General features: G+C 39.6%; 2 protein-coding genes across 2 annotated transcripts; one reads left to right on the forward strand and one right to left on the reverse strand.

Moving 5' to 3' along the window:
* The first annotated feature begins 6234 nt into the window (after positions 1 to 6234).
* Positions 6235 to 40150, forward strand: TSPAN13 (tetraspanin 13). Its single transcript, XM_004263471.2, has 6 exons — positions 6235 to 6560; positions 28263 to 28430; positions 29441 to 29521; positions 30382 to 30495; positions 31811 to 31924; positions 39038 to 40150. Exons 1-6 carry the CDS (start codon positions 6498 to 6500, stop codon positions 39110 to 39112), a joined length of 615 nt encoding a protein of 204 aa, XP_004263519.1. The 5' UTR covers positions 6235 to 6497; the 3' UTR covers positions 39113 to 40150.
* A 6087-nt stretch (positions 40151 to 46237) lies between these two features.
* AGR2 (anterior gradient 2, protein disulphide isomerase family member) lies at positions 46238 to 54951 on the reverse strand. Its single transcript, XM_033399946.2, has 7 exons — positions 54809 to 54951; positions 54483 to 54546; positions 54312 to 54364; positions 52904 to 52977; positions 49875 to 49938; positions 47468 to 47551; positions 46238 to 46287 (listed from the first exon to the last, which is right to left on the reverse strand). Exons 1-7 carry the CDS (start codon positions 54945 to 54947, stop codon positions 46238 to 46240), a joined length of 528 nt encoding a protein of 175 aa, XP_033255837.2. The 5' UTR covers positions 54948 to 54951.
* Between the last annotated feature and the right edge of the window lie 17138 nt (positions 54952 to 72089).

Below are 72089 nucleotides of genomic sequence, written 5' to 3' on the forward strand. Positions count from 1 at the left end.
TTGTTAATATAGTGAATAAAGAAAAATTGGAAGGGAGAATGTGGAGACAAAAGAGGCAAAGGGCCAAGAGGATTATCCCATCACTAAAGCTGATTGTCCCACCTCTTTAAAGTCAGCTGATCAGGTTGGATTTGTCTGGCCATCAAGCTGAATTTGCCCATTAGGCCCTGGAACTGTATGTAATTTTGTAATAGCTGAATATGCCACCAAAAATAGTCACTTACAGACATTTAGAATTGAGATTTTAGTGTCATATGTGAGAAGATAGTCATATATATCTATATGTTTTAGTCTTCTTGGCATCATATGGAGGGGAAAATAAAGCAAGTAAAAGCAATAAAAACTTCAAGTTTGTGGTTAGAAGAAAAACATTTTCTGAAAATGAATTATGATTTGAGGTCTTTTAGCATGAATTGTGAAACATCCTGCATAGCAAAAGGGAGTCTGAACATTATTGTAGAAGGGATGAATGTGTTGCATTTAATTGCTGAAGTTTGGCAAAACATCAAAAAGGGTAACAGAAAATAGAGCAAGAGATAGACTCGGAAGGAGACAGACAGTTATTGATCAGCTCCTTCGTCTCCTTCTTGGCCAAGAAACTCCCTTCTCAAGCTTCATTCAATGCAAAAAGCTGCAAGTCATTACAAAGGAAAGTTTCTACAGTTCTTTCCTTTATTTCCCTGGAGACACAAGAGTATCAGAGGAATAGATGACAAAGAAATTTGTAATAAAAAGAAAATCGTTATAAATAATTTAACTGGATCAATTCTAGTAAAATCACTGAGAGACATTTAAAAAATTGGCGCTTAATTTATTTAAGGATATTTTATTGACTAAGGAAAATACAGTGGGGTTTAGATATAGCAAAGTGTACTATAGTTGAAGCAATTTAAAATTTGCAGTATTACTGATATTTTATTTGACTATAAATTGTGCACGAGCAATTTTATGTTTATCAATTTCATGTTTATATTTCTGAGAATTCTAGAAAGTCTTTTGGTAACATAGTTAAAAGTTCTGTACAATAGCTTAGGAGTAATTTTGCTTAGGATTTGTCGAACACAATCAAGTCTTGGTGTTGAATTATTAAAAAAGAAATGTTGACCTTGAACTGATAGAAAAAGAAAAACAGAATTAAAAAAAATTAAGATCATGTTAAGCTAAACCTAAGCCACAAATAAAGAGTTTTTAAATAAGGATTGTTAAAACATGCAATAGATTACCTAGATGAAGTGAGAGAATTTCCTTCCATGGTAAAATGACGAAGACTGAAAAATTGAAAGATCGTTTGAAATGTGACTAGAGAAATATTTTTAGGACAGAAGGGGAATATGTAGTCACAATTATTTTTCAGGAAAACACACCTCTCAGATCTCTCGTGGGAGCATAACTGAAGCCAGCCCCAGCGCTATACTCTGAAATTCATCACAGCATTTGTGCTGATGTTTCTAGCCAATTACTGTGGCAGACATACCAAGGCAGGCTCATTACAGGAGGGTGTGCTGGATGTCTCTGACATTTGGCTTTGGCTTGAAGACTCCCTGCTTTCCTTGCCAAAGCTTTTAAAAAGTGCACTGCAGTCTAAGACTTTCCTTCCTTCCTCCCTCCCTTTTCTCCTTCCTTCCTTTCCTCCTCCTTTCCTCCTTCCCTCTATCCCTCCCTCTCTTTTATTCTTCCTTCCCTCTGTCCTTCATAGAGGTCAGACCTGAATTGTGTTCTTTTAGCTCTCCTAGCCTCCTATGGCTCCTTTCCTATTTTCCCTCACAGATGTTTCTCCCAATAAATCTCTTGTGCATCTAATCCAGTCTTGGTGTTTGCTTCTCAGAGAATCTGGACTAATGCACGAGAATTCTGTTTGAATTAGATAAAAACAAAACAAAACAAAACACATTTAAAACAATGGAGAAAGAGAAAGGAGTATAGCAATCTCCTAAATTGTTAGAAACTCATCTCATATTACAGATTTATTTAAGGATTAAGAAATTATATGTAAAACTGATTAGATTTAGTTTGTCTTTGTTATTCCTATTTAAAAACAGTTTAAAAAGCCGTTTTCTAGGAGACTCAATTTTTTGTTTTTTTTTTTTTGCAATACACAGGCGTCTCACTGCTGTGGCCTCTCCCGTTGCGGAGCACAGGCGCTGGACGCGCAGGCTCAGCGGCCATGGCTCACGGGCCCAGCCGCTCCGCGGCATGTGGGATCTTCCCAGACCAGGGCACGAACCCGTGTCCCCTGCATCGGCAGGCGGACTCTCAATCACTGCACCACCAGGGAAGCCCGACAAATTTCTTTTATAAAAATAAAACTTCCTCTTCCACTTAACAAAATAAACAGTCTCTTACCTTAGTCTCCAATATAATTCTCTGAGAAGAACTACAGTCCAATGTCCTATTTTTTTTCTCACTCAAAAACAGCAATTTGTCAACAAAGGTGCAACATCAAAGCATAATTTGGAAAAGGGACATTACCTGTGGCAGATTTTATTTTCCAAAGATACACTACAGTACCTAGCATCCTCTGTGCTCTTCTGCAGTGTGACTTGTAACCCTCCCATCAAGAGGTGGCTCTGCTTTCCCCTCACTTTGAAACTTGTCAGGCTTGGGTTCTCCTGACTAGTAGAGAATGGTGGAGGTGATCTTCCTTGGATCTGTGCGTTGATATCTCTTACTAACTTTGGAAAATTCCTGACCATTATTTTCTCTTTACATATTTCTTCTGCCCCGTGTTCTTTCTCTTTTCCTTCTGGAACTATAGTCACACACACATTACTGGATTTTTGTCTCACAGGTATCAAATGCTCTGATCCATTTTTCCACTTTTCATCTTTGTGTTTTAGTTTTGAATTATCTTCAAGTTTACTTTTTTCTTCTGTTGTGTCCAGTCTGCTGAAATCACATTTTCAAAAATCTCTGATTATATTTTTCATTTTATTTTCATTTTCCCCTTAGTAGTCTTTATCTTTCTGCTGAAATTCTCCGTGTGCTCCTGTATGTTTTCCACTAAATCCTTGAACATATTTATCATTTTGAGTTTTCAGGACCTTTCTGATAATTCTAATATCTGGATCATCTCTGGTTCTGCTTCTACTGACCATTTCTTCTTTTGACCATAGGTCCAATTTTTTTGATCATCCAAGTCTTTCATAATTTTTGATTGTGTGTCAGGTAGTGTGTATAAAAGAACACTGAGAGCAAAGTAAATAATATTTACCAGCAGAAGTCGGTACATCCTTTATTCTCCCAGGCTGCTACTATGGGTACCTAAGTCAGTCTGCACTATAGTTGAGCTGGGTCAGGATTTGTTACAGGTTTAGTTAGGTTCAATTCAGCATTGGCTTCAAATGTTTTTAAGGACACAATCAAGATTTTCCTTTTATAGGAAGGAGACCTCATACAGATCTCTTTGTACTTTACAGTTCAGTCACCAGCATTCTCAGCCTCAGATGTGCTTTACAACTTGGCTGTTACTTTTTTTTTTTTTTTGCTGGGGAGTGTTCTTTGCTCTTCTGTCATGTCCTTGGCTTTCACTCATGTTCTTATGAGCCCTCTCCCTTTCTTGCTGTTTTAACTCAGCTTTGGAGGGCTTTTGCAGTATACTGTAAAGAGATTTTCCTCTTCTGCTAATTCCTTAGCCTTTGGCAGCCACTGCTTTGGATTAGGTAAAGACCCAGATTGCTTTGTCTTTCCTGTCCTAATCTGTTTTTAGCCACTGTCATACTTGAGGATGTTTGTGCCCATTGAGATAGCTGGGGAGGGAGCTCTCTTGCCTGACCACAGCCTACAGAGCTTCAAATCCGTGTACTATGTGAAGGCCCATGGGTTAGAGTTGGCAAGTAGTTGTACACTCACTCTGTGGCTTTTGATCCTTGGATTATAAACGGCCACACTAGACCATACACCCACATTAAAAGATGGTTAAATGATCAGCTAGTTTCTCTTTATCCCTCTCTATGGCAGTCTTCTTTCTATAGCTAATCCATAAGAGATAAAAACACTGTGGGCTTTTTCTTCCTAAGAATGTCTTATTACTTCTTGGATTTTAGTTCCTTTAGATGTCTTTGGTTCCTCAGTTCCATGAGAGGTTTTTTTTTTAGTTGAGGTGAAATTGATATATAACATTTCATACATTTCTGGTGTACAACATTATAATTCTACATCCACATACACCACAAAGTGATCATCACCAGAAGTCTCATTATCATCCATCATCATACAGTTGATCCTCTTCACTCACTTTGCCTACCTCCCCACCCCTTTCCTCCCTGGTAACCACCAATCTATCCTCTGTATCTGTGAATTTGTTTTTTGTTTGTTCATTTGTTTTGTTTTCTGATAGGTTTTTTTTTTTTAAAAACTATAGTTTTGTAGCTTTTCTAGCTCATTCTTGTTAGGGTGGGAGCAAATGGTCTTTTGCAAATTTCTACATCCAAATTCTAAGGTGGAATCCCACTATGTTCACTTTTGTTTTCCAATTTGCAGTACTTTCTTGGTTTTCTCTCTTAAAGGCCACAACTCCTAATGCAACCCTCCTACAACTTTAGCTCTTACCTGGTTTCTGTAACTGCTCCCTTAAATTGCCCCCCAGACTTAAGGGGAATTATAATAACTACCTGCTCTTGCTAGCTCTGAGCTGCTTCACTATCCTTTGTTGGCTTCCTTTAACCTTGTCCATATTTTTCAAAACAGTCCCTTTATTAAACTCTTCTCAGTCATTGAAATGAGCCACCTCCTTCCTGCTGGGCCCCTGACTGATAGGGGACATTCCTATGAGAAAAAGTAAGAGATTCAACCCACAGGCAGATAGTAGAGTGTATTATGAAGAAAGCAAATAGAGAATTGTCACAGTTGGTTGAGTTATGTTGAAGTGGTAGTAACGTTGGTGATATCCACGAATGAGAAGAGAAAGAATAGATTTCCCCCCTAATTCTTCTTTAATAAGCCTCTGGCTTCTCAAATGGAAAGCTGAGCCACAAAGTTTTATTTGGGTTTGAGGGTCATTTTCCAGATTAAAATTTAAAAAAAAAAGGAACTCATTTGGGTGTATACAAAAGGTTAATGTGGAATACCAAGACTAAAGAATTAATGTGGCTTTCTTGGTGAAGTCGGGTATGGGAAGGTAAAGAGAGATTAGAAGAGGAAGCAGACAATTCCAAGAAGACAAATTATTTTTATCAGCTGCAATATTTTATTTAACATATACAGTATCATTTGCTATCACATAACTTACTCAGCATGAACCCTTAGGTTTCATATAAGTACCTGAATATTTCTCTCTAAGAACCTTTTTTGGTAGAAGGCACCATGAAATAACCAAACCTTTATTGGCTTAGCTTAGTGCTTGGAACACAGCAGGTTTTCAAAAACTGTTAGATATATTAATACTAGCTGACATATATTAAGGACTAGCTGAGTCCTTACGCTGTGCCAGGCGCTCTGCAAAGAGTGCTTGACATACTGTTAATATCCCAATTTATAGGTGAGGAATCTGAGGATACATGAAGCATTTCTATAATAGACACTCAAAATGATAATGAATTGACAGAGGTGGAGACTGTGTCATTAAAAAATTTTCACAGTTGTTTGTGGGGAAAAACCCCTCAGCTTATTGAAATGCAAGATTGGAAGACAAAAAACCTCTTGATTTTCTTTTGCATGTATGATAAAGTTTATCAGCATTTTTGCAAATCCCTGAAGGATACATCTGACCTGACAAGAGTCACAATTATGGGCCATATACCTTACCTATTTTCTGAGAAAAGCAGAGATTTCATCTCTCCGTTTATTCTTTCACTTGTTTCCTTCCTTTCATTTTCCCCCACTTCATTCTGTCTTTTAAATCGTTCACGTTCATTCATTTATTGCTTCATTCCTTCCTTTTTTCCTTCATTCAAACAAGGCCAGGTGCTTAATTTTAAAATCTCATTCAAAATGGTGCCACGTCACCCGCTGGGGCCAAGAACCGAGAGGTGCTGTCATCTTTCTCCCTGCCAGCGTGGATCTCCGTGGAGTCCCGCCCTCTTCTCCTCACCTGCTCCCCAGGAACCCGCGGCGAGGTCGCTGCCACGCACTCTGGCCTCAGGCACTCTCCCTCAAGGCCTTCGCCCCTTCCCCCTCTCCCAGGGGCCGCCCCGCCCCGCCCCTCCCTCGCCTGCCCTCCCCTCCCCTCCCGGATCCCAGCTAGCTGAGCGCATTTATTTGCATATTTCTACCTTTGTTCCCCGCCGGCGGCCAATCAGCGCGCGGGGCGAGGCGGGGGTCTGGGCGGGGCTCGGGCTCCGACTCTGTCTTCAGCTGCTGCGGCCGCAGGTTCCAGAGCGGGTAGGAACCGCCGCGGGCGCGCCGCGCGCTGCAGCCCCTTCCCAAGCCCCGGGCTCCCCACCGCGTCCCCGCTGCTGCGTCGCCTCGGCCAGGACCCGAAGGCAAGGACAAAGAGGCTGCCTGGAGGCTCCGCCGGAGCCAGACTTTACCTGCAGTTGCCGGGAACCTCAGGCTCCAAGATGGTTTGCGGGGGCTTCGCGTGTTCCAAGAACTGCCTGTGCGCGCTCAACCTACTCTACACCGTGAGTATCCCGAGCCCGTTCCTCCCCGCCTGGGGGCTTTGCACCTGCTCGGGTGCTCCGTGACTTCCCTGTCTGGCCAATGACTCTCACTTCATCCCGCACCCCCTTTCTGTCTTCCCACGCTCTGGCCTCCCCCGCCCGGCCTCGCCATCCGTCCCCGCCGGGGACCAGGAGCCGGCGACTGTCGCAGTCTCTTCCTTTCATTGTGAAGCCGCCGTCTTTCTGGCTCACTGGCCGCGTCTCTTCCCCATTGCTCTACCCCGCCCCCTCACCCACCGCCTTGTTTTTCAGTTATTTGACCAGACCTCTCCACTTTCCCATCCTTATACCTTCTGCAGCTCGCTCTTGGCTCCCAAATCCATCTGGGGCGGATTTGGAGGCGGGAGCCGCCTCGGGTTTGAGGACAGTTTTGCAAAAATAGCGTGATCTGAAACTGACAAGGCGGCATATGGATGGTGTGCGTCGTGTTTAGCTCTACGTGCGCCTGTGATTTTAATTGAGGCCACCGTGTAGGTTCACAGGATATCCGCAGCTTCCGAAGTTTGTTTCGTGCTTACATAAAGGAATGTCTTTTTGCGGGGAGCGGGAGTTGGGGGGGGAGTTTTGCTTATACCTGATGCTTTTTCCATGTATCTCCCCTCTTATCATTATCCTAAATCCATTTTAAGCTAAATTCTCCAGTAAATAAGCGAGCCTCCACCCAGGTTGTTTCTTTTCCTGCCAACCAGCTTGGGCTTTTTAGTTTTAACCCTGCAGTGTATGTTTGTAATTTTTGAGGGGCAATTCAGGGTGAACAGGAGGATGGGAGAGTAGATTGCCGTTTACCAATGGCCTACCACGTCCCAGATTTTACATACACTTTCCTTTTTCTGACAATCATCCGAGGCAAGGGGCATTGTCTAAATTTTATACGTAAGATAATAGACCGAAAAGGGCTTTAATAACTTTACATAGTTGATAGTTGGAGAGTCAAGAAGTGGAACCCAGGCTGTGGGATCCAGATCTTTCCACAGGCTTCTTTACCATGCAGAAGAAACTTCATCTTCTGTCATCATCCCTCCATCATAGTCTTGCTCCTGTCTATAAATACACCTGGGTTTGTTTTGCAGCATCCACCCTGAAAACAAACCCAGCTCCTGTGCATTAGCAGAGAGCTAGGCCATCTGTGCAAGCTTAGGTTACATCCTTGGAGTGCGGAGTCTGCCTGTGGTCCCCAGCAGGAGGGAGAGGCTGGGTCCTTTTAGCATTACTGTTCCCTTGTATGTGAACAGGGTTGCAAAGCTTTGAAAGCAAGACATAAACCTGTAAAAAGTATGTCCTTCTGACTAGTTAGTAGGAATCTAATCAACATGTCACTAATCCTAGATTTGGGAAAAATTCTAGACCACCTGGTGATTCAGGTACTTGTAATCGGAGATCCATGTCAAGTTTCAGATGAGAATCCACCTTTGTCTCACCTGAACATGCCTATCACATTGATTATTTATTAAGTAAAAGCTGACCAATTCTCCAGGTATTTTCTTTTGTTAGCATGAATGGCCTGTTTAGAACTTCACATTCCCCATTTTATGCTGACTTCTGCCCCTCCCCCTCATGATTTAGCTACCTGTTTGCCAGACATTTAACCTTATAGTATCTGCTTACACACAGTAGAATGTCTGCGTTGCATACTTACGTCACTGAGGAGGTCTATATAGATTAATATGCCGTATATATTTTTTTTCTAAAGGCAAGTTATTTTTAAGTCTGGTTCTGTTGCTTTTGAGACATGTCATTTCTGCTTGAATCTCTTGTGTATTAGGAAAGCAAAGAGAAAGGTAACTCTGAAGGAACATATTATATAAGACTTTTATATCTGTTCTAAATTATTGACCTTCAGAGTGTATTCTATTGATTTTAATAGCACTGTAGTAAAAATTAATTGGAAATTCACAGGACTGTAAAGATGGTTGGCCCTTTTAAATCTAAACCTTTTTATTATTTTTTTTAAATTAATTTATTTATTTATTTTTGGCTGCACGCGGGCTTTCTCTTGTTGCGGCGAGCAGGGGCTACTCTTTATGCGGTGCGCGGGCTTCTCATTGCGGTGGCTTCTCTTGTTGCGGAGCACGGGCTCTATGCGTGCGGGCTTCAGTAGTTGTGGCTCGCGGGCTCCAGAGTGCAGGCTCAGTCGTTGTGGCGCACGGGCTTAGTTGCTCGGGACCAGGGCTCGAACACGTGTCCCCTGCATTGGCAGACGGATTCTTAACCACTGCACCACCAGGGAAGCCCTAAGGCTTTTTAGAAAGAGGATATTTCTTAAAATGAATTACTGTCTACTGCTTATACATTGTGAACAAGTTTAGATGAGTTCAGCAGTTTAAACTGGAAATGAATGAAAGGTAAACATTGAACCAGGTCTTAAATAGATGATGAAAATGTGCCATTGCTATTATTTAGATTCTGTATCTTCCCTGGTTTCACCTCAACATTTTAAGATGGGAAATGTCAGGTGGTTGGGGGAAGGGTTAAGGCTGAAGACTTGGGAGACATTTCTTTTTAAGGCATGAATAGGAGGACCCTTTATAGGTTCCAATCCCACCTGGGTCGCTGCCTCCCAAATAAGCTCAAAGTTGTGGGATTGGATCTGAGATTATTTCTAAAAGTGTTAGTAAATCCAGGATTGCGTATGGGTGTGGTAGGTGTAAAGGCCATGGTCTGCTTTGAGTCATCACTCTTGCCCTGAAGCATTTTCTTGAGGAACTTAGGGCAGCCTGACTGTACACGTGCTCAGGTGGCCTGCTTATGACCTTGAGATTAGGGCAGAATTCGTGACCAGTCCAGAAAGCATGTCATTAAAATAGGTTGGATGGAACATCCCCCAAACTTGTCATGGATTTTTGATCACTAGCCAGAGGCGGGGCTGATTTTTGTTGTTGGTTATGGTTTGGTTGTTTTAATTAATAGAATCCCTAGTAATGAACAACTTTACGTTAGTGTAGTGAATATCAACAGTTTATAGATACGGGAGGAAAGGGAGAAGCTATGGTTTCTTTATGCACTTTCATGATGTTATACAAAAGAGAGTGACTTGCTCTAGAACTTCCTACATTTATAGAAACTGAATGTTTCTTCACTCAACAAATATTTATTGAGTGTCTACTGTGTGCAAGGCACTGTTCTGTCTGGGAATACAGCAGTGAACCAAACTGGGCTTTGAAATCCACATGCCTTATGAAGCCTCTTTTTCATTCACTATCTTCTCTACATATGATCTCAAGAGCTTTCTTCAGTCAGTAAACATTTGCTTACTGTGTGCATTCTGCTGAGAACTGTGGGAAATAATAAACACATACAAAGGCAAGTACCTCCTCTGTGAAGACAGGATCTAGTGGGGATTTATGGAGTGGAAAAATCAATGTTATATAAGGGAAGACTGACTTTAGGTGCCACAAAATTTAGGACTAGGGTAGGTCCTTGTGGGTTGGAGAAGAAGGTATGATTGAATTGAGGAAGTGTGGAAATAGCTTGGTCTTTTTGATACTGTTCAGGATATAAACACAAGTGAAAACTGCTTTGGGAAAACGGTCTATTTTATTTTTAATCGTTTATTTTAAAATAATTTTGATTGAAAGTATTTTGAAAAAAAGTGAAAAATAACTTTAATTATTCCTAGTGATTTGTGGGGAATTTTAGAAGGTATGAAATAAGTGTTGTATTAAAATATGTAACGTTTTGAATATGTCTCCTTGTGCTTCTTAAGCAGAGGAGAAAAGACTTCTAGGAATCGACCGCTGTTTATATGTATGTGTGTGTGTGTGTGTATGTATGAATAGTTTTAATTAAGAACGTAAGGAACAGACTATAACTCATGGTCTTTAAATAAGGGTCATTTCAGAAGTTTCAGTTTTGTTTCTTATTCTATATTTATTCTTCTAAAATCTAAGTTTGCTTCTGTTGGTTTTTTGCAATATTTTTTCTATATCTTGGGTTGCTTTGGGGAAAAAAATCTCCATGCAGTCAAAAATTATACCAATTTACATTCATTTTAAGGCATATGTTTATTTGCGTTTTAGGTATCTCTGAAATTGAGGTTGTCTTAAAATAGGTAAAACATAGCAGATAAATATATATATATATATATATATATCTATATATCTGTACAGTCTATGGAGAGAAAAACAGCTGGGTTTCGGAAGAAAACCTAAATTTGAATACCAACTGTACAGCTTGCTTGGAATTTAACCTTGGGCAAACGTCTCCATCTGAGTTTCACTTTTTTCATTTATAAACTGGTGATGATATTTTTCATTCTTCCCTTGTGGAGTTGTTAGGATAAAAGGAGAGAATGTGGATAAATGCTTTGGATGTGCTATAGAAAAAAGAGCAAGTTGTTACAGCTTCGTGGAAAAAGTTGAATTATTTTAAATTTCTGAATTACAAACCTGTAAGTTACAATGGAAAGGTTTTCAAGCTACTGGGATTTCTAACACTTACAGGCTGGTGTTAACTCAAGCAGGCCCTACGGGGGCAAGAGTTCATACCCTCAAAGCAGTAATATTAATCTTTCAGTTGTAAGAAAAAAATGACTGAGGTATGGTGAGTATAAATTTGGAACGATTTTCCTGTACATTTTTAAAAGTCCTATTCTGGTCATTAGAGAGCTGGAAAAGTATAATTTTGTTCAGTTTCTACTCCAAAATAAATGAAAAACGCTAATACTTCAGCCAAAGAAAAAAATCTACTTTTGTAATTGCCTTCAAATTATTGTATTTGACATTTTTCAAAATTCTGATCATTATTTTTCAAATTATTCTTATTTAATATGTGGTTAGGCTTATGTTATTTCTCAGCCCTTGTTCAAACTACTGAATGAATTTAAAATATTTAAGTGGTTGCTGAATATTTACTTGGATTTTGAATTTAAAAATGATTCACTGTTTACAGAACCTGGAATTTTCACGTGATGCTGTTGAGCTGGTGTTCATAGTCGGCCTTTGTGCCAAATGTGTTTGTGAAATTTCCCAACTTTTGATTTTAAAACAGTTACCGAAATGTGCTATTTATGTCATTTCTTACTTGAAATGAGGTTATTTTCTTTCACAAAGTTTAACAACATAATTAAGAGGCTTTTAGAAAGAAAGAAAATTTATTAGGGGAATAATTGTATTTCAGCCTACGTTTGAAAAGTGAGATTTGAACATCTCAGTGGTTTAATTTGCATACAGTTTTAGGTAGTTTAAAAGTGGGCCATCATCACCTCAAACACATATGAATTACTGGTGAAGACAGGCTAGGTTTAGTTCGTCTTCCTTCTTATCACATTTCACCTGAATTGTTCCTCCATATTATCTTATCACTGTAAAATGAATAATGCACTTGTAATAGTGGATGAAAACTCTCAGAGAATAAACCCGAATTCCTTAGCATGCCATTCAAGATCTTTCACCATCCGCTCTTCCCGTGTGCATGTCTTCATATATTTCAGCCACAGAGGGTTCTCCAGACATTTTGCCCTTTGTTGCCTGTCTTTGCTGATCCTCTGCTCTTGACCTATAATACCTTGTTCTGTCTTTGTAAAACTACTCAAATAAAGCCTCCCGTTTCTTAAGTCAGAAAGAATTGTTTCCTTAAATTTTCACTTGGGAATCAATCTTACTACTTGAGTGCCACCCCAGACTAATTCAATCAGTATTCAGAGACAGGGAGAGGCATGTGATTTTTTGGTTAAAAAAAACCCTTTTAAAAATCTTCCTAGCTAATTCTAAATTACAGTGAGGGCTGAGAGTCAGTGTTGTAAGATTTTATTTTACTCTGTCTTTGCCATTAACCATACAAATGCTCCATACTATAGATTGCTTTGTGTTTGCTTTTTCCCCAGCTAGACTATCCACCATTTATTGGCGGAGATCATAGCTTTCGCTTTGTTGCATCCTTTGGTTTGTAGCATTTTTTTTTTTTTTTTTTAGCACAGAGCTTAAACTTTCTAAATACTTCTTGAATGGAATTTGCAGAATTGGCTGTTCCCTTTTCACCAGAGGTAAAATATACCTAATGAAAGCTTGCATAAACAGGATAATTTGATCAAAATTAAATCTAGAAGGCAGCCAAATATTTTAAGACATGAAAATTAGCGTTGGGTTAAAAATAATAAATAGGAATTGCTTTTATCTGTCTACTGTAGAATCTAATATGTTTCTTGAAATACTCTTTTCTCTTTTCTCTCCCATTGTTGGCCAAGCTCTCCTATGCATCTGAGGTTTTCCTGTAACCTTTCCCGTGAACAAATCAGCTTTCCGTAAAATTGTACTAGAATCATTGTTGGATAGGGTTCTTTATATTATTAGTCTAATTTATTATTATTAGTCTAACATAAATGTTAAGACGAACCCAAATAATTTTTCTTTTATTCATTCCAATAATATTAATTAAGCAACAGCAGCAGTGAGCGAAACAAACCAAAAGGTCCTGCGTTCATGGATCTTACGTTTGGGGAGGAAGGTAGATGATAAGCAAATAAGTTATACATCATGTTAGAAGGTAAAATGCTATGGAGAAAAATGGAGTAAGAAGGCTGAAGCACAGTGGGGCAGTGCGGGGGGTAGGGGAGGATAAGGGCATACTTTTATGTGTGGTGGTCAGGATTAGCCTTCTCGGTAAGATAGTAGTGGAACAAAAACTTGAAAGAGATGAAGGACAGACATCTGGAAAAAGTCAGTGGAGGGAACGGCCTTTGAGAAGATCCTGAAGGAGTATTTCTGATTTATGCAAGGGACAGAGAGGACGCCTGTGGCTGGGACAGAGTGAGCAAGCGGTGGGTGGAGTGGTTGGAAATGAGTCAGAGTTTCTGGGACCCAGATTGAAGGAATTGAACTTTTACACCAAGGGAAATGGGGAGCCATTGGTGGCTTTGGGCCTGATTTTCATTTAAACGTTTGTCTGGCTCCTGAATTGAAAGTAGATTATAGATGGCAAAAGTAGAAACAGTGAGATCGCCTGTAAGGCTACTGCAGTAATTTAAGCAAAGATGATGGAGGTTTGGACCAATATTATAGCAATGGAAGTAAGAGAAATGGTCAGCTTTTGGGTGTATTTTGAACGTGGTGCCAACATAGTTTCCTGATGGATGAGAATGGGGTGCGACCAGTCACAGATTACTTGTGGTTTATGGCCTAAACAACTGGCTTGCTGAATCTGCTGTTAATGGGAATGGGGAGACTGGGTGGAACAGGCTTTGGAAGGAACATAAGAGGTTCAGTATTAGATGTGATGCCAATCAGATACCCAAGTGGAGATGTCAGATGGCAGGTAGTCTACTAAAGGACACTCCTTTTTTTTTTTTTTTGCGGTACGCGGGCCTCTCACTGTTGTGGCCTCTCCCGTTGCGGAGCACAGGCTCCGGACGCGCAGGCTCAGTGGCCATGGCTCACGGGCCCAGCCGCTCCGCGGCATGTGGGATCTTCCCGGACCGGGGCACGAACCCGTGTCCCCTGCATCGGCAGGCGGACTCTCAACCACTGCGCCACCAGGGAAGCCCAGGACACTCTTCTAATAACAGTTTTCGGAGACAAGGAGGAACCAGCCAAGGAGCCTGAGAAGCAATGGCCTGTCAGGTAGGAGGAAAACCTGGTAGAGGCGGGTGTCTTAGAAGCCAAATGCACGTCATTTTAAGGAGGCAGAGTTGAACATCTGTGTCAAATGCTGCCAAGTAAGATGAGGACTAAGTTATGATTCTTAAGTTGATCAAGGAAGAAGTCACTGAAAAAAGCAATTACCCTTTTATTTTGTCATATGATAGACTATATGTCCCTCAACAGTAAGGACCGTGTCCCAATCACTCCGGCTTTCCTGAATGCCCAGCACAGCCTTGCCATATGGTTGACATTTAGTTGATTGAAAGAAGGAGGCAGTGCAGGGCTGTTTCACCCATAATTCCACTTCTTCTCTCCCAAAACTGCTCCGAAGAAGGAAGACATAGGGTGGGGTTGAAACTTTGTTGGCAGTTGTGAGTGCTACCTCAAACCAGTTATCCTTGGAAAATGGCAAGTCAGGATGCCTTACTTTTGATTCTCTTTATATAATTTCTTCCCAGCAGATATTATATATTATGTATTCTGTGCCTTGTAAGTATAAAGCAATCTGCTTGGCACCAAGGAGAACACAGAGAAGAAAAATATGTGACAACAGCCCATGAACCTTCCTTGTATCATCTGAGGAATGAAAATGAGACGAAGAACTGCGGTCTTGGCTTCAACACTAAATGTCTGGATATTTAGCAGTATCCAGATTATTTACAGAATTTTCAAATTTCCATCCAGATGTTTGGTATCAGAGAAACACATGCTTCATAATCACTGAATTGTTCTTCAATTGTTCACATTAGGCAGAAGTTCAGAGGGAGAGTTCAGTGTCACGTGTAATTACTCTTATGACTGTTGACGCATGGAGAGGTCTGGGGCCTTAGTTTTTAATGTATCGGTGGATGCTGCGTTACATTTTGGTGGTATAGTCCTTTTAAATCTTATTACCGTTTTAAGTTTCTTACCCTCCGCTATCATCACGTCTTCTCTCTTGCTTTAGTGCTGACACAACATTTTTGAATGATTTAACTGCAGAATCGCATCCAGTTTTTTCAAAGTTCTACGTTCCTCTTTCGTCCTCAAAGCAATTCACTTACCCTGGTAGAATTTGGATGCTCAAAAAGTGTAGCTGCTCTAGAAATGCTCTCTCTTTGCATGTTGTTTCTGCAGTGTGGTGGATATTTGGTGAAAGAATGAAACTCTCTTTTATAGGTTATATAGAGAAAGAATAATCTGGAACACATGAGGCTGGATTTCTTCACCCCAAATATTGATTACGTTAGGGAATAAGCATTTCCCTATCCCTAAAGCATAATGAACAAGATCATGAGCTCTTTCCGTCTGCAGTGTATTTTGAGTACCTCTTCTGTACCAGGCACTTAGCCACATTCAAGGAATATCAGGTCAACACGTGCTTTGACTGTATGGCTCTCAAAGTGTAGAGGGCTCATTAGAAGAATTCGAAGTATGACTGGAGGTGGGGAATAGTGGCTAATGAGTTACCTTGAGAGGTAAGCCAGGCCCTTCGCATTCTTGGATTTGTCAGCCTGGTATTTGGACTTTATTCTGAGATTAGAAACAAAAGATAGCCGGCATGGGAATCACCTGATCTATTGGCTTTAAGTTAAAGACCATCAAAGACTACCATATTAGGAATAGAGTCCAGCTGCTGGTAAGAGAAACGCAGCTACTGCTGCTTCGAATAGTAAGCTGTATTATTTTCATGTAGCAAGATGTCTAGAAGTAGGTAATCTAGAGAAGGTGCACAATGCAAGCATGTTATCAAGGTCCCAATTATCCTGCCCTACCATCCTTGGTATGTGACTTTCTTCTTTGTCACCCAATTACATCTGCAACTCTAGGCATTAGGATTTGTTCCCTGCTGGAAGAAGGATAACGCTGTAAAATGCTTTTCCTCATAAAGCTCTGTGTGTGTGTGTGTGTGTGTGTTAGAATAGTTCTATTGAGGTATTAATGACATACAATAAGCTGCACATATTTAAAGTATACATTTGATAAAGTTGTGACACATATATACACCTGTGAAGCCATCATTGCTTTCACGACCTTGAACATATCAACCCCGAAAGTTTCCTTATCCTCCTTTGTAATCCCTCTCTCCTGGCACATAACCTTTGCTCCCAATTTGCAGGCAACCACTGACCTGCTCAGCAGTAAAATTGAGGCTGGAGTTCAATTTGGTAAGCCTGGGGAGGGTGTTTGCAGGAGGGAGATGGCCTAGGACATTTCTCTGGCCCATTGAGTCACTTCTCGTTTGGTCCTTAGAGTAAAAAGTTTCAGCGAGGTCTTTTAGGCTAAAAGGGAGTGCTCCTGTTTTGTAAAAGCCCATTGACAAAGTGAAGGATTTAGAGTTAGTCTAGGCGGGGAAGGTGGTCACAGTGGGGAAGGTAGACAGGGTCACTGCAAGTTTGCAAGTATTAAAAATGTTATGATAGACACTTGCAAGATGAAGCTTGCCTTGACCAGAATTCTTTATAAGTTATAAATGAACTTAAAAGAATGTGTTGGCGAGATAGCACAAACTCTTAGAAGGATATAATTGGGAGATTCAATAGTTGGATCATCAAGTATGGCTGGATCAAGGGGCTCAGAAAAGGTCAGAACTCTCTTGTTCTTCTATCCACTTCTCAGCCCAGCTTGCCTCTGCGTAGATTCTTTTTGAGGCCAGAACTTTCCATGTGCAAGATGGCCACTGGCAGAATCAATTTTAATTGTCCTTATGGCTTGCTATACCAGAGGAACCCTTTTTTTCTCTTTCAATATTCCTGTATGATCATATGGGACATACTAATTAACCCTGTTGGTTTATGGACCCAACCCATGAACCAATCACTGTGTGTAGGAGGATGAGCAACCATGATTGCTGCTGGCAGTGGTTAGAGGGGGCCAGTGAGACACTGTGATTATGGGTTTTATAAGAAATGTATGTGCTGGGTTGTAAAAACACCGTATGTCCCCTACAGAGATCACTTGTCCTCTGAGTAGGAATTTGAATCTTCTATTCCTAATTCTAGAATGTTCTAGCAACTCCATCATGTGAAAGGCCTACTGTAGTGGTTTAATGCTTCAACACCTACTTAAGCTAGATTGTAAAGAACATTATGCACAACACTTTTTTTCTTTCTTCTGGAGTGGCATTGTGTGTAATTGATCCAAAAAGTGCGTAAATACATGTTTATTAGTTTTAAATAATTTTATTTGCTAGAGTGATCTCAAAAATAAAGACTGTGCATCCCGACTAGGATTTCTTGCTCCCCTACTCCAGGCAATGCACTGTGTGCTTGTGTATGAATGTTGGCATATGTGACAAATTTTCTAGGTCGGGTAAAAGAAAAATAAGCACAAAATGAATAAGCAAGGATTTGATAGTTAACTAATAGCAAAGTTGTATGAGTGAGGACCTTATTGTTCGTTTATACATGACTGTGCAACCAGATCTCATAGGGAGTAAGTCAAGGAGATGCTAATCAAACCTATATCAATCTGGCTACAAAGCAAGAACTACAGTTTCTTATGCATTATAATATTGTCTTTACTATTATATCTCGATGTTAAAAATTACTTAACTATGTTGCTAGGCACTATGATATGGTCCTACAGGAAGAAAAAAATGCACCAAACAGAAAGGTTGCCACAGTTCTGCCTCTGTCATTGGGTATGTCATTTTGCTACTCTGATTTATCACCTATAAAATGAGGGGACTCGGTTAGGGTCACTGGCCAGATAGCTTTGTGCCGCTAGTGCCCTCCTTCATCAGAATCTATGGGATTTCCCTGGCAGTCCAGTGGTTAAGAATTCTCCTTCCTATGCAGGGGATGCGGGTTCGATCCCTGGTCAGGGAACTAAGATCCCTCATGTCACGGGGCAACTAAGCCCACGCATCGCAACTACTGAGCCCACGAGCCTCAACTAGAGAGAAGCCAGGGCACCACAATGAAAGATCCCACGCAACTAAGACCCGATGCAGCCAAAAATAAAAATAAAAAATTTTTTTAAAAAAAAGAATCTATCCATGTGCGCACTAATAGTTTTGCTACCACCTCCTTTTTTAAGGATTTGCTTGGGGAAGCAATACCAGTTATAGACACTTTTATAATCTTGCCTTGGCATGGCTTTTCAGAAATTTTAGCTTTTGTACTGTCTCCTTTAAAAGCTCATTTTTTGTATGATTCACTTTTCTTTGTTTTAAAGAGAGAACAGGAAAGGTTGGCACTTCCTGTTCATAAATAACATTGCTATCAACAAGTTAACAGATCCATAATTTGTTTTTATCAGCCTTCTGTCTCCCAAAGGAAGGAAACTATTTGTCATAGGTCTAAATTTACTTTCTATTACCATTGGTCTCATAAGGAAACTGTTGTTATTATTAAACAAAAAATTCATGCAGTTTCTTTGTCTACCAGGTTCTAGTTACAAGCAGGCTTTTTAATTATACAGTTAGAATCTTATTGGAATCCATAATTTTTATATCACTCATTTGGAAGACTTCACATAATCCCATTCTCTTCAAAATTACAAACCAGCCATAACATACAATTACCACTATTCAGAAATAAATTGCTTCATTATTACCTTTAAAAGGCTCCTTCTTAGTAAAAGTTAAAGAAACACTGATAATCAGATCTAATTAGAGGCATATCATAAAACTTTAGCTGTTGTTTCTAATTTAAAAAGTTAATTATGAGTACTTGGGGATTTTTGTTACAGTGTGTTAGAGACAGCAGTCACACCCAAAAACATTTATGTTTTCAATTTTGCTTTATTAAAAAATCCAAACAGGGCTTCCCTGGTGGTGCAGTGGTTAAGAATCTGCCTGCCAATGCAGGGGACACGGGTTCGAGCCCTGGTCCGGGAAGATCCCACATGCCGTGGAACAACTAAGCCAGTGTGCCATGACTACCGAGCCTGCATTCTAGAGCCCGCGAACCACAACTACTGAGCCCCTGTGCCACAACTACTGAAGCCCGCGCGCCTAGAGCCCGTGCTCCGCAACAAGAGAAGCCACTGCAATGAGCAGCCTGCGCACCGCAAGGAAGAGTAGCCCCCACTCACCGCAACTAGAGAAAGCCCGCAAGAAGCAATGAAGACCCAATGCAGCCATAAATAAATAAATGTTTAGAAAAACCCCAAAAAACCCAAACATATTTTGGGGGTTTATCATAAAATTGAGTCACTTAAGTAAGTTTATGTTTGGACAGTTTCTCTGTTGTGGTAATAAATGAAAAATTTGTCTTTGATTGGACAGTTAAATCATGTTCTCTTCCACATTACAAATGAGAATGTGTATTTAGGACTCGGGTACCAGAAGGAGGTGATAGGGTGGTGTCAAGATGCACACGTGAGTCTTCCCAAGTATGACAGACCTAGAGCTTCACTTTCTGTTATAAACAAGTGGAGAGTCAATGAATTACTACCTACTGTCTTCAGGTCTCTACCACCTTCATTTGAAAGCCTTCCTTTTTCTTAAGTGGGTGCAAATTGTAGGGGAGAATGTGAGCAGTACCTGGAGATGCACAGTTGGGAATTAATGTGAAATATTTGAGAGACAAATGAGAATATCTTGATGCGAGTAGCCATGTTTGGGGAATTGTGAGGAAAAAGGTTGGATGAGGCAAGTTGGACAGATTTACAGAGGAAATCAAAGCGGAAGATTTAGTATTGGTGTTCCAGTAAGAAAAGGGTTGTTACATTTTCAGGCTACTTGTAACTTGGAAATGCTTTATGTGCACAGAAAGTAATATGGTGGACTCATGTGATCCCAACAGCCTGATTTCACAAATGCCAGTGTTTTGCTATGTCTCTTCCTAAGAGGTTCAAAGTTATAAAGGGCCCCTCTCTGTTCCCTTTCCATCCCCACCAAAAGTATCATACTCACTATCCTAAAATCAACATACGTCATTTCTATGCATGTTTATATATGACAATTTGATCTGGTAATCAACCACAGAGAAAATATAGTGGGTTTTTTAAAAAATAATTTATTTTTGGCTGCGTTGGGTGTTCGTTGCTGCGCATGGGCTCTCTGGTTGCCGAGAGCGGGGGCTACTCTTCCTTGCTGTGCTCGGGCTTCTCATTGCGGTCGCTTCTCTTGTTGCGGAGCACGGGCTCTAGGCGCGTGGGCTTCAGTAGTTGCAGCGTGTGGGCTCAGTAGTTGTGGTTCGCGGGCTTAGTTGCTCCGTGGCATGTGGGATCTTGCCGGACCAGGGCTCGAGCCCATGTCCCCTTCATTGGCAGGTGGATTCTTTTTTTTTTTTTTTCTGCGGTACGCGGGCCTCTCACTGTTGTGGCCTCTCCCGTTGCGGAGCACAGGCTCCGGACACGCAGGCTCAGCGGCCATGGCTCACGGGCCCAGCCGCTCCGCGGCATGTGGGATCTTCCCGGACTGGGGCACGAACCCGTGTCTCCTGCATCGGCAGGCGGACTTGCAACCATTGCGCCACCAGGGAAGTCCTAAAGTGTTGTTTTTGTGTTTGCAAACTTATGTAAATGGTCTGTTTTATCAATATTTATACAACTTGTTTTATTTTTATGTTTGGAATTTATAGATTTAATAGAAATAGATTAACACTTGTATACTACTGTGTGATCACACCAGAGTTTGTGAATTCCCTAGTCATGGTGTTTGAGGTTGTTTTACATTTTTTACTATTACAACCAAGGCTGCAGTAAAATCCTAATACATGTATGTCTGGCTGGGGACATGGGCATTTTTCTTGGATATTAACCTAGAAGCAGAATTGCTGGGTTAGTAAGAGACACATATCTGTAACTTTTTGAGGTGCTGCCAAATTGTTCTGTAAAGTGCCTGCAACAGTTGACACTTCTACTGGAATGTGAGTTCTAGGTTCTCTGCATCCTCGTGTCATCAGGCTTAATGTTTGCCAATCTAGTGAATGTGAGATCCACTCTGAGGTTCACTAGTGAGTACCTCATTGTTCTAATTTTTGCTTTCCTGATATATAATGAGATCTAACATCTTTCATTTGTTTATTGGCCTTTTGGATTCTTCTTCAGTGAACTGCCTCTCATTACCTTTGACCACTTTTCAGTGTGCTTTTTGTCCTTTTAAATTGATTTGTAAGTGTTCTTTAATATATACTTCTGTGCTGGAAATATCTTCTAGTCCTAGGCATATCTGACATTTTTCTGTTTTTTTTATCATATAGAATTTAAAATTTTAATGTGAGGTATAGTTTGGTGGGTTAGAACATGGATTCATATCGCAGTTCTATCCCTTCCTTGCTGTGTAACCTTGAGCTAATTTCTTAACATCTCTGTGCACAACTTCCCCCATCTGGAAAATGGAGGCAATAGTACTACCTACATCTTAGGGTTGTTGAGAAGACTGAATTAGTTAATAAATGTAAAATATTTTGAATACTTCTTGTATGTAGTAAATGACATATTTGTATTATACGTGCTTTTGGGGGGTCTTGTTTAAGAGTGTTTCTTTAACCACAAAGGCAAAATATCTTTCTGTATTTTTTCCCCCAAAAGTTAAAATTTTGCTTTTTATATTTAGGCTTTAAATCTATGGCATGAGGTAGAGATTACTACTATTATTTTTCAAAATGGGAAGGTAGTTGTGGAAGAGCTATTAATTAAAGACTGCTCTTTCCCTACTGATGTAGAATTCCATATCTCATCAAGCCCACACTGTTGGTTTGTTTAGTTACTTGATTTTAATTACCAAACCATTATAATAAATTCTGATGTTTGTTTGGATTATTTTTAACTTCTTTAGTTCTTTTAGTTTTATTTATATATTTAATTTTACTAAATAAAAAAAATAAAACACATTCAAAAGCTATAGAGTCAGGCTCAGGTTTTGAAGAGCATGGTGAAAGCAATAACAAAGACAGAATTTGGGACAGTTAAATGTGACCACTGACAAAGGTTGATTTGCCACTAGGAGCATTTCTTATGCAGGGTGCTAGTGACAGTGTAGCTGGGCTGAGAAAAAGTGCAGCAGACACAGGCCTTTCTCTTTAATCTTCTTAAAAATATTCCTAGCTCTTTGATGACATTTATTCTTCCATGTAACTTAACGGATCATTGTATAAATTTTTACCCAAAACCATGAGACTTTGACTAGAAATACGTGAAATTTGTAGGCTAAATTGGAGGTGAATTGATGCTCTATTATAACGAGTGTTCCCACCGTGAACATGATAAATCTCTTCATTTAATTTAGGTCTTTTCCATGTTCTTCAATTCATTTCATAATTTTCTCCATGGATGTGTCGTAATACTTCTTTTAGATTTATTTATATGTACGTCATATTTTGGGCACCTATTACAAATTGCTTTTAAGGAAGTGCATGAAGAGATTTGGAGGTGCATCAGCATGCTGTTGATTTTGTATAGTGACCTTTCTGTGACCTTTTACACTGGAAATACAGCTTTCTGGAGGTCTAGACATGCAAGGGTCTTAGTTCAGCTTCCCGCTTCTGCCTGGTTTAAAACCCAAGTCCTTCCCCTTTAGGGACAGTTCTGATCTGGGAATTCCTTTGCATCCTCTCATGGCCACACAGTGCCAGTTGTATGCTTGCCGTCTGACTTTCAGTTCTCCTTTCCTTTCTGGCCTGTGGGAATTTCCCATAGTTTCTCTGCACTCAGCTATATATATATATAAATATACATATAAATATATATTATTTTAAGAGTTATTTATCTTTTTTGTTAATTAATTTATTTTTGGCTGCATTGGGTCTTTGTTGCTGCGCGCGGGCTTTCTCTAGTTGCGGCAAGCAGGGGCTACTCTTCGTTGCGGTGCACGGGCTTCTCATTGCGGTGGCTTCTCTTGTAGCGGAGCGTGGACTGTAGGCGCACGGGCTTCAGTAGTCGTGGCTCGAGGGCTCTAGAGCGCAACCTCAGTAGTTGTGGTGCATGAGCTTAGTTGTTGCACGGCATGTGGGATTTTCCTGGACCAGGGTTGGAACCCATGTCCCCTGCATTGGCAGGTGGATTTTTAACCACTGCACCACCAGGGAAGTCCCTCAGCTAAATATTTAAATAAAATGTTGTCTTTTTCAATATTTTAAAGTATGAGTAGCAGGAAGGACTCAGTTACGTGGGTAACTCAGTTGCCCAAGTTCTATGGTAGGATGAGTAATACTCTTCTCCCACCAAAGTTTCACATCCTCATCCTTAGAACCTGTGAATATGTGACCTTATATAGCAAAAGGGGCTTTGAAGATGTGATTAAATTAAGCATCTTGAGATAGGCGATTATTCTGGGTTACTGGGGGCCCTATATAATCACAAAGGTCTGTATAAGAGGGATGTAAGTGGCTTATACTCAGAGAAAGTGATGTGCTTAGAGAAGCAGGTTGCAGTCTGAAAATTTGAAGATACAACACAGCTGGCTTTGAAGATGGAGAAAGGGGATATACCGGCCAAGGAGTGCAAGTGACTCCTAGAAGCTAGAAAAGGCAAAGAAATGGATTCTCCCCTAGAGCTTCCAGAAGGAATGAAGTCTTACTGACACTGTTACTTTAGCTTAGTAAGACCCATGTTGGACTTCTGACCTCCAGAATTACAAGAGAATACGTTTGTGGTGTTTTAAGCCACTAAGCTTGTGCTAATTTGTTAAAATGGCAATAAGAAAGTGATACATCCTCTCAAATGTTTTTGAAGGAGAGGTGCCTAGTATCATTGATGGGGATGACTAAAACTATATTAGAGACACAGCAGAGCGAACTTGGTGAGGAATACTCTCGAGTGAGAGGTACATAGAAGGGTGTAACCTTTTTCTTCTCTTACCTAGAAAAAAAAAATTAGAGGAAAGATACTTGTGAATGTTCTAGATAATGTTTTCAATAACAGCATAAAGCCTAGTCTGGAAGCTAGAACTTCTTATAGAAGTGATAAAGTGCCCTACCCCCCTTTTAGTTATAGACATTATTTTTCAAAGGGGAAAAGATTCTCATTATTAATACGCCTGTAACTTGGGTAGCTGAGAGAGCAGAGAGCAGTTTTCTCCTTTTGTTGAAATGCTGCTGTTGTCAATAAAGGATTTGGTTTGCTGGGAGGGTACTGACAAGGGATACCTGAATAATTCACTCCAGCTACATGGTAGGGATTACGTTGATGGTAAAATATCACGCAGCTTTCTGTAACATGCATTCCTGACTTGTTCATCTCCAAATGCGAGAATTGTTTTGTGTGGGCTGCTGTGACAGATTACCACAAACATGGTGGCTTCAAAACAGCAGAAAGCTATTCTAACAGTTCACGAGGCCAGAAGTTCACCATCAAGTAAGTGGTTGCACTCCCTCTGAAGGCCCTAGGGGAGAATCTGTTCCTTGCCTCCTTGCCACTTTGTCTCTTCTGTCTTCTGGTGGCTGCCAGCATCCCTTGCCTTGCGGTCACATCACCCTCTGCCTCTGTCTTGATATTGCTGTCTCCTCTCTCTGTCTCTACTCTCCCTCTGCCTCTCTTGTAAGGATACTTTTGATGGCACTTAGAGGCTGCCTGATAATCCAGGATAAGCTTGTCCCTTTTAGACCCTTAATTGAGTCACATCTTTTGCCATGTGATATAGCATTCATTCTTTTGCTGTATATGGTAATATTCAGTTGGGGTCACTTTTCAGCCTACTATGTGTTCTGTTATGGTTCCGTTGCAGTCTTTGATGTGTTCTGTTTATCTGGATATTTTTGATTATTGTTCTCTACTCTGACCCACTTTGTAAAAATCTCTGACATAGCAATGATTTGTCCCATTGTAGTTTTTCATTATCTCCTACATTGAATTCTAGAATGAGAGTCAGCGAGCTGCGCCCACGGTACACATCCATTCCATTGCCTATTATTGTACAGCCTGCCGACTAAGAGTGGTTTTACATTTTTAAATGGTTGAAAAAAAAGTCAAAGGAACATATTTTGTTTCATATGAAAATTATAAGAATTTAAATTTCAGTATTTAGGGGTAGCTTGTCTCTGGCTTCCATGTGTAGTGGGCACCAACCATTTGTTGATGAATATTTAACTCGTGATAAGAATTTCGTTAATGTTGTTAAGGATTTGGTACAATTCCCAAAGGATTCTTTAAAACGGTGGGTTAGAAGAATTTTATGTGTCATATTATGCACGCTTCTGATCTTTTTGGCCCTAAGACTCAAAGAAATATAGGGTAAATGTCCTGCCCCTGAATTTAATTAAGTTAGTAAATAGTCATCACACCCAGGACTTGAAGCTGCCAAGTGTTGGTTAATTTTATATGTCACCTTGGCTGGGCTGTGATGCCAAGACGCTTTTTCAAGCATCAGTCTAGATGTTGCTCTGAAGGTATTTTTTAGTTGTGATTAACATGTACCCTCAGTTGAGTTTAAGTAGTTATGGGCCTCATGTACGATATGAAACATGAAAGCATTAAGCACAAAGACTACGTTTCCTAAAGGAGAAGGAATTCTGTCTCAAGACTGTATCACTGAAATCGTGTCAGAATTTCCAACCTGTCATCCCGTCCTACACATTCTGGACTTAGTGGACCCCACAGTTCCATCAGCCAGTTCCTTCAAATAAATCTCTCTCTCTCACTCTCTCTCAATATATATCCTATTGGTTCTGTTTCTCTGGAGAACCCTGACCGATACAGCAAGCTGCTCTGATGTGTTGAGACTGTGGACCATCTTCAGTGTTTGTTGACTATGCTAAGCATCGCTCTCTCCCCTCACTGAGGTGAGGCCCCTCTGGCATTATCTTCCTCTCCTTCCTTGACACCTCCTTCAGGCTTCTGCCTTTTACACCTCGTGAAAGGAAACGTGTTATATTCGGGTATAACAAAGTCAGAAATAAGCTCATTTGTTATGCGCCCAAGGACTTTTTCTCAATCCAAGATTGTTTGAAGTTGTGAGAAGACTGTGAGTTGATAAAAATGAGACAGAAGCAAATGGATCTGCTGAGAAGAAGCATTTGAGAAAATGAGGAGGACTAATTTCTGGGTAGCAGTATTTGTGAGAAGTTTTTCCTCTTCTCCCTCTAAAAAGAAAAACTTCCTCTGTGTACTAATTCAGTGGAGAACATCAAGTCCATATAACTCCATAACTTGTTCCTATCATGCTATAGATAGTTGCTTTCATTCTCCAATTTTGCTGCTTTATAATAAATGGATAAAAATACAAATAGCTGGGCTTCCCTGGTGGTGCAGTGGTTGAGAGTCCGCCTGCCGATGCAGGGGACACGGGGTCGTGCCCCGGTCCGCGAAGACCCCACATGCCGCGGAGCGGCTGGGCCCGTGAGCCATGGCCGCTGAGCCTGCGTGTCCAGAGCCTGTGCTCCGCAACGGGAGAGGCCACAACAGTGAGAGGCCCGCATACCGCAAAAAAAAAAACCAAAAAAAAACAAATAGCTGCTGTATTTGTCCATATTTAGCCATTTTACTTGTATGTCTATACATATAAGAAGTTTTACATACCAAGGCATTTAAAAATTGTGTCTGATAAACAATGACTACACTTATAAAAAATTACACATTTGAGTATAGAACCATTTGAGTGAGTGATGATTTATTTTGTATCTCAAAACAAAGTTTATTAAGCCTTGAAGTGGTGCTAGAAAGTTTATTTTACATACTTTGATTCCTCCCAACAAGGTATTAAGCTGTCAGCTTGCTCCAGGAAATGGCTGACTCTCGATTGACTTGAAGATACTGTCTCTTCCCTGTTCCACCCTCCACCCCGCCCCCCCACACCTATTTAAGTTGTATCTTCTATCAGTTGATTATAATCTTTATATGGCATGCTATTTAAGTGTTATTTTAAAGAAGTAACTGTAACTTTGAGTTTTACAGGTAATAACTGATTGAGGCATGTGTTTTACCTCTTACACTTGATTTTGTTTTATAAGAATATAAATTAAATGATTGGGATGTAAAGTAATTTCTTCTTGCTCAGAATGCCATTTTTACTCTGAGTAGCTAAAATCTCTTATACTCTTTTCATCCTAAAAGTTTTAATAGTCTCTCTCTATGTTTGAATTCTCACAGAATAGCCAGTGATATCTAAAGCAATTCATTTCATCAACAATATTGTGAGATATTTTGACTGTTCCAAAGGCGAGGTTCTGTGATAGGTTCTGGGGATAAAGAGAAGTGAAAAGATGGGGTCTCTAAGTTGCTCAGAGACTCCTAGGAGAGACAGGCTTGGAAACGAATGTTAATGTGTTGAAGGGAACAGTGGAACCATATTTGAAGAACAGAGATTGCTCAGAGAATGGAGAGATGAATTTAGTTTGCTGGGGACTGGGAAGGCAGCACAGAGAAGGTTACAGTCCGGGGCTTCTTTTTGTTGTTGTTTTTTTGCAGTACACGGGCCTCTCACTGTTGTGGCCTCTCCCGTTGCGGAGCACAGGCTCCGGACGCGCAGGCTCAGCGGCCATGGCTCACGGGCCTAGCCGCTCCGCGGCACGTGGGACCTTCCCGGACCGGGGCACGAACCCGTGTCCCCTGCATCAGCAGGCGGACTCTCAACCACTGCGCCACCAGGGAAGCCCCAGTCCGGGGCTTTGAAGGAAAGATATGTGATTTCCACGTGAAGAAACCAGTATGTCGGACTGAGATGTGTTGGTGTCTAAAAGTTTTACATACGCTATTATTTCAAAAGCTTAAGTAGAAATCGTTTAGGTTTAGTAAGCCAGATGGCCTCTGAGGCTCCATAATAATTTTATAGATTATTGTTTGTGTTTTAAAAACACGGCCAATGGGCTTCCCTGGTGGCACAGTGGTTGAGAGTCCGCCTGCTGATGCAGGGGACGCGGGTTCGTGCCCCGGTCTGGGAAGATACCACATGCCGCGGAGCGGCTGGGCCCGTGAACCATGGCCGCTGAGCCTGCGCGTCTGTAACCTGTGCTCCGCAACAGGAGAGGCCACAACAGTGAGAGGCCCGCGTACCGCAAAAACAAAAAACAAAAACACGGCCAAGGATTAATATAACTTGTTAAGACAATACTACCTGTGAGATCATGTGTGTATTCTAGTATTGAGTGTTAGCAATCATTTGTAAGATACTAAGTAGGTGCCTGAAAAATGTTCTTGATATTAATACATAAATTGACGCTTTTCCTCTCTTTCTTCTCTCCCCGCCCCGCCCCATCACTGCCCTTTGTGGTTGTTTTTGCAGTTGGTTAGTCTGCTGCTCATTGGAATTGCAGCGTGGGGCATCGGCTTCGGGCTGATTTCCAGTCTCCGGGTGGTCGGTGTGGTCATCGCAGTGGGCATCTTCTTGTTCCTGATTGCTTTAGTGGGGCTGATTGGAGCCGTGAAACACCATCAGGTGTTGCTTTTTTTTGTATCCTCTTTTACAGGTGGGATTTATACCCCACTTGGGTTTGCTCTTATCTTACTGATTACTCCTGTGATAACTACAACTAATTTAAAATAACCATTAGGAAATTAATTGCCAGAGAGCAACTCCTGGCAAGCATTATGCGTATTTGTCCAACCAACATTAGGAACATTTCTTAGGGTTAAGTTATTGTATGTTTACATATTCTCTCTCCATTTCACATCATGACGAATGTATTCTGCAAGTTCAGTATCATCCTATTTATGTGTTGCAAATTCAGTTACATTGAACTGATTCAGAGACTTCTATGTCCTTTCCAAGTCATTAATATTTGGTTGAGAATTTCACAATGATTTTTTTAAGAGTTGATATTAAGAAAGCTTACATACATTTATCTCTACTTATTTCCTTTTTTATCTATGTAAGAATTTTTATTTTAATCTAAATGAAATTATAATAGATCAGCTTTTTATTTTTATTTATTTATTTTTAATAATTTATTGAAGTAATAATTTATTGAAGTAATAATTTATTGAAGTATAGTTGATTTACAATGTTGTGTTCAATTTCTGCTGTATAGCAAAGGGACTCAGTTATACATATATATTGTTTTCATATTCTTTTCCATTATGGTTTATCACAGGATATTGAATATAGTTCCCTGTGCTATACAGTAGGACCATGTTGTTTATCCATCCTATGTATAACGGTTTGCATCTGCTAATCCCAAACTCCCAATCCATCCCTCTCCACTCCCCTCCCCCTTGGCAACCACAAGTCTTTTCTCTATAATAGATCAGCATTTAAATAATTATTGTTAGTATTTTTCTATATAATTATACCTACAGTGTATTATCAAAATAAAAATTACGTGTATTCTTCTTGCACTTTCTCTAAGTGCCATTTGGTCTGTTTTCTGGGTGACTTCCTTCTAGGGAGTTGTGAAGTTGCCAGTAACTCTGTTTTATGTTATTTTAAGCATTTCCAGAGCTATCCTTAACTTTGATTCTCAGTACATGATTATTCTCTTACTTGTATTTATTGTACAGTTTTCCGTATCATGTGCTTGTTTAGCCCTGAACCAGGAGCAACAGGTAAGCAAAGATTTTTTTTCTTTCTACTTTATTATACCACATAGTACATGTAGGAAGAAAGGGGGAGGAATGATTGGAATATAAAATAATTTCTTCTTGTTCAGGATGCCATTTCACTCCACATAGCTGAAGTCTTTTGTTCCTCATTGCTTTAGTGGGGCTGCTTACAGCCCTAAAACACCACGTGTTGCTATTTTCTGCATCCTTGAAGTAGGATTTTGCCCTCACTGGGTAAAAAGTGCTCCTGCTAATGGATATTCACCCAGTCTTTCCCTACTTCTATGCAATGAAACATTTGCTCCAGAATGTTTGTGGTTTCATTCTGGCAATTATTCTCTTCAAACTCTAATTTGTTTGAAGAATATGGGTCTCTCTTTTGGGGCAATGGAAAATTTGTCTTGCTACACTCTGAAAACTAGTCCTTTGACCTAAGTGCTTCTTTTAAATCACGTGTGAATGTGAAGACGTTTTATTCTTGGGATAGAAATCACGCCTTCTTTTTGTTGCAGATTGAAGTGTAACCCTTTGAAAAGTTTTGATGCTCTTATAAAGAGTATTATATTAGGTGCACTCAGTTTTAAGAGTTGCAGGCTCCAGCTTTATACATTTTATGCAGGGATGACACTTTTTTTTAAGATTTTTTTTTATGTGGACCATTTTTAAAGTCTTTATTGAATTTGTTAAAATATTGCTTCTGTTTTATGTTTTGTTTTTTTGGCCACGAGGCATGTGGGATCTTAGCTCCCCAACCAAGGATTGAACCTGCACCCCCTGCCTTGGAAGGTGAAGTCTTAACCACTGGACCTTCAGGGAAGTCCCAGGATGACACATTTTAATGTATGTTTAAATGCGTTTTCTAGGGTCAGCTTTTGGAAGTTGGTTGGAACAATACAGCAAGTGCTCGAAATGACATCCAGAGAAATTTAAACTGCTGTGGGTTCCGAAGTTTTAACCCAAATGACACCTGTCTGGCTGTAAGTACAAAGTATAAAATGTTTTTTGGAGATGTATTGCATACAGATGAATAATGGTTAACATGGAAGAAGTGGACTTTCTGATGCTGAATTGTACTTTTAAAGTGTTTTTTATATACCAGCATTACATTCCGTGTACACTATTGTATCAATTATCTGTTCTCAAATATCCATCCTGAGGATACTGAATATTCCAGGGCCCAGCCAGACACGGATGCTTTTGGTCCTTTGCCCCTAATTCCTTCCCAGTCAAATCCTCCTAGAGCAAGTTGTGGAAGAGAAATAACAGCAGATCAGCAAGTAAATATCTTGGTTTGGAAGCCTATCAGGGTGGTGGGAGGGGAGTGGTCTGTACTAAATTGGGCTTCTCAACCAGCTAAACATCCCCAGGGTGGAGGACACAAGGAACCACCCTCTTTCCTCTCTCCCTTCTTCCCCATCACAACTTCATGCCCTTTCTCTCTGGGAGCTGAGCTAGCGATAGATCAATTAGAGCCTTCCTGTTGCCCCAGGCCAGACCACTGACCTCCCAAGTCCAGCCCAATCCCGTATGGGGATGGACTTGCAGCTTGGAGCTTGGCTCTCCTGGGAAGTTTACATGTGTTTATATTTTGGGGAAACTCCTATTACCCCCTCGCTGAGCCCTGAGCTGGACATCCCCTCGTTGTGTCCTCTTTTGTGGGTTATTAGTTTTCTATTGCTATATAATACATTATCACAATTTTAGTGGTTAAAACAACACCCGTTTATTGTCTTAGTTTCCCTAAGTCAGGAGCCTGCATATAGCTTAGCTAGGTCCTCTGTTCATCAGGATCTCACCAGAATGAAGTCAAGGTATTGGCCAGGGCTACAATCTCATCTCAGGTTTGGGGTCTTCTACCAAGCTATGGTTGGTTGAATTCAGCTTCTGGTAGTTGTAGGACTGAAGTCCCATTTTCTTTCTGGTGTCTCTAAGTTCCTAGATGCTGCTCAGGTCTTAACTCTACAGCCATCTCACAACATGGCATCAAAGGCAGTGTGAAAATCTCTTCACTTTATTAAGACAGTGTCTTATGTAATGCCACATAAACACGAGAGTGACAGTGCATCATTATTCACAAATCCCTTCCACTCTCAAGGGGTGGTTCTTCAGGGCACGTACCCTGGGGGTGGGAATCTTAGGAGCCACCTTACGATTTTGGACGCTACTAAAGAGCCATGGCTCCAGTTGGATGTGATATTCCAGACAGTAGTTTTTATGTGGGTGTTTTTTTTTTTAATAAGCTTATTATAAATGTACTTTGAAATAAAAGTTCTTTTTTGAAAATCGATACAGAGCTGTGTGAAAAGCAGCCACCAGTGCTCACCCTGCGCTCCAATAATAGGAAAATACGCAGGAGAAGTTTTGAGATTTGTTGGCGGCATTGGCCTCTTCTTCAGTTTTACAGAGGTATGTACAGATAACTCAATATCTTCCATGCTTTGTCGTGAGATTCCTGTTTTATAGGGCAAGAGGGCATGGCACTTAACTTTTGGAATGTATCAATGGATGTTTTCACTGGGAGCTAGTACCGTAATAGGAGGAGCTGTGGCTCGAAATCAGACATCACAGATTTAGCACTAAGTTTATACAGGGTGAAGTGCTTGATCATTAAATTATGTAAAATTAAATGAAGATGTTAGACTGGGTTATCTCTTGGGTCTCCTCTATTTCTAGAGTTGTATGGTAAATTATAATTTTAGATATAATTTTGGAATAGGTAGGACATTCACATTGTTTAATATATCTATTAATGTGTAATATACACACATTTATATATAGGTATGCTTTGAAAAGTTGCCTTCCAACCCTATCCGCACTCCCCTTTGTTCCTAGCCTTCTAAAACCTGTAGGTAATCGTTGTTATTAATTTCTTACCTATATAACATATATTTGTTATATTAATATATTTACTATATTAATACATTTATATAAATGTCTAAGCAAAACCACACACCTATTATTTTGATAATTCTTGAGGAATGCTAAGTCCTCGTTGTCTTTATTAAACACTCAATAACTCTGGACATTTTTGATGCATCTGAATTGGCAATATGTATTTAAATTAAAACTTTTTTCTTTAACTCATCAATTCTACTTGCAGTGCTTTATTTCATGGAGATAATTATATAACTATGTAAAATGAATACACAAGAATGTTTATTGTTTATAACAGCAAACGTTTGGGCCAGCTCATGTTTGTCAATAATGAGCGGGTGAAACTAGAGTTTATTAGACAAGAGCAAATAGTTAAAAAATGCACTGTCTGGGTTGGAAACCTAGTTCTCCTGCTTTATTAACTGTGTGACCTTAGGCAAGTTCCTTAATCTTTCTTTGCTGCTGTTTCGGCTTTGCAAACAGGCATAATAATGGAAAGCCCCTATTTCATAGAGTTGTTTTGATGCTTAAAGGAGTTAGTATATGTAAAAACTTGTAATAGTTAGAAAAATGCCTGACATAATGGCAAGCGCTGTGTGTGTTAGCTGTCATTTTGTAGACATGAGTAAATTATTGATGTACAAGTCCCCATATTATACCCCCTTAAAAAAAGATGATGAGACCCCTGTGATGGCTGTGTTAATTGCCCATGTCACACCTGTTTTAAACAAAGAATAGCATGTGTAGAATAATGCTGTTAAGTAAGATTGTGCATATAACTGTGGAAGTCTATGGTAGGCTATTGTAAGAATGAGCATTTATCTTTAAAAGGAAATCAGAAAAATCTGAAGTGTTTTGTATATTTGAAGTTTACTGTGTCATTTAATTTCTTGCACATTTGATTTCCCCATCAGTATGTCCCTATAATAAGTAATTTCATGGTCAACTTCCTTGTATATATATATTTTTAATCTATATTCCCTAGTTTTTCTTTAGAGTATACCTCCAGAAGGAAAAGATGACACATTCAGTATATGGGCATTTTAAAAGAGTTTGATAAATATTGCCAAATTGCCTTTTGGGGGAGATTCTACCAACTTTTGGTTCAAGCACTAATTCTCGATATTTTTATCTTACAAAATATTTGCCAGTTTGATAGGTAAAAATAGTATTACAGTTCTGTTTGCTCTTTTGGAAATGTGACTAGTGAATTTGAAAATATTCATGTATTCATGTGTTTTGGGACCACTGGTATTACTTCTTTTGTGAATTGCCCACCTACTGTCTGTCCTGATCAAGGACCTTTGGATCGCCTGTAACTCAGTCTATGCAAAAAAGGGGAATTTTGTAAAAGAATAGGAGAGTGGGCCTCGGGGGTAGAAGGTTGTTTAGAAAAGAGACCTCAAGGCTGGGGCTCACCGGGTGCTTTTAGAAACCCAGGCGCCCCAGAAAGTTGCCCACTCACCTTTTATTTCCTCCATTCCCTTCCTGGCTCCCTCCTCCTCTCATCACTCACTCTACTTGGCTTCTTTGTCCTGCTTTCAATTTCTTTTGCATTTACTTAACTTTTTCATGGTTTTTAAATAAAATGTATAGGTTTTACTTTTTATGTGGTTCAGTTTATTGCTTTTTGCCTATATGGTTTATCCAGTTGATTTTTATGTTTAGAAGGCCCTTTCTCATTTTGATTATATATGTTAAAAATGATTAAAGAAAGCAGTTTAGGTGATACAAACAAAATTTAACACTTCATGGACAGTCTCCTTTCAGAGAACTGCAAAATAAGGCCGAAGGCAAGGAGCTTTTATAGGTTAAAGAATAAGGAAGGGAATAATAGAAAATATCTGATTGGCTGGGGCCACATAGTCAGTCTTGTTTGGGGTGAGAAGGCCCAGAGTTGGCTTGGCCTTTGGGGATTGGCTGACTGAATATATTGCACTTCCGGTCAAGAGGAGCATTTACAGGGACACAAAGGTTACCCAAGTTTCGGTTTGCTGATGTGGCACCCTGGATAAGAGCAGCTTCATCTTGGGCCTAGAAATTTATTTCTCTCTGTATAATTAAATATAAAAATACAAAAAAATGTATTTTTTGTTTTATCAAGGTATAATTGACAAATAAAATTGTAAGATATTTAAAGTGTATATCATGATGATTTGATATACATATACATTGTGAAAGGGTTCCCCCTATCAAGTTAATTAACACATCCATCACCTCACATATTTACCTTTTTTTTTTTGGTGAAAACATTTAAGTTCTACTCTCTTAGCAAGAGAGTAGACTGTACAGTACAATACAGTATTTTGTACAGTATTGTATTGTACAATACACTTGTACAATACAGTGTTATCAACTGTAGTCACCACGTTACACATTAGATCTTCTCATTTTGATTGTGTGTGTGTGACATGTATTGAATTTGTGTATATAATGTATACATTACATATATATGTATAAAATGTATGATTAAGATAGCATATTATATATACATAGATGTTTGTGTATATTGTATATTCTAATTCAGTTTCTTTTTCTCCCTTTGAGAATGAAAAATCCGTACATGGCTGTTATTATCAAACTGGAGATAAAGACCAAGCTTAGTATTCACTTTTTTTTTTTTTTTTTTTTTTGGCCTCACCACATTTGCGGGATCTTAGTTCCCCTACCAGGGGTTGAACCTGGGCCCCCTGCAATTCCTCCCAGGAATTCTCATTAGTATTCACTTTTCAAAAGAAGTTTTCACTGACATCCCTTCCTACTCTAAGCATATTTTCACTTCACTTTTTCTCAGGAAGGAGTCATCTTACTTCTGGGTTGGTCATGGCATTGATTCAAGAAAATGCATATACCGTTTGAAAACAATCCTGTGCATTTTTCCTTTCTTTCTTTTAAAATAAAACATGGATTTAAAAGTTAAAAGAATTTGTCATAAAAATTTAAAAATATAGGTGGGAAAAAACCAGAATGAGCAATCTCCATTAGCCAGAGTCAGTAATGATCAGAATTTCACCACATGGTTTCTTTTTTATATCTGGGATTTATTTTGAGAATTTAGTTCTTTTGAGCAGCTCCATTTTCTTCTCATCAGATCTCACTGCCTTCAGCTATGCATAAATTACTTTAAAAGGAGGTTATTTATTTATTTTTAGAGCAGTTTTAAGTTCACAGCCAAATTGAGAGGAAGGTCCAGAGATTTCCAGTATCTCCCTGCACCCACACAAGCATAGCCTCCCCACTGTCACCATGACTCACCGGATGGTGCATTCGTCACAGCTGATGAAACTACATTGGCACATAATGACACACAAAGTCCATAACCTACATTAGGGTTCACTTTTGGTGTTGTACAGTCTATGAGTTTGGACAAATATCTCCATCATTATGGTATCATACAGAGTATGTTCACTACCCTAAAAATGCTCTCTGTGCTCTGCCTATTCATCCCTCCCAGCCCCCGCTGTCTTCTAAAATATTAATCATTGAAGAATATAAACTCATGGATCTTAGATTTGTAAGGTGTTCTTTCATGGAGTCCTGCTCTGAATTTATACACCATGTCCTTTTGAAACCTAGCTAGAGATTTTTTTTTTTTTTTTTTCGATACGCAGGCCTCTCACTGTCGTGGCCTCTCCCGTTGCGGAGCACAGGCTCCGGATGCGCAGGCTCAGCGGCCATGGCTCACGGGCCCAGCCGCTCCGCGGCATGTGGGATCTTCCCAGACCGGGGCACGAACCCGCATCCCCTGCATCGGCAGGCAGACTCTCAACCCCTGCGCCACCAGGGAAGCCCCCTAGCTAGCGATTTTAACAGTAATTTATCCAACCTGATATTTTTTGGATAGTGACTATTTTATAGGCTCTCTCACTTCTTAAATTTTTATTTTATTCAATATTTCACAGAATCAGCGATTCTCAGAGTTTGAAGGGATGAGACTAACTAGCTGGTGATTTCCTGACATAGATGAAATAGAAAGATTTCCTTTGAACTAATTGTAATACATGAAAATAAATTTAAACCATCAAAGAAACATTGATTTAGAATCCCCCAAAAAAGTTGTAACAATTAGTACATGTGCTTTGTAGAAAATTTAGAAAATACAGACAATTATGAAGCTGAAAGAGTAAATGCATCTACTAACTAAAATTACCTCCTCAGAAATCATCATTAATATTTTGTCATATTACCTTCTGCCTTTCTATATTTAATAAATATAAAATAAATAACAAAGGACATGCCTTTTGCACACCGTGTAGACATTTCATAGAACTGTACTCTGGTGACCTCTTGCATCCTGGGTGTAGGTTCTAGAGTCAGCAGAGTTTATGATCGGGTCAAAGTTACCCTTGAAAATCTTTACATCATGAGCACCTTTGTAAGCTAAAAATCCAGTAATTATCTAACTTTGATCTTTTTGCATTTTGAGCATGACCTTTTCATGCTCTCTCTGGGTGTGAGGAGATAGTGGTCCAGCAATGGGACACAAGAAGAGGTTGTTTCATTTTATCACAGCTTAATTGGAGGAATTCTGGTAAAACGTGACTCCAGATTATGAGTATTTTATTTACCCGATAGCTTTGTTTCCCCTAAGAACTGTAACTTACACCATCGGCACGTATTCTGGGGTGATTATAAAAAATATTTAACAAACTCGAAAATTCTAACCAGAAGTTCCCTGTGTGCCGGTATTTCTGAGGCAGGGTCAGGGAAATGATGCTCCGGCAGGCTGAGAGGTGTCAGAGAAGTAGCTGCTTGATAACAGGTGTGTAAGTATTTCAGTACTGTAATAACAAGCATGGCTGAAACGGTAGGTGGAATGTTGTTAGCTTGAGAATGGCCTGTAACACATCTGATTCTCATATGAAACAACATACGTAATGAAGAGCTTGGATCCAAGATTTGAATCCTGGTTCTGGCACTCGTGACCTGTGTAGCTATTATCTAGTTATTTAACCTCTCGATGCCTCAATTCCCTCACAGTTCGTATCATATAGGGTTTTTGGTCAAATTATATGAATTTGTGAAATGTGAAGAATAGAGCCAGTCACAAAGTACTCTTCATAGTTAAGTAAATTCCTTCCCCCTAACCCCCGTCATACAGACACCAAACCAGACTTTCCACTTCCTTAAATTAGACTTATGTTTCCTTGATTCAACACAAAGCATAGTTCCATCAGCCCTTACATGTTATAATAAACATTGCCAGTCATGAGTTTTATAGTAACTCAGAAATTATTATTGTGGTAAATGGAGAAAATTTTAGATTTACCACAATTCTCTATACGTAGTTTCAAGAGCTAATGAGTAGTTATGAAGTCAAGTGAACAAAATTTAGATTAAAAGTTGGCACAGGTCTGAAACGGGAAATATAATTTGAAATTCATTTTGTTCCATTAAAATTTTGCATCTTATTCAGTCTAAGAGTTTTTGATTATTTTAAATAAATCAACTTTGAGGTAGCAGAACCAGAATGAACACATTTCTCAATTTAAAAAAAGGCAGGTTATATTGGTTAACTCGTTAGTGAAAGTGGTGTGAGAAATGGCACGATAACTACTTATTACTTTTCTAAAAGTATACGTCCCCCTCCCTTGGAGAGGTAGGAATTATGACATTTTTTATGATCTGTGTTGGAAAATGTATTTATTGTAGGATTTTTGTTATTGCTTAAGTTTTGCCAAACTCTGTTTCTGATTTAGCAAAATCTATGATTTTTTAGCTATTAAGACATTTCAGTCTTATTAGCTAACTTGTATCACTTTCCTATTGCCACTCTAACAAGTAATCACAAATGTAGTAGCTTAAAGCAACACAAATTTATCGTCTTATACTTCTGGAGGTCAGAAGCTTAAAATGGAGACTCATTCTGGAGGCTCTAGAGGAAACCTCTTTTCTTGCCTTTTCTAGCTTCTAGAGGCTGCCTGCACCCCTTGGCTCGACTTTGGCTTGACTTTTCTTCATCTTCAAAGCCAGCAGTGTTGCATCTTCTCTCTCTGAATCTGCTTCCCAGTGCTTCTGTCATGACATCACCTTTTGGCTGTATCTCTGATTTTTGTCCTTCCTGCTTCCCTCTTTTAAGGACCCCTGTGATTACCTCACAGAGCCCACCCAGATAATCTCCCTGTCTCATGAGCTTTAACTCAGTCATGTCTGCAATGTCCCTGTTACATGTAAGGTTGACTATTTGCAGATTCTGGGGATAATGGTGTGGACAACCTTGGAGGGCCATTATTCAGCCTACCACAATGTTCCTATTACTTTTTCTTAGGATCTCTAATTTGGGTTACATACTACTTTTTTTTTTTTTTTGCGGTACGCAGGCCTCTCACTGTTGTGGCCTCTTCCGTTGTGGAGCACAGGCTCCGGACGCGCAGGCTCAGCGGCCGTGGCTCACGGGTCCAGCCGCTCCGCGGCATGTGGGATCTTCCCGGACCGGGGCACGAACCTGTGTCCCCTGCATCAGCAGGCAGACTCTCAACGACTGCACCACCAGGGAAGCCCCATACTACATTTTAAAAAGAAATCTCTTCCTCTTTGAACAAATAATACAAAGTGCTTCAGAGGTTCCAGATTATTTTGCTGATAAACTGAATAAATACACGCAACTGTTACTTTCTCTTTCTTCTTTTCTTTTTCCCGTTCCAGATCCTGGGTGTTTGGCTGACCTACAGATACAGGAACCAGAAAGATCCTCGTGCTAATCCTAGTGCATTCCTTTGATGAGAAAACAAGAAAAATCTTTCATATTCTGATCTTGTACATTTCCTCTAAGTTAAGCTAATTTGCCTGTTTAAGGAAACAGTATATGAAAAATTACATAATTGACAGTGAATGATATATTTTTATGTTTCTCTAAATGTTTTTCTTTTTCCATTGCTGAAAAAGTCTGAAACTTGTGGTCTCCTCTGAACCTCAGTGGTACCTTGTAATCTACTGTTTTTCACAGTGTCTGGCACTGTCCACTGTGGCCTTTCTTAGCGTTTTTACCTGCAGAAAAACTTTGTATGGCACTATTGTGTTGATCATATTGTGACTTTAAATGTACATCTCACTGGAATAATTAATTGTATGTGGCACTGTGCTGTGTAGATAGTTCCCACTGGAAAAAAGAGTTGAAGTTTATTAAAGCCAGAAAGTATGAGATTCTATTCTGTTAAGTTCAATAAGGGAAATCTAAATTCCCCAATTTTTTTGTCCTTTTATTAGGAAAGATGTTGTGGTGAAAATTGTTAACATAAAAGTGATAATTTAGTTCTAGTAGTCCTTCTGATTACACTAATGTACTCTAGAAATAGCTAGGTCTTTAGGAAATTGTGGTTTAGTTTTTGATTTTTACAGGTAAGTGCAAAGGAGAAATGGTTTCATGAATGTTCTAATATGTAACATTTGCCTTCAGCCTTCAAAATGAAATGAGTTTGAGAAATTCAGAAAGTATATCTGTATAATCTTGATATTGTTTTATAATAATTTGAAGTCCAAAAGACTGCCTTTTTAATCAAGTTACTATTAATGCATTGGCCCACATAGCAAAAAGATATTTGACTATCTTACAAATTCTAAATACCTTTTCCGTGAAATTTCTCTGTATTGTCACAGCAAGTCATCAAATCCAAGCGTATTTGAATGTGATCTCCCATAATTTGGAATTTAAATAGTATCGTGGTTCTGTATATTATGTTAAAAAATTAAGTATGGAAACCTTTCTTCGTCTATGAATGTTTGAATTAAAAGAAAGTAATGGAAGGATTGATAAATGAATTAAGTGAAGTGGAATTCTTCTCTTTTTTGCTTCGGGTTCCCTTTGACTGACCTAGAGCTGAGTGTTGCTATTTCAGTGTATAATCCAGCCATGGAATTAACTTCCAGCACCAGTAGTCATCCCAAAATCTTTTCTTGAAATGTTTCAGTGTCTGATATTTTCTCCATAGGGAAAATTGTTTTTTAAAAGAGAAGTCGCTCATTTTGGGGGGAAAAATATGTAAAAGTTCTTTCCTGTTACTAAAAATTACTAATTTCCTGTCTTATATTTTATGTAGTATATGGTATTTCATTAGTAATCGTTTTGATGGCTTTTAGACCAAGAAAGAGGATAAATAGTTAATCTATAGAATTTTAGAGCATTGAGGGTGGGTCACTTACATGGCTCTGGAAGACTGGCTTATCTTTCAAGAAAACTAAATTCCCTTGGTGCAATTCCCATGCTGTTGTAGGGGAAGAAAAATAATTTTTTCTCTGTTCTTCTGAGTTCTTGACTGAGACCCCGTGTAGCAAATGACAGATAACAAGAGAAACAACAGAAATTTATTAACATGTATACCTCATGTATACATAGGAAATATCCAGAAAAACTGATTAACTCCTCGAGATGGCTCAAGCCATCATCTTAAATACCATCTTCAGCTAAAGGCAAAAGAAAGGTGTGTGTGTATGGGAGGGGGGCTGTCAGGAAGCCCGTTATGGGAGGTTACTAGGAAAGACACAGTAAATAAGGATAAGGTTTTTTAACAGTTTCAAGCCAGTGCCATTGATAAAAGAGTTTCTTGTGATTTGGAATCATCCTTTTCTTCCTGGTACAGAGAAGGAGACACCTTCACAAATGGAGATTTAAGTGTAAATTTACCTTACAGAAGAGTAAATTTCTACTCTGTTTTCAGAGCTTCTCCTGTCTGTTCTTTCTCAAAAATAATCAACTCAAAATAATCTTAATGCCGAAGAGGCATATTGTGGGGTGGCGTATTCTGCCCTCCTTCGATTTCATATTGAGCTCTGGGCGACCGTATAAGTGTTGCCACTTGTACCATAAGATGAGATTGTAAGTGACTCATGAAAGAAGTGAGATTTTTGGACTCCGTCTGCCTTTAAGGCATTTTGTATTTTCCCGGTTTGCTTTGTTGCATTTTGAAGTTTCCATGAAGTTCTGGAATCTCCTACTAGAATACTCTTCTTGGTGCGAATGATTTTATGTGGCAAGGGCTGTTCCAGAGAGAACCAACCCATAGCCTTGGTTTGTGCTCTAATTGCAATGGCCTTATTTAGGTCACCCTAGTTACAGACCAGGGACTGAGAAGCAAGAATCTTTAGGACTACTAAACTCTGAATACTCTCCCGAGTTCCGAATGGCTGCTGGTGAGCCTGCCAAGGTCAGGCTGATCCCAGGATGACAGGAGGGCCACTGCCTCTTGTGCGCAAAATGTTGCCACAAACACATTTTGTGTCCTCAGAGGAGGGTACGTTTCAAATCAGGGTCTGTCCTGGAGCGGTAACAAATGTCTGTAAGGCCAACTCAAGACTCCAGAGCTTCTTTCTTCTAAACCTAGCATTTATTAAAAAGCAGACAAACAAAAAACCTATTTTAAAAAATTCTTTCATTCTCTGTGGACTTATTTCATTTAGAGAAATGTTTCTCAGAACATTTACCCAGTCAGCCTTGATGTTAAAGTTGAAATTTTAGAAAATATAAGGCTAATACAAAGGGAAACAAAAAGTTAGGTTATAAATTCTGGAAATCCAAGCTCATATAGCTTAAATTCATTTCAGCTACTGCGTTATCTAAGCGACAGTGAGTTTGTGAAAACCAGTTATGCATGTTCAACCTAAGTAATATGCTGCTGAATGGAACCTTTCAGAAGAAAAAGAAACCAGAAGGGTGGCTTTTAGTTCTTAGTTTCTTCAGCCAAAAACCTCCTCCCACAGTTTTTCTAAATATTTGTTTAACCCTGTTTGAGTTTTTCATCCTTTTGAAAATGCACTGACTAAATATATGAAACTGTTTCACCGTTTAGCTGGTACTGAGAAAGTTAGAATCACGTTTTTACATAGTATTTTCTAGGGGAAAACCACTTTTGGGCATCATGATTATACCAATAGGATCATTCACATATCAGTTGTTTTATTGCAATAAGGTTTTATTGCAATCAGTTGCTTTATTACAATAAGGTTAAAGACCAAGTTGTCCAGGTTTCTGGATAAGTGAAGGGATTTGTGTAAATTTGTTCTGCACTTGGTATGTTTGGGTCTAGCAGTTAACTTTTACACCAGGCTCTCTATGCCAGATGCAATTACAAGGTGGGTTTTCAATGAATGTTTTCTAAACAATTTTAAAGGGGCAGTGCCCTTCACCCCACACCTCCACCTGACTCCAGAGGGAGAGGGAGGGAGAAAGAGAAAAGAGAAAAGAGACCACAGCTTTTCATGTTGAAGTTTATCTGGAATGTCATGATCACAATTGTAGTCGTTGAAACAATGGGAAAGGGGAAGAGCAGCCCCCCCTATACCATGTGCCAGGCTGCTTCTCCGGTCCTCTCCTCTGCTGAGGAAACTCAGCTTTTGGAATTCATTTTCAAAGAAGGGCTTGAGGGAGTTCCCTGTGAGTGAAAATATATGTCGAAGAACGGACTTTGACATCACTTGGAGGGTGAAACCATTTCTGCTTACTTTTGGGATCTTGCTTTTGACAGGTCGATGACGTCACAACTTGACAGGTGGCCTCTTAATGAGTTAGGCTGACTTCATCTGGACTTTGAAGTCTGCCTCACTGGTGGGGTGCTGGAAAGTTTCGTGCTTGCCTCCGAGCTCTTTCTCTTCTCCCTCCAGCTCCCATTCTCAACAGTGAATACTAAATACAAGGACCTCAGTACCTACTTAGGATTACTGAAGGCATCGAACAAGCAAAAAACCAAAGCAGAGATAGCTGGTTATAGGTGATCGTTTGAAGAAGACCACGGTTCTAAAACAGGTAATAAAGGTTTAGTCAGGTATGTTGATCATCTACGTAAATGACTTTTACAGATGACTTTTGTTACTCATTTTTCAAAGTTAGTCCTCTCCCTCCTACCCTCAGATAAAACTGATAAAAAAAAAATTAAGGTGGTAACATATACATAGAATAAAATGTATCATTTTAACTATCTTAAGTGCATAGGTAGTTCAGTGTTATTAAGTACATTCACATTGTTGCACAACTGTCACCACCATCCATTTCTAGAAGGTTTTCATCTTCCCAAACTGAAACTTTGTATCTGTTAAACAGTAACCCCCTCATTCGTCCCTCCCCTCAGCTGCTGGCAACTACCATTCCACTTTATCTGTATGAACTCGACTGCTCTAGATACCTCATCTTAGTGAAATCAGACAGTATTTGTCCTTTTGTGACTGGTTTATTTCACTTAGCATAATGTCCTCCATGTTCATCCATATGTCAGAATTTCCTTCTTTTAAAGGCTACGGAATACTCTATTCTATGTAAAGCACATTTTGTTTACACATTCATCCATCAGTGGCTATTTGGTTTGCTTCTACCTCCCAGCTATTGTCAACAATGGTGCTGTGAATGTGAGTATACAGATATCTTTTTGGGTACCTACTCAGAAGTGGAATTATCAGATTGTATGGTAATTCTGTATTTGGTTTTTGAGGAACGGTTATATTTTTTTCATAGTGGCTGTACCATTTTACATCCCCCCTAGGTTACCAACATTTTAATTCAGCTGTTCAAAATAATACTCTAGTCTTAAGGCATTCTTCCATTTCTCTCTCAAGATATGCTCTCACTTAAATTTATTTAAACACAAAAGAAAGATTGTGAGATGACAGTAAAGGGTTTGGTAGAAAGAGCAGGCATTGTAAACATTTCCATGAGCTTAAAACAACCATTTTTATGTTTGCAACTTCTCTTTCTAACCTTTGTTAAGTACACATGTCCTGTAGTTGCAATTATAGCATAGAAATTCTTAAATTCTTTTTCATTTACGCTTTTTGTTTCTCTGTGATGTTTATAACTTATAGATGACAACATAGTGCACTTTGTGTTAATTATATATTCATTAGATTTGGAGGTGGCCCCTTTCTTTGGGTATGTTTGGATAATGTTGCCATTGGCATCTTCACAGAACAGTTTCTCTTGAATGATTTTCTTAGGACAAATTCTCAGAAGTAGAGGAGACTGGGTCAAAGTTGATCAATTTTTTTTTTTAATGACTATTGCTTTGTCACTTTTCTAAGGGAGACTCATTTTCCTTGCAGCCTTGACATTTGACTTCTCAGAGATGTATTTATATTTTAAAAAGTATATGGGTGGCTAAAATAGCATGTCATTCAATAAATTTTAAGGATTTAATCTTATTTCACATCAGCCCAATTTAAAAAAAAAACTATTTTGCTGTACAATAAAGGAAACCTGAAGAGCTTAGAAGTTGTCATTCAAAATATTTGTTTATACACGTGGAAACTGTTGTTTTCCTCCAGTTAACCCTCAGAGAGCTTTCTAAATGGGACATTTTACCTTTTTAAGTACATGTAGCTTACCTACTTACAAGGAGGGCACCCAGTCCCTCTGGTGATATTTTTGCTGAGAATTTATATGTCATTAAATCAACAACATAGGTTTCTGTTGCAGAGCTCTTTGACGGTACTGTGTGAGGGAAAAGTATTTTAAAAAGTATTAACTGGGGAAAGTTAATAATGCCATTCAGAAAAGCCTGTATCCAAACAAACAAACAAACAAAGTTAATTAAGACAAGCAATAGATAACCAATAGACAAAGCATTGCACAGACTGTCGCAGCCATTCGGGGACCAAAGAAGGCAGTGGGGTTGGGGTGATAAAGGAATTTTATCTAACAATGAACGTGAGAGTAAATATGTAGTGAAGTAGTGAATACATGGTTCTAACTTTTGTCAGCAGAATAAAGAGTTAAAAGTAGTTAACTGCTCCCCTATCTGATGGCACCTCCTCTCTCACCTCTTCCAAAGATAAGTAGTAACCTCTGATCTCTACCCCATGGACATGATGTCAGTGCCCTTTGCTCTTGACCCAGCAGGTCACATTTGGGTGAAGAAGATGGGAACATATCAACTGAATTTATTCCCGGCCAGTACTCTAAAACCTTAAGAAAACAAATATATTATGAGTTTAATTTTCACAATTTCATTAGGGTGTGTTTAAGGATACAGATGTTCTTTGAATGACCTTTTTTTTTTTTTTTGTGCGGTACTCGGGCCTCTCACTACTGTGGCCTCTCCCGTTGTGGAGCACAGGCTCCGGATGCGCAGGCTCAGCGGCCATGGCTCACGGGCCCAGCAGCTCCGTGGCATGTGGGATCTTCCCAGACCGGGTCACGAACCCGTGTCCCCTGCATCAGCAGGCAGACTCTCAACCACTGCGTCACCTGGGAAGCCCTGAATGAACTTTTTTTTACAAAATTAGTCTTCTGAAGGAGAAAGCTACCTGCCAGAGGCTTTCTCAGAGAGCAAAATCTAAACTAAAACTGGATTGCTAAATTCAAGAGTGTCCATTGGGGTTTCTGGCCAGGGTGAGGAGGGGTCTTCAATTAGGTATTGATTTTCCTGGGATGCCTTTGTAGATATTCTTTCACACTAGAGCGTATTGTTTGATACTTCTGTTGTTCAAGCTCATGTCTACTTTTAGTCACCCAGTGAGAAACTGTAGCGAGATGAGATGATAACTTTGTTTTTGGGCTTTGTTGCTTGAACTAGGTTTGTCTTGTCCTCTTTTGGAACATTTTGTGTGTCTGAAAATCCTATTTGGTGAACGAACAGAATAGCTTTTCTGTGAAAGACCAAATTGGGGGAAAAAAGAACAGTTTGAACACCCCTAAAAGGATTTATTTTTAAAAAAATCATGGCTCACTATCGTAGTATAAGATATTGTTTTCATGCATGTATACTTAAGACAAAATTTTAAAAAAAGCTGTTGTAACATGAACCCATCATCTAATCAGTAGGTTCACCAGTGCTTCTGCCTTCTCCACAGTCTTCTAAAATCTCCTCTGGTTCCAAGTCTCAAGGCCCAACACAAAGGGAGGAGCTTGCAGATTTTGTTTTTTCTCTACAATTCAGTCTTCAGGAACTTGAGAGCTTTCCTCATGTTGTCAAGCACTAATGTGGGAAAAAGTTATGAGAATCAGCACATCATCAGAAATCACATTGATAGATATAGCATGAATGTTGGGAACCTTGTAAATTTTTTTCTAAAAGTATGTGAAACGGCTTTTATTATTATAATCTAGTTCTCTTCCAATGTTTATTAACTGCCTTTTTTTACAAGGCACGGTGATATTACCTGTGCGGAATACCTGCCTTTAAGGAACCCAAAGTCTTATTAAGATCTATACTGTTATCTCAAGAATGGTCAATACATTTGGAATGTGCTTCCCTTGGCGCACCCAGAACCTACTGGAGACATTGATAATGGACCGGGACATTCTTTCCTGCTGCCCAGACACAACCTCATAATCCTTCCCAGCATAACGTTCTAGGTTGGTGCCACCCAACGGAAATTTCTGTGATGATGAAAAATAGTCAGTGCCTATTCACTGAGTACTTTAAATGTGGTTACCGTGTCTGAGGATCTGAATTTTAAAACCTTAATTAAAACAGCTACATGTGACTAATGGCTGACATATTGGGCAGTGCAGGTCTACATAGTCACTAGTCATTGAGTGAATTGGTTCTTATGACAAGACTCAATTTTCTTCCCAGAAGGACTAATTAGATGTCACAGCTAGGTACAGTCTCCCATTGAGGCTCTTCATCTGCCTTGAGTCTCACACTTTTTTTTTTTTTTCATGTTATGGCGACCCCAGGGGAAGTCAGTATCTTGGCAAATATTTGGAACCATCTTTCCTACTGATCTTTAAAATTGAACTTGAATTCAACTTTAATAAGCTGGACTAAATGATTTCACTTTTGTTACTTGGAGAAAAGCATTGAACAAAGCATTGAGATTGCTACTATTGCTATTGTAATGGTACGATTACTGTTGCGCTCAGGTCTGTGGTAGAAGGAGTTAAGTGAGCCTAAGAGAAACCTGAAAAGGAGGTAATGTGGTCCTAGGATTCTCCTAGAGGAAAAGATACCTAATCTAAATAACTCATCTTTAATTGAGTTTTTAAAAAAGTGAGATCAATGCTTGAATGTAATTTGCTGGAGGACACAAGGCCAGTTAGGGTCAGACTGGTTCTCTGGGGTCTCTGAGCACAGCTTTTTCTCCCCTCCCCATGTGAGCTCTCCTTCCAGTACAGCAGTGAAACAGATGTTCAAAGGAGGTAACACTTACATAGAGCCATATCCGAAGGTTCGTAAGCATAGAGACGATTTGAGTATCTTCCAGTGATGTCGGCTCTAACTGTCAGGGATGGGTCTACAAAGAAAAAGCCAAAGGGAATGGAGTACTATGTTTCAAAATAACCCCTGTTGCATGATGAAGCCTACATGTTTATCCACATCCCATGAAAAGAACACAATGTGTCCTGCTGGATGAGATTCTACTCCATCCAGTCTGCAACCTGGCCTCTGCAGCTGGTACCCAAAGCCAAACGGAGCATTCAACAGCCGTGCAGTGCTATTTGTGGAAAAGGTTAAGAACCCTGCTGTCCTATCTATAGTAACCTGAAAATAGGATAATATACATTCTTGGGATGGTATTTTGTTTTTTTGGTGAAAACATTGGCATTCTCTACTAAAGAATTATTTTAAATTTTTGAAATGATTATATTGTAATTGAAATATGTTACCAAGAGCAACCTGGATAATTAGGAACTCACATCAAATGCTAGTTTTCCAAACCAAAGTTTTTTTTTTGTTTTGTTTTTTAAATGAATAAAAGAATGCAAGCCCTTAAGACCAGCCAAGGTGAAATAAGTGTGTAGTTTTTTTACTTTATTGTTAAGTAGCTGCATTTTAAAAATAGAGATTTAGGCATCTTGCCTTATACGTATATTCCTAAAGGTTTAAATCCTTTTTTTTGTGTGTGTGTTTTATATTTACTTGAAGTTATCAGTTAATGAGGAAAAAACAGGTATAAATAAGATGCATCCAGAAGGGAGGTAGTAGGATATGCAAAGGCCTAGCAACCTTGCCTTGAGATAAGTGATTGGAGGAGGCTATGGGCCGTGTCCTGAGAATTAGATGAGGAGGAAAGATGAGGCCCAGCCACATGGATGCCAAGTCTGTCACCTGAACTTGCTGGACAATCCCTGTCGTTTCAGAATGTTGGACTAGGACCAGCAGACTTAAATTACAGGACTTTCATTTGTTCAAGAAAGACTTAAGACCTACTCTACTTCTGCTCGGTGTAGAGGATACAGACACAGGGTCTCATCTTCATAATACAGTGACATCAGAAAAGCTTTTTCACCTCCCAAGCATTGGCTTACAGCCTCAGCTGCACAGTGGAGTCATCTGCAGAGCTTTCAAAGACTGCCACCTGCGTCCTAGCCACTGAGATTCTGATTTAATCGGTTTGAGGTGTAACCTGGGCAGCTTGACGTTTAAGATCTTCCAGGCAATTCACATGTGCAGGCCTCGTGGAGAACTACTGAGCCGGAAGGAGCAAGCTGCCTGGGACCTAGTTCTTATGACGAAAGGAATTGAACGGGGGTTAAAAAGCCCTTAGACAGGAGCACTCTGAAAAGAATTCCTGCACAGGGTGTGACTGGATGACCTATAAGGGCCCTTTCATTGAAGGGTCTAAATTTTCTAAATCGTAACAAAACCAAATCTGTAAGATTAGCTCTAGTTCAGCCTTCCTCCTTTTCTCCCTTCACTTTTTCTTGCCCCCGTTTTATAGGTTAGTGTGAACTTGGATGCCTTACAGAGGTGATCTGCTCGATCAGAGTGAGCTCTGCTATGTGACAGATTTAATTATGGATTGCCCTTTTATCAGTATCACTTCGATCAAAGCCAAACTCAATTCATTTGTTCAGTCATTTAACAAATACTTATTGCGAGCCTACCACAGGGTCATGATGAAAATATGATGGTGAGCTGAAGAAGATCTAGTCCCTGCCACATGGGGGGCAATATTTATTCAACAATCACCCAATAAATACAAAATTAAAACTGAGGAAAGAGTGACCATTGAGAGGAACATGGTGCCACAAGAGCACATCGTGGGAGTTTGAGCAGGTCAGTGAATGACAGTGATTAACCAGGTGACCTGGGGGTACCGAGGGGGGAAGCAGAAAAGCTTTCCAGCAGAGGGAATGGCACGTGAAAAGTACCAGTGGCCGGAAGGAGCATGTCTCCTTTGATTTTTGTTTCTTTGAGCCCATATTCATAACTTGCCTAGAAATAATGATCAGAAAATGTCAGAAAGAAAAATCCAGCACAGGAATCAAAAGTTTGCCTGATTAAATATTTACAGACCTGATACAATTCAGGGAAATGATTAATACGTTTAAACAGTTAACAGGGTGCTTCTTTCTCAGGTGTACTTGTGGCAGAAGATGAGAAGTTAGAATTAGCAGATGAAGAAAAAATGTCATGTATGGAAATAGGTAGAAGCTTGCATTTCCTAATGAAAATAGGTTGTGAAGCTGAAAGTTAAACCTCCCCAGTAGAGCTTTGTCGTGGCCTTGGCCATGGTGGAGCAGCACGTGACGGTGTGGAGGACAGAGGCAGAGATGTGGCGGCACTTGTGTAATGTTCAGAGTGTGTTTCATCTCATTGTCACTTTTACTTACCAACAAACATAATCCTGGGGACGTACTGGCCATCAGGAGAAAGGTGTTTGTCAGTTGTTTCATACTAAGATTTAAAAAAAAGCAGCTTTCAGTTTGTTTATATTCTTCAGTTATTTTCAAACTTGTTAAAACAGTGTGTCCATTCCTGGACTAGGCATTTTTTTTTTTTTTTTTTGGTGCGGTACACGGGCCTCTCACTGTTGCAGCCTCTCCCGTTGTGGAGCACAGGCTCCGGATGCGCAGGCTCAGCGGCCATGGCTCACGGGCCCAGCCGCTCCGCAGCATGTGGGATCTTCCCAGACCAGGGCACGAATCCGTGTCCCCTGCATCGGCAGGCGGACTCTCAACCACTGCGCCACCAGGGAAGCCCTGGGCTAGGCATCTTAAGACACTATAAGGCACATCTCTAACACAGAGAGTTTATAATATAGATGGGGAGGCAAGTTACATGCATGAAATAATAAGACAGAGCAGACTGTGAGGTAGAACATGAGGTAAAAAGCTGATGCATGTGGTGAACAAAGAGCCAGAAAACTCAGTAAGGGAGAATTTGGAAGGAATACAGTGTTTGGGGAAGGAGCTTGGATGAGGTAGGAGGAGCTAGCATAATGAAAAAAAAAAAAAAAGAAAGTCATTTTTAGAGAATCTGCAAAAACAGGATTATCTTGAGAATTCGTTTATCCATTTATCATTTTTTAATTTTCTTTGTTTAACAGGGAGATACAGGTAGGAAAAGGAATATTTAGGATCCAGGGGGTGAAATGTTATGATGAAGGATATACAGGTGCATTGGATGCCCAGAGCAGGACATTTAGCTTTATCTGCAGGTTCCGCTAGGACTTTCTGAAGTGGGTAAAGAGGAATCTTTAAAAAGTAAATAGGAGTCAGTTATATAGAAAAGGAGGTCACTCCAGGCAGTGGAGGGGGGAAGATTATACAAAGGTAGAGGAAAGGCCTAACACTATATAACCAAGTGTTTGGATGGGACTAAATGATAGGGATACCTGAGGCGGTAGTGAGAGAAGATGCTAGAAAGCTACTTCTAGCTTTCTTGTGAAAGCTAGCTACTTCTAGCTTGGCTTGTGACTGGCCTTGCACACCATGCCACAGTGTTTACGTCTGCTCATAAATAAATAAGAACCACTGAGACTGTCATACAGAGTGAAGTAAGTCAGAAAGAGAAAAACAACTATCATATAGTAACGCATATATGTGGAATTTAGAAAAACGGTACAGATGAACCTATTTGCAAAGCAGAAATAGAGACACAGACATAGAGAACAGATGTATGGACACCAAGTGGGGAGAGGGGGGTGGGACGGATTGGGAGATTGGGGTTGACATAAAAATGTACACTACTACGTATGAAGTAGCTGGCTGGTGAGGGCCTACTATATAGCACAGGGGGAAGAAAAAAGAAGGTCCAATCTGTTTGTAGGACACATATTAAGTTAACCTTAGAAATGCATTCCAGTATACATTAGGGGCAGACAAATACTGTTTGATTCCACTTATGTGAGGTACCTACAGTAGTCAAATTCATAGAGTCAGAAAGTACGTTGGTAGATGCCAGGGGACAAAGGGGGACAGTGTGGGGAGGGGGGAGGGGGGAATGGGGAGTTAGTGTTCAACGGGGACAGAGCTTCAGTTTAGGAAGGTGAAAAATTCGGGAGATGGACGATGGTAAGAGTTGCACAACAATGTGAATGTACTTAGTGCCACTGAACTGTACAATTAAATCTGGTTAAAATACTATGTTGTATATTATGTGACTTTTATCACATAAAAAGAAAAAGTATTAAGAAAAAAAGAACCACTGGAGGGGTGTTAGAGGCGCCATGATTGCAGTTTGATTTTTAGAGTGATTACCCCCGACAATCATGTGGGATTAGATGGGATTTATTTTGTAGGCAGGGAGCCACTTAGTAATACTGCAATAAGCTAGGCAAGGTGAAAAACTCTTACGCTAAAACAGCGGTCCTCAACTGATACGGAAGTGACCAATAGCAGGAATATCTCAAAGTTAGAACCGCAGGGCTTCTTGACTGCCGGAGGTGAGTGGGAGGCTCACATCTAGAATAACACTCTAATGGAATAAGGAATAGAGAAAAAAGAGCTTTTTGAAAAACCTGGGCCTCGCTGATCAATTCAGTGTTGAACGTGTCGAGTTGAAGCTGATTACGAGATTTCTGGAACTAGGCTGTGTGCATAGGTTGGAAGCTGTTGCGTGTTTGGGGAAGATGTGGGAGTTATCGGTAAGCAGGCATTGATTAATGGCCGATGAAACTGTCCATAGGGAATATAAAATATAAAAAGAGAAGTAGGTCAAGTAGAGACTCATGAAGTCACTCATATTAAGGGGTAGAAAGAGGAAACGGTGCCTTGGAAGGGAGGTGAGGAAGAACCGCTGGCGTGGATGCCCCTTGAAAAAGCCAACTTGTCAACCTGGATGACAGAGAGAAGCTTCAGGGACATACAGTTAGGGAGAGTAGTTTTCTGAGTAGTTTACTGATTGTTTGCTCTCGGAAGGAAAGTGGATACCGTTTGTATACCAAGCAGAAGAACTTGTAAAGGCAGAAAGCTTGACCATCAGGAGGGGTGGTGATGGTGAAGTAGGACGGGAAAGCATGAGGCCACAGCACGTGTGGAAGGATTAGATTTGGATGCCTGGAGAGCCATCTCTTCTGGGGAGAGACGGCACACGGACTAAGGATGGGTGGAGAGCAGCCAGGACTGCAGGAGAAAGGGGCACAGCAAGGAATTTTTAATGACAAAAACGTTCCACTTATTACAGCAGCAGAGAAATTCTGGACCACAGGAGAGTATTTGTCAGACAACTTAAAATTATTAATTGCTAAATAAAAATGTAGACATGCAAGAAGTAAAATCTTTCCTCATTGTAATCTATGAGATGAGATATTTGGAGCACATCCCCGTTAATGCAGTATGACTAAGATGTACAGGGAAAACGAACCATCCATTTCAAATTGTAAGCCACAGAGAAATGGCAGGATGAAGAGTAAACTTACAACTAGATTGAGGAGGACAAACTGCTCTGCCAATTTCTGGATTTCTTTATTTTCAGCAAATGCCTTCTTTAAAGCTATAATGTAAAGAAAAGATTGTTAAGCATTCATTTCATCACCAGTTAAAACCATTATTCTCCATTGGATTTGAAGTTGAACTGTATTTGTAATACAATATTCAACTCCGCCCTTTCTGCAAATGGTTAGTGAAGTAATATCTAGGCCATTGACTAGCTTTGCTTCACTGCTGACCCATCCAATCATTCATTCATTCATCCCTTAATTTTTTTAACCTATATTTACTGAGTGGTTACTATGTGGCAGGACTGTTTCATGTACTGGGAATAGAGCAGTGGGGGAAAAAAAAATAATGTGCTTCCTTCATAGAGCTCAAATGCTTGTGTAGGAGACAGGTCATAAACAAGGAAATAATTTTAGGTGGAGATAACAGTACTTTGAAGAAAAATAAAGCAAAGCAAGAGGTTTAAAAGCTACAGAGTGGTTAGGGTAGACTTCTTTGAGGAGGTGACATAGAAATGAGAAGGTGCTGCATTCTAGGATGTTAGGGATATGTCACACATGGCAGAGGGGACTGCAAGAGCAATAGCCCTGAGCTGGGAATGGGTTTGGATGCTTTGAGGGAAAGCACAATGGCCAGGCTAGATGCAGTGGAGGGAAAACACGGCGAGAGTGGTAAGAAAGGAAAGGCAGCCAGGGGCCAGGTCATGTCCAGCCATTCGGGCCATGATCAGGAATCTGGATTTAATTTTAACCTGTGATGAGAAGCCACTTGAGCACATGGGTGTTAGGATATGATGGCTTCCGTGTGGAGAACTGACTGTCGGGTGACCAGGTGGGTGCCTGTTACAGATCAAGGCAAGATCTAAACTTGGTCTGGATGAGGGCAGTAGCAGTGAGGCAATCGGAGGTGGCTGGATTTGGGCAGGACCTACATAATATATGGGGCCCATTGCAAAATGAAAATATGGAGCCTCTTGTTCAAAAATGATTACGAATTTTAAGACAGCAACAAGAGAGCTTTACAAGCATAGGAACCTACTAAGCACTGGGTCCTGTGTGACTGCACAGGTGGTGTGCCCATGAGGCTGATGCTGGCTTTCAGATAGATGGTGAAGATAAAGCAATGGTATTTGCTGATGTATTGGATATAAGATGTAAGAGAAAACAAGAAGTCAAGGATGAATTCTAGAGCTTGTTTTTTCAAAATTTGAACCAATGGCTAATACAAACTGGAAATATTTGAAGTTACTTTAAAATATGTTTTTACTGCATAAAATATTCTTTTAAATTCAGCTGTGCTAGGTGCTAAGGATGTAAAGATGAGTGAGCTGGACCCTGGCCCTAGAGCTAAAAGCCTATAAAGGAAATTATATTTAGAAGTATAAATTACCTTGACTGTGTGGGCATTCGTCCAAGTGATGAATAATCATCAAGGGTTTATTGCTTTAAGAGACAAAGAGAGATTGGATCATCTTTAATGAGTAGGATTTCATGTGTAGCTAAAGATCACTAGATGGTGCTCTTGAGAGCTTTGAGGGAATTCTGTAAAACTTGTCTTTACCTTGTCCTGGATTTGTGTAAAGCTTCTTCATATGTCTGAGTCCAGATGAGTTGATCGCCCCAACCTAGAACAAAATGAACCAGTATATTTAAAGTGATTATATTCTCAGGTCCAAAGCTGTTGAAAAGCACTGGTAAAGCTGGGATCAGTATATACTTGATGCTAAAGAAGAGCAAAAACCTCTAGAGAAAGCAGAAACAATGATAAACTTGTATCAATCTAGAACCAACACATAAAAAATATGCTCAGCACACAACTCTCGGCTCTGAGTGTTAAATCTTTACCAATCGAGTATAACTGGAGGCCGACAAGAAGCTGACTCCTACCTCTGGAGAGGGTCTGGGGCAGTTTGGGTTGAGAGTCCTTTGTGTCCTTCTTAGCTCCTGGTTTGACTGTGGTTTCTTTGGCCAGAGTGTAGGAGAGGGCCACAAGTAGCAAGAATGCTGACACTGAAATCTTCTCCATGGCAAATCTGATATGGAAGACAAACAGATAAGCAAAAAGTCAATAAAACAAAAGAGAATTAGCAGTTTTCGAAATCTTCAGATTGTAGCACAACCGTGGGATACAACAGGAATTGAGGCTTAGATGAGATTGAACACGTGCAATTGGAGTCCAAAACTACCTTCCACAGAATTTTCCTAAGAATACATAGTATGAATATCTATCTACCATCTATCTATCTATCTATCTATCTATCTATCTATCTATCTATCTATATCATCTTCTACCTCTATATGCTATAGATAAAATATGAAGATCTCCATAGAAATCGACAATATAGAAATAGATATATTTCTATAGATATATATATATCTATATAGAAATAGATATATTTTAAGAAAATAAGTAGATAGATGTATATATTCTTATAGCTAAGGGAATTTGCTTTTAAATTTATATTTAAAAAATTGTAGTACTGGAAAACACCTTAAGGGTTATAGCCTCTTTTCCCACCTCCCCATTGTCTCATTTTGTAGATGAAGAATCTGAAATTCAAAGAAGTGAAGACTCATGAGATGGGCATAGAGCCAAGGCTTTTGGATTGTGCCGTTTTGTAATGCTGGCTCCCATCTTCCCATCCTGAAAAAATTACCCTAAACATACATACTTCTTCAACATTTTGTTAAAATGAGGACACTGCCATTGAAGAATAAGATCCGAGTAAAATGATTTATTTCATTTAGAAACTGCCAGCTTTATCTTTTAACTAAAATCTTGCACCCAGAAAACTCTCTCCCTAGTGTAATATTTACTCAAATTCTATATATTGGTTTTGAATTGGTTAAAATACATCAGTGCAGGTTTCTTTCACTGAACTAATTCTTTGACTCTCAGTGCAGGCCTGTTAGGGTAGGTGGTTGTAGGCATGTACTTTAGTGCCCAAAAAATATTCTATGGGACTCATAACACAGAGAAACCAACCCCACGGATGTCTCTTTGTTATTTTTTTTTCCTTCCCAGTATTCCAAATTTAATTCTCAGGGAATGTTACACTACTGTGAAGCAGATGCTTATGAATGGCAAAGTGAATGACAAGGTAAGATCCGTGAATGAGTGAGGAAGTGAGCTAGCTAGCTAGCAAAGTGAATCGCACTAGCCAATCACTAGGGTTATCCAGGGACCATAACATGCAAAGCTGGATACTTGGGATGCCAATAAAGCCAAAGACTGAAATTTCCTAAAAAGAAACACCTAACTCTAATATTCTTGTATGTTTCAAATTAAATCAACTGAACTCTGCAAGGGAAGCAGGATGGACCATCAATGCTTAGTATTTTTAGGGAGTAAAGTTTCTCATGTTCTGATAGAGCAAGTGGGAACCTTTGTTAAGCATTAGCCAATTCTAAAAAAAGACATTGCTAAGTCACCAAATCCAGATGATGCCTTGTATTAAACTGACCAATTATTACCTGTGTTATAGTACGTAGCCACACAACATCTCACTCAGAAAAGACAAAAGCCAAAAAACAGGGATACACTTTGTTCATTTTCTATACCCATAAAGATATGGAAATGCCAATAACAATTTTTATTATCCAGCATTTTAAAGAAACAACTAAAGTGTGCTCCAAGTCTTCCAGCCTTTTTGGTACAAAGGCTTCTTTTTTTTTTTTTTTTTTGTGGTACGTCGGCCTCTCACTGTTGAGGCCTCTCCCATTGCGGAGCACGGGCTCCGGACGCACAGGCTCAGTGGCCATGGCTCACGGGCCCAGCCGCTCTGCGGCATGTGGGATCTTCCCAGACCGGGGCACGAATCCGTGTACCCTGCATCGGCAGGCGGACTCTCAACCACTACGCCACCAGGGAAGCCCTGGAGCTATTGATATCTTATACGTGTTTTATGGCAGAATGACTCAAGGGAGCCGAATAAAACTCCTGCTGTACAAACATCCTGCTCTGAGCTGACTTTCTGAGATTCACTGTACTGAGTTTTCATTACTGAATAGACTGTGATCGGCAAACTGCCTGCATAAACCACCTCAAAATAGAAAGCTAACCACCGAGGACATTGATAATTTGGAGACATACACACACACACACACACACATCCTTCAAAACCAGAACTTTTCACTTTTCATTATATCTCTGTCTTCTTATCTTCAGCAAGGAATGCCTTGCAAGAGGTTTCAGTGTCCCTGTTCATAAATGCCTCAGGAAAGCAACCAGATCTCTCCTTGTACAGCCTATCCCATGAATTTAAAGATTGAAGAAGCAACAAGGATATCTTTATATTAGACACAGAAAGAAAACTGTTTTCTGATTTGCAATAATATTCTGAACTATAATTCCAAGCAGCCAATCTGAGCTGAGCTTTCACAGTCCTGTGGGTCTTTGCTTTGCCAGTGGGAAAGAAACAGAGCATTAGATGGTGATCAGGGCTCAGTAACTAAGACAGGGGACCCTGGGCCCTGTGCCGGGCTTGAAAACTCCTGGAGTTCGCTCACTCTTAAACCTTTCATTTCCTGACCGAGAAAGCATTACCTTCAACCAGCTCCGGAGCATAGCTCTGCCAAAGAGAGGTCCCAGTAAGCCTCTGGTGGAAATCCCATGATTCCTTCTCCAAATCCCATTTCACTGCCCATGGAACTACCCTGCACTCCTCTGCCTGTGGATTGCCTGCAACTTTACACAGGAACCAAAGGCCAAAGCTCATTCAATAAGTGCCCTTCCAACACTGCTGTCAGGAGCCTTACCTGGATTTTCCCACCCACCTGTCTGTGTGAGCCAGATGGCCTCAGTGCAGTCCAAGCTTCCTAGTATGCTGGCTCAGCCCAAGCCTGTATTTATGTACCTGAGCACACCTCAATCCCACCCACTAATCCCATATTCACATGTTGCAAAGTCCGAGAGGAACTATTCTTTTCCCAAGTCTTCCCTGGGCTAAAGAGTTCCTTGTTTTTAAGAATAAGGTTGCAAAGGAATGCCTTTCAGTATGCCTGTTTTTAACTGTTTGTGAAAGTAGATTGTTAAGAGATTGAGAAAAGATGGGCAGAGTGCCAAATCCAGGTAAGCTTTAACTGAAGACATTTGATTTGCCTGAAGGCTGATTTGTCTTTTTGTGATTGGATGGAGTTTGTGGTTTGTAGAATTTTTTTTTCTCCCTCCTGGCGAGACTGCCTCTGTTTAGTTGGAAACACACAAGAGGTGATACACAATTCTAACCCCTACAGTCATATAAGCTGCTCTCCTCCATTATGGTATAAATTACTTTACACAACGTACTTCCTCTTTCTGGCAAACGAAATGTATAGTCACTATAGGTATGAAAACAATCCAAACCAAGCATTCACATCATATTTTAAAACTAAGGAACTTATTGAAAAAAGATATCCTAACACTATGAGTTTTTATTAATTACCTTGCAGCAACTTCCCTCCAAAGAATTCAAAGGTATTTCACAGCTATTCTTTTATTTAATGGCAGACTTTCCTGCTAGGCCTGCAGGAAAGTATTTACATCATTTTTCAGACCTAGAAAGTAAGGTCTGCAACTACTTTCTCATCCAGGGTTATACAATTATTCGCTCAACATTTTAAGACTGGACTTGGGTTTTCTGTAAAAAAATTTTAATCCTGTGTTTTGTTCTTTTTTTATATATAAATTTTATTTATTTATTTATTTTTGGCTGTGTTGGGTCTTCATTGCTGCACGCGGGCTTTCTCTAATTGTGGCGAGCGGGGGCTGCTCTTCTTTGCGGTGCGTGGGCTTCTCATTGCGGTGGCTTCTCTTGTTGTGGAGCACGGGCTCCAAGCACACGGGCTTCAGTAGTTGTGGCTCGCGGGCTCTAGAGCGCAGGCTCAGCAGCTGTGGCGCACGGGCTTAGTTGCTCCGTAGCATGTGGGATCTTCCCGGACCAGGGCTCAAACCCGTGTCCCCTGCATTGGCAGGTGGATTCTTAACCACTGGGCCACCAGGGAAGCCCCCTGTGTTTTGTTCTTGAAACTATGCACAATCCTTAAAAGTTCAGAGTAGAGAAATCTTTAACAACAGAAAATTAACTAATGGGATGCAAGCCCTATAAAAATAACTTTTGAAATGAGTTAAGATAATATTTCAAAACATTTTAAAGTATTTAAATTTTTGGATAGAGCCTTAATTTCTGCAGGCAAAATATGAAGTGATTCCCAAAACGGTAAATTTTCATTAGAAATGAGTTTACAGAGATCATTTCTTTAGGAGTTTGAGTGAAAACAATGATTTGAGCTCAACTTTTAAAACTGATAAGCCTTTTATATAGACTCAGTCTATTTAGTCTTTAGAATAGTCAATTCAACCCCCTCATTTTGCAGATGAAAAAAATGTTGTTAAAAAATAAATGACTGAAGATCTCACAACTTGTTAAGGGCATTGCTGAGACCAAAGCTGTGGTGTCCTCTAGTCTGTCACCTGCTAAGAATGGAAAGTGGGTAGCATGTGGGCTCCATAAGATTCTTGTCTCAGTCCTGCATCCTGTGTTCACTTGCTGGATGATCTCAGAGACATCATTTAACATCTCTGAAACTACAGTTTCCTTATCTACAAAACGGGGATAAGATTACCATACATGTCTGTTTTGAGTACGTTGAGATTTTAATGAAATAAGAAATGGGAAAGTACTTGGTACATTCATTTGCTAGGCTGGTATATAGCAAAATACTATAGACTGTCTGACTTAAACAATAGCAACTTATTTTCTCACAGTCCTAGAGACTGAAAGTCTGAGATCAAGGTATCAGCGAGTTTGATTTCATCTGAGGCCTCCCTCCTTGGCTTCTAGATGCCACCTTCTTCCTATGTCTTCCCACGGTCATCCCTCTGTACCTATCTGTGTTCTAATTTCCTCTTCTTGTTAGGACACTAGTCATCTTGGATTAGTGCCCATCTTAATGACATATTTTACTTAATTACATCTTTAAAGACTATCTCCAAATATACTCATATTTTGAGGTACGGGAGTTAGGATTTCAATGTCTGAATTTTTTTTATTGTGATAAAAACAGATCATGTGAGATCTACCCTCTTAACAAATTGTTAAGTGTGCAATACAGTATTGTGAACTATAAACATAATGCTGTGTATCAGATCTCTAGAACTTGTTTCTTGATGTTTAATTAAATGAAATTAAAATGAATATCAATGGATTAAATTTACCCCAATTAGGTAAATTTAATCCATTGATTACATTTCAGTATATTAAATTTAATATATTAAATAGCTGCTTGTACAAAATTCTTTAATGAAATACCCCTAAGTATCTTTACCTACATTTACAAATTTAATACCAGTACATCTAATTCTTTTAAACTTTTTTTTTTTTTTGCTGTACGCGGGCCTCTCACTGTTGTGGCTTCTCCCGTTGCGGAGCACGGGCTCCGGACGCGCAGGCTCAGCGGCCACAGCTCACGGGCCCAGCTGCTCCGTGGCATGTGGGATCCTCCTGGACCGGGGCATGAACCCGTGTCCCCTGCATCGGCAGGCGGACTCTCAACCACTGCGCCACCAGGGAAGACACCTTTTAAACTTTTAAAATGTCCAACAGGGCAGATTTGCAAACGTAATTACCAAAACTTTTCTAAGCACTTTAGCAATTCTTGTAAATATCATAAATTAAAATTACTGATTAACAATTCAAGTTATATTAATCATGTAAATTTTGCTCACAGCCAAATATATTATGATTATCACTTTCAAAATATGGTGAAAAAAGTATGGTGCTTTGGACAATAAATTATATGGTCTAGATAATAAAATCTACCAATGTTCTCTGCAAAAAAAATTTGCCTGTACACACACACACATAATTTTACAATTATTTTGGATATCTCATTTATATACTGAACTTAATCCGAGGAGCCCTTTGTGGGATCTGTAGACCCAGGTTTTAAAAAAACTCTTGCTCAAATGTTCAAACGTCTTTGTGTAGCCATTTTCAAAGAGCCCACAGCTTTAGAATTTAGCATTTAGCGCTCTGCCCTTGTTTTATAGCACAACCTTGTATTTCTTCCCGTCTATCAGCAGTTTTATACTGTGGTCTAAGTTGGAAAGAATCCTAGTCTCACAGTCATTCAAGTCTTTTGTTGTCCCTGAATAAAGGCCCACAGTCGGAAATCCTTTTAGATTGCAGTGCAGGTGGAGATTATAAGGAAGGAGGAATAAAAAGTAATTTATAATGTATGAACATCCAAAGTGGGTGAAGTGATTTCCCCACAAACTCTGTCTTTCAGAAGATGGGTATTTATAAAGGGAGCACAAACATCATTCTTTGGAGTTTGAAGGGAATAATCTCATGACTCCTTAGAACTTCCCATTGAAGTGATTTGCTGCTAATGAATTTGGATAGGTGGGAAATGGGTCATTTAAACAAATATATCTGGATCTGGTAACTAGCTGTATTTGAAAGAAGGGTTTCACATGCATTAAGGAGACGTGTCCTTAGAAGTTGGAGTCTGACCCTAGAGTCAATATTGTTACATGACCTACACATTCCTTAGGGCGGAGCCGTGAACAAGCAGAGATGCTGTTGAAAGCTGTCATTCCTCTTTAAGGATGCAAGTGACTTTTTAAAATAGCCTAATCCTACCTTCTGAGGTAGGTTTACTTTGGCTTAAGCTTTATGAATTTCTTCTGATAATCTTTTTTTCACCTTTACTATTTCCCTACCCAGTGTGAGCAGATTGTCTTGTGGTCATGACTGGAGTTTTCTATCTTATTATCTAGCCATCTGTATACTGAAATTGCTGTTGTTTTGTGAGGGATAGTGGTAAGTGAATACCAATGTAATATGGAAATAAATACATTACATATTAATATCATCATGGTAAATATAACACATGGTGTACTGTTACATCATGTAATATAGCACTTCAAAGTTTGTCAAGCTTTCTTGAACAAGAAAAAAGTATACATTTTCATATTTTGTATGCACAGTAGAAAACACACTTTACTGTTTAGCAAATGGGCTCAAAAAAAGTGCTTATGATTTTCTAATTTGACAAACAGTAATAAGTAACTTTACAAGACCTCAGTTTTTTTGTGCATATAATTGAGTCTGTTTCTTGAAAGATGAAAAATAATCTGTGATCTGTGATTCCAGATTTGCTTTGATTCTGCTTGTGTGTATCTTTTATACCAATTGATTCCATTATACTGTTTCTCCAAATGAAATAATTGCTTTCAAAAAACAGGGTTCGAGTAATTTTGGGGTTTTCAAAAAACTTCTATGATTGTTATTTAAAGAAATACAATCGCTTTCAGGAATTGATCTTCTGGGGACACTTTTTACTACCCAATTGTTATGTCTTATCCTTAAAGTTAGCTACCAGTGAGAGAATAACACGTACTTGTATTCTCAGTATTCTTCTGTTTGCCTGTGTTTTCCATATGACTCATTCTGTAATAACTATTCTCATAGTCCAGAGCAATAGGTCAGTCCTGAAAGCAAACAGAAAAGAAACTTGTCACATTTACTTTCTTCCTGATTTCTGTAAGACCTTGTCATCATTTCAAGGCTAAGCTGTGCTGTGTTCACCATATTACATTTTTCCCTAATCTGTGCTTATAGGAAAAGATACATTTGTTCATTATGAATAGGCTCTTAGACTCCGCACGATGTGGAAAAATGTGGTCCAGTTCAGTGAATATTTAAGACATAATTTTAGAAGTGTATCAATTACAGTTACATCAGTTTTCTATTATTCCTATTTCATGTTGGGTTGCAAAATAAATGTCTCTTAACACAAGAAATTCTGCCAACAAATTACTATAAATGTTAAAGCATTTGGTGGATTTGGTAAATCTCCTGAGGCTATAAGGGTGGTTTGAGGGATATTTGAATTTCCAGGGCACAGAATGCAGATATTCTATAAGAAGATTTCCATATGGGATCATTCAGGTCACTTTGTGAATTAGAATTAACACCAGGATGATTTTTGTTTTTTAAGCATCAAAATAGGAATAGGATTTTTTTTCAAATGAGTACATGGACATCTTTTTATGACTTAAAGTTTAGTCTTACCTGTTTCATTTCACTAGCCCCACTCAGGCTCATTTTATACTGGTCTTAAATGAAAATCTTCACTTCTTCACAGTTCTTTCAAACGAGCTTTAGGTAACATGTCCAAAATGTGTAGCATTTACATCTCGGATTTGTTTAGAAAACTGGGATCAATGAATTTCTGAAGATGGGGAAAGAACATAAAACAAAGCTGTGAAAATATTTAAAATGTCTAAAATCGTACATTTTAGTGTATGTCTTAAATTGTTATTAACTCTGGCTGTGATTTCTGTAGTTTTATTATAGTGCTCAATTATTAAGCACGATACCCTTAAGATATAATTGGCCACTCATGTTCTATATCCTCTTTATTCCTTGTTGTAAATTCGTTTCTGTCGTTAAACCACTTTCCTTGTAGCACCATTTGTCAACTTTTATCATAAGTTTTTCCTGCATAATTTTGCCTAGTAGAGTCATTTAGATAGCTCAGTGCTACTGGACGATGGAGAAGTGGATAAAAGGGCCTAAAATGATTGCTTTGGGATTTCTAAACTAACACATGAATTTTAATGGAGACTTTTTTCCTACAAAATTACTCTCAAAAATTTCACAAATGAAATTTTTATTCCTGGTGGTTTTGGGTGTTACTTTTGTACCTATTTCAAACAGTATACGTTACTGAATTTTGGCAAAGCTGCCTCCCTTTGTTGACTAGCTACATGTTCTGAGCTAGAATAAACCAGAGACCATGTATGAAATAACATAATATTTATTCTGTCACATGTGATCCAAGAAAGATTAAACTTCAAAAACGAATCCCCAAAGCATCTCAGAAACAAGAGTACACCCCCTGAGATCTTGTCGCTTGGAAACACTGCAGGTTTCGGTGGAACAAAAGATAGATCTAGTTCACAATTTTTTAAAATAACAGCTTTCACAAGGGAGTTTTGCACACCTTCTCGGATTCTGACTTTGTGGCCATTTTTCCTTTTACAAGGCACTCTGGAGGCACATTTCAGGTCAGGTAATAACACCACACAGATTTATTAAGCTCAGAAGAAGGAAGTTACCAATGGGAAAGTGGAGCCCAGGAGGCCAGTTGGTGCTTGCTAATTGCTAGAATTCTGGAGTGCTGGATAAGTACAGAGAGTTTTATATTTTATTTCCAACCACAGGTCAGCGCCAAAGATATGGCCACAAAAATGCTTTGTTGAGTCTATCTTGTTATCTGAAATCCAAGAAAGAAGTAGTTCCAGGGTCATACTTGTACTCAGTGCTTAATGCAAGAGGAGAAGAAATGAAATAGTGCTTCCTGCACCTAATGACATGACCCGGAAGACCCTTTGCCCCTTTTTATACCTTCAGCATCTCTCTCAGCAGCTAGACTTGCTACCCTTGAAGTGCCTCTTCCCAGGATGCCTGTGTATTCACTAGGCAGAGCGCTATATTATGACAAGAAGTTGTGTAAATCAGAACTGAGTCAGGATTCTCCTATGTTGTTCTTGTGTTACCATAATGCCACTGGGGCTTTCAAGAGAAATATTGTGTCTTCTTATTGCTAGAACTGGGGCAGGGTGCTGTCCTTTTGATATCCTGGGGAAGTTTCCCTTTTATAGAACGTAAATGCAATCATTCCAAGTCCTCCCAGAGAGCACCAGGGTGCTACTCCCCTTTCCCAACCCCATTTCATAGAACTGGGATGCTCTGATCATTATTAATGGTTTTGTTTTTCATTTCTAGAAGTTTTATTACATTCTTTCTTGATCCACCTGTTTATTTTTATAGCATTCTACCCTTATTATTTCTTTCCTTTTAACCATTCCTTTAATACTAATTTGATTGCCAGTGCTAAACAAACCTACTTGGTTTGCTTGTTGGCTCTTCTTGGGGGGCGCATTTTGTTTGCAATGGTCTATACATTTTATTTTTGAAATCATCTCTCCTAGGGGTTATTTTTCTGTAGGAGTCCAGTGTGCTGGGTCGTATGCAAGTTTTTAGAGAGGATTTTTGAATTTGTATCCGGCAGGTGCCTGAGTGGTATCTCTGATCCGGGACCATTTTTACGTTACTTGCTTTCCTCTAGAAGATTCCAGCACAATGAGGATGGTGTAAACTTCATTTCCACACCCACACATAGGACAGGTGTAGAATTTTCATTTTTTTTTTTTACACGACCAGGTTTCTTTTCTTTGGATTTTCTGTACCAGGTCTCTGCATAAAAATTGGTTTCCTGTGTTTCTTGGCCACAGGGTGGAATTTTCTAAACCCTTTTCCCCAGGGCCCTCGTTTCAGCAGAGTTCTCTGTTTTAGCTCTCTTCCTTGCACCAAAATCACATTTCCTAAACCCATTTGGCCCTTCTGAATGCTCCTGGAACTCTCAGTTGGAGATGATAGGATATAAAGGCAACCCCGTCTCCTGCAATCTTCAGGTCTGAGTTGATTTGTATTCATGCAAGCTCTTGTAATTCCTTTTCACTCAGTACTTGCTCCCTGGAAATGAGAATCAGCAGAAAGAGTGTTGTCTAAGCGGTGATTATTGCCATGGTGATGCGGGAGTGACTTTATTTAAGGTCCTGTTGGAGCCGGACTGGTGGAGCCAATATGGATTTTACTCATATTGATTGGTGAGAGGGAGACTAAGGAAGGGAAGTAGAGGAGGTGGGGACCTGGCAGCAAGCCTGGGGTGATTCGGGTGGTGATTAAAACTGTGCTGGCAGCAGATGGGTACCCAGACAGAGGCCTGATTAGGGGTGGGTAGAACAACAATGCCATCTAATTCTTTCCGGAGAGGTTGGAAAAGGGCTCTATTTCCTGCTTTTATGTATTTATCCTCAGAGTGAGAAGTGATAGCATTCAGAATATGTGTGCCCCTGCGTAAACATCTAAGAAAAGAAGCCGATGGGACCAGGGCTGAGTTAGAGTACCGTGTGCTTCCCAGGATGTGCCATCTTTATTCCAAGAACACTGAGTGTTTAATATTAACCATGTTCATAATATTGTATATCTAATATACTATCCAAGTGTGTGTGTACTTCCCAGGATGTGCCATCTTTATTCCAAGAACACTGAGTGTTTAATATTAACCATGTTCATAATATTGTATATCTAATATACTATCCAAGTGTGTGTGTGTGCATACGTGTATACACATAAATGTATACATATATAATACGTATCTATACGTGTGTGTATATATCTACATATCTGTATCTATTTGTATATCTATATATATGCACATACGAGGTGGTTAAGTATCTTTGGTGGTAATGAAGCTTTAGTAAGGGTGAAGGAAGCTTCATTCCATCAAAAAATAATTGTGACTTGCTACCATTTCCAGGCACAGGAAATTCAGCAGTGACTAAAACAGAGAAAAATTCCTAGCCTCATGAAATTTACATTCTAGTGCAGAAAGGCAGACAATAAATAAAATAATTTAGCAAAACATAAAGCTTGTTAGATGGAGATAAGTAGGATGAAGGAAAATAAAGCCAGTGAGGGGACATGGAGTGTTGGTGGAGGGCTCCTTTAATTTAAATAGGATGCTGAGGGAAGAGAGATTGTTTGGGAGGGAAAACTTACTGGTAATTCTTAAAACATAAGGATATAGCAACTGTGAAAACTGGTCTTGTGTCGAGCTGTGGTCATCCATGCCCTGCTTAGACTGGACAGTCTGCAGCACTGCTGGACAGTATGATGCAGTGATAAGAGCATGGGCCACAAAGACAGCACCTGGCTTTGAATCTTGGTTACTAGTTGAAGGACCTTAAGTAAATTTCTTAATCTCTCTGTAGCTCTGCTTTCTTATGGGTAAACTATGGATAAAATAGTAGCTACTGCACAGGGTGTTTTAGAAGAAATGAGTTCACATTTTAACGTACTAAGAACAGCAATACAGGCCTGGGACACAACAAGGCCTCTGCAAATGTTACGTATTACCCTAAGCAACAAATTCATTCCCCTCTTCTAGCCATTCCTTCTCTCTAGCACACTATCTTTATTGACAACTTCTACTTGCTTAAACAAATAACACAACTTCCTGCACCTAAGAACAATCTGGAGGCTGTAAGAGAGAAATATATGGGCGAAACCTCTAAACCCTGGGAAAAAAGTTCTTAATTCCCCCAAATGTTAAGTGCTATAGAAATTTCTGGATTTCTGTAGCTTCTAGAATTTAACTTTTATGGATGTTACTTAACTGTCTTTTGGTCTGTCTTTGTTTATAGCAGATATTTTAGTAAATAAAAAATGATTATAAGCAAGAATATGTATGTGTATATAAATAATATTCTCTGTGCCTTCAAGTCATTTGTAAATTAGAACTTAATTTTTATCTCACCTGCATCTGTAGAGGATTTTTGGAGTCTGTCTTAGAATTTGTAATATACAACATAAAAGGAAGCTAAGAATGTGTGATTGGCTCAGAAGCTATGGTACTATTGTAGACTTGTCCACTTCCACTACCTCTGTAATATGAGAATCACTAAACTGTCTGTGAATAAGCTGATTCAATGCATGCTTGAGTTTGCAAAAAATGCCACCCTTTGTAGTAGTACAGCTGCTATCAAATAAAATTTGGTCCAGAGTTTGCATAATGGAGCTTATGATTGAGGGAGGACAAAACACAAAAATAGTTAGCAAAAATTGGCAGAAATTTATGGTTTCCTACAAGAAGTGTGTGTGTGTGTGTGTGTATTTCAAAGCATAGCATCAATATATGAAAATCAAGGGAGTCTAAAATATTTTGCAGGAATCTCTGAAAGATCGTGTGGTGGGAGAGAAAAAGTAGGCAGCCCCAGTCTCAATCAGAACAACTCTCATTTTGTGTGCTTACACAGTGGGCTTCCAAGTAAAAATTTCTTTAGAGCAAAATGATTTTAGGGACAAAATATTTGAAAGCCACTGGTGTAGACCAGGCTTTTCATTGCCACTCTATTTCGTCCACCACTGAATGGTCAGCACCTAGCACGGTACCTGGAACCCAAAAGAAATTCAGTAAATATGTAGTGAGTGACTGAGGGGAGATGGGAACATGCACACCAGCCATTTGTTGGGAGACTCATATGGTTCAAGCTGGGCTTTTAAGCAAGATGAATAATCTGTTATACTGTTTTGAAAGGGGAGAGAAGGTAGTGGAGAAGACGGAGACTGTAGATGAGGCTTTAATGATGGCTTCAGTTGGGTTCAATGACACTGGGTTGTGCCAATGGAAATGAAGAGCAGGGGACAGAGGAGGTAGAACAGACTGGGCTGGCATCCAATTTGGTGTGAAAATGGAGGAGATGGATTTTACTATCAGAGTTTCGAGCCTTAAAAAGCTAAGAGAGGGGCTTCCCTGGTGGCGCAGTGGTTGGGGGTCCGCCTGCCGATGCAGGGGACACGGGTTCGTGCCCCGGTCTGGGAAGATCCCACATGACGCGGAACGGCTGGGCCCGTGAGCCATGGCCTCTGAGCCTGCGCGTCCGGAGCCTGTGCTCCGCAACGGGAGAGGCCACAACAGTGGCGTACCGCAAAAAAAAAAAAAAAAAAGCTAAGAGAAAGGCAATAAATATGGGATGGGTGTATTGTGTTCAAGGAGTGGTGGAAAATAAAGACTGAAAACTGACAATGATACCTGGCAACAAGGAAACCCTTGACTAAATCTTTGAAAGAACAGTTTCTTTTATAGGAACTTGCTTATATTTGCTCTGTGCAGTTCAAAGACTCAGACCGGGGAGCTCAGCCACATCCTGGTTTCCAGGACAAATCCTGGCCTCAAATGGGAGGGAAAAGGGAGTCTTAGCTGAGCACACTGACACTCAGAATCAAGTCACGTTGCTTTTGTTGGTCTCTAATCTTGTGTCCTCACTGATCACTGGACTTGTGCATCATCCCTAACACATCGTTTCCGCAGGTTACCTTGATTCTGCCATATGGATTTTTGTGTTATTTTCTATCTTTAAATCTTCATCTAGGTGCCTTTGCCTAAGGTTCACCTCCTGCCTCGATTGCCCTGGCCCCCAAAACAGGGCATCAGCCTCGCTCTTCTAGTCCCATCCTGGAACTGGCCTTCGGTACCTGGGGCTTGGTGCTCTGCTCAGCGAATCCCCTCGTGCTGGCTGTTGCAATCTCTGAACATGGCCTGTTGCTGAGTATTTGCATGCTGTGTTTATTTGTTAGGTCATCCTGGTCTTCCACGATAGAACTCTGTTCTGGAAGTGTTTGACTGAACTTAACTGCCACTTCCAGGTAATGTTTTCTGCCTGGCAGACTGGATTTTTACTAAAACTAGCATTAGAATCTGAGCCTGCAATGGTTCCTAACTCCAGCGGGTCTGTTTCCAGGATCCGTGGTCCCTTACTTCATGTCCTACCTGCTGTACTGAACTGGATCATTCCTCAAAGGCACCAAGCTCTTTCTTGCTTCAGGTCTTTATAGATCTGATTGCTCTAATCTAAAGGGTCATCCTACATTCTTCATAGAACAACTGGCTATTTTTTGCCACCGTTTCAGAAAAGCCTTTCTGACCATGGTACCCAAATAGGTAGGCTTCCCTTGCTGTCACCAGCATGCAACCTGTTCATCTCTTTTATGGCGTGCCTTGTTATTTCCAAGTAATTTTTATTTGTTTACCTGTTACTTAGCTGTCTTTCCTGCTAGATTGTAAAATCCAAGTCACCATTGTATTTCTAGCACCAAGTACAGTGCATGCTCCGAAAGTATTTGCTGAATGAATAAATGTGCCCTGTGTATGACGTAAAAGTAGATCATTGAAAGAAAAAGCCAGATTTTAGGGTTTTGGTATATGATTGGGCAGAGGATAATTTGTGGAAAACCAAATACTGATAACTCAAGAAATTAGGATCAAGAGCGGGGATTGTAATTTGAGGTAGTAACAGGGCTGATGAAGGTTTACTTTAAAATGAAGGCCATCTGAGTTTGTTAGAGATAACAGGAAAAGGGTCCCAAGGGGCTAGAGGAATTGAAGGAGAAACTAGTTTTGTCTGCTTAAGTGAAGTTGGGAATTGAAAAAGGAAAATATTCATTCATTCATTCCTAAATGGTAAAAAATCCATTTCCCAAAAATCAAGGTAACTTGCAGAATCTATGTGTTGGGGAGGAAGCAGAAGTTGTGGATGGGCTAAGACTCAACAAAGGTGTATAAAGGAACTGTCAGATAGGAAGGGCCGAGCTGAGGTCGGAGAACATGACTTTGAAGTATCCTCAGACAGCCAGGGTTTATGATATTTCTTTAGAAAAACAAATTGCTGCACTAGAGAAGTTCACAGGACAGAGGCTGTGGACTTGCAATTCACTCTCGGCGATTTTCCCCATTTGCTAAGGTTTTTCGTCACCTGTGGGTTTTTTTTTTTTCTCATTTTTGCAATTTCATATTAGTCTGAAATAAGTTGATAGCATATTTTATGGGTACTTTAGCAGATAATTGGGATAAAGGGAAAGGATATGGAAGAGAGAGGAAAAAAGCTTAGTAATTTTTTTTTAAGTAATATTTTTTATTGTATAGCACCAGATTCATATTTTATCTGAACGCTTTTTTTTTTCTTGCTAAGCTTAAATTTTCTTTGCATGGTCGGTTATACTTAGGAGATAAAAGAAAAAAACCCCACAAAAACGGTCATTCAGCTTGAAGACTTGATCCTCACTTGACTGTTAAGTAGAGTATTGGTGGCTACCCTTAATAAAGTGCATGTGCCTTGGGGCCTCAGCTTCTTCATTTCTGTACAGAATGGGGTAGTAATGAACTCCTTTGGGTTGCTAGGAGGAAAATAAACAGATCGGAAAGGATTGGCTAAATATTAAATGCTATACAAATACCTTTGGTACTGCTATTGAGGAAGGATGCATGACCTTTTAGATAAAGTTTATTAAATTTCTAAGGGAAGAAAATGAAGGAATAACAAAGCAGGCATTGCAGTTGGAAATCAGTCCCCTGATACTTTACTGATAAGTAGACTGGTTTTCAGTCATACTTTCCTTTTGAGGAAATGCAAACACTTTAGTAATATGGGCTTGCAAATAGTCCTAGACTTATGAAGCAGGGGGCCATTTTTACAAAGAAGGACGCTTGAGCAAGGAGTATATGTGACTTGATAAGGATCAGCAATACGGCAGGAGAGAGGGGAAACTTACATCAGCACCTGCTTCTGTAGGTAATGAGTCACATACCCCACAATTCAACCAGAGTTGCACCAAGAACAGCTACTATACCTAGTAGGTGCTCAATAAAGGTTTGTTGCTTGACTGAATGTTGTTTCCAGAATGTCCTACTGAACAACCACCGGTCTGCTAATCAGTATGAAATATGCTCTGATTTCCTCTGCAGCAACAGATTTATTCATGACTCTGGGTTTCGTGTGGGTTTTAGGACTGTAATTCTGAGGTTACATCCCACAAACACAATAAGCAGTGACCCAAGTGGAGTGGCAAACAGTCCCCTTCCTGAGTGCTACATGTTACCATTTGCCCAATACTTTTATATTCATTTTCTCTTGATTCCATGAGGTAAGGAGGGTAGGCATTTCTTCCACTTCTCTGAAGGGGAAACTGAAACCTCAGAGGTTATGCCCTGGCCTAATGTGTTATGATTAGTACTTTGCTAGAAATTAGTTTGACCAGAAATGAGGTCTCCTGGTTCATAGCCCCATGTTTGTTTTTTTTTTTCTTTTCTTTTTCCTAAAAAGATCCTGTGGTAAAAACAAATGAATACGTAAATAAAATTTGAGGGTCAATCCTTTCATGAAACTTTGGATTAAAACACCGAGAGCTTTTGTTAAATAAAAATAAATTGTCTAGAAGAAGTCTATCATTAACACTCACAGAATATTATATCATAATAGCCAGAAAAGTAGGAATAGCAAATACTCACCCTGTGCCAGACAGTCTCAAAGTGCTTTACAGGTATTAACTAATTTAGTCCTCACAGTGACTCTATGAGGTAGACACCACAAATATTCCTTACTGTCAGATCTATTTAGTTAGTGAGTATGGATAGCAAAGTTGGAAAATGAGTGATATTATACTGTCCAAATCAATTTGATTCCTGATTTTCAGACAGCAAGTAGTAGAAGTTTCAATAGCAAGGGATTTATTCAGATTTATTCAGTTCCTAAATTTAAATAACAAGGATATTTATA

This window comes from Orcinus orca, chromosome 9 (genome assembly GCF_937001465.1).
Source record: "Orcinus orca chromosome 9, mOrcOrc1.1, whole genome shotgun sequence".
NCBI lineage: Eukaryota > Metazoa > Chordata > Mammalia > Artiodactyla > Delphinidae > Orcinus > Orcinus orca.

Bases quoted from the DNA above. Each gene is read 5' to 3' on its own strand.
- AGR2 (XM_033399946.2), bottom strand. From the start codon at position 54,947: ATGGAGAAGATTTCAGTGTCAGCATTCTTGCTACTTGTGGCCCTCTCC. The intron at 49,939-52,903 runs GTAAGTTTACTC...TTTAAATCTTAG, and splicing joins TTGTCCTCCTCAATCTAGTT to TATGAAACAACTGACAAACA. The intron at 46,288-47,467 runs GTAAGTGTTACC...TTCCCACATTAG, and splicing joins ACCTTCGGATATGGCTCTAT to TGCTTGACAACATGAGGAAA.
- TSPAN13 (XM_004263471.2), top strand. From the start codon at position 6,498: ATGGTTTGCGGGGGCTTCGCGTGTTCCAAGAACTGCCTGTGCGCGCTC. The intron at 29,522-30,381 runs GTAAGCAAAGAT...TGCGTTTTCTAG, and splicing joins CCCTGAACCAGGAGCAACAG to GGTCAGCTTTTGGAAGTTGG. The intron at 31,925-39,037 runs GTATGTACAGAT...TTCCCGTTCCAG, and splicing joins TCTTCTTCAGTTTTACAGAG to ATCCTGGGTGTTTGGCTGAC.